The 72,089-nt window shown below is 43.6% G+C and overlaps 1 pseudogene; it reads left to right on the top strand.

The window, feature by feature from the left end:
• The first annotated feature begins 17,347 nt into the window (after window positions 1-17,347).
• Window positions 17,348-21,215, top strand: LOC136571864 (uncharacterized; annotated as a pseudogene).
• Window positions 21,216-72,089: the final 50,874 nt, after the last annotated feature.

Below are 72,089 nucleotides of genomic sequence, written 5' to 3'. Positions count from 1 at the left end.
GGTAAAATGAACGCTGCGCTGTCATTGGTTGCTATTTCTTGTACTGCTTATGTAACATGAAAGCTGTGCTGTGATTGGTTGCTCTTTCTTATACTGCTGAGGTAAAATGAACTCTGCGCTGTAATTGGCTGCTATGTCTTATACCCCTGAGGTAAAATAAAAGCTGCGCTGTCATTGGTTGCAATTTCTTATACCACTGAGGTAAAATAAAAGCTGCACTGTGATTGGTTGCTCTTTCTTATACTGCTGAGGTAAAATGAACGCTGCACTGTGATTGGTTGCTATTTCTTATACTGCTGAGGTAAAATGAACGCTGTGCTGTCAATCGTTGCGATTTCTTTTACTGCTGACGTAACATGAAAGCTGCACTGTGATTGGTTGCTCTTTCTTATGCTGCTGAGGTTACATAAAAGCTCCACTGTGATTGGCTGCTATTTCTTATACTGCTGAGGTAACATGAAAGCTGTGCTGTGATTGGTTGCTCTTATACTGCTGAGGTAACAAGAAAGCTGCGCCATGATTTTTTGCTTTTTCTTATACTGCTAAGGTAACATGAAAGCTGTGCTTAAATTGGTTGCTATTTCCTTTACTGCTGAGGTAAAATAAACGCTGCACTGTGATTGGTTGCTCTTTCTTATACTGCTGAGGTAACATAAAAGCTGCGCTGTGATTGGCTGCTCTTATTTATACTGCTGATGGAACATAAAAGCTGCGCTGTGATTGGTTGCCATTTCTTATACCACTGAGGTAAAATAAAAGCTGCACTGTGATTGTTTGCTCTTTCTTATACTGCTGAGGTAACATGAAAGCTACGCTGTGATTGGTTGCTATTTCTTATACTGCTGAGGTGAAATGAACGCTGTGCTGTCATTGGTTGCTATTTCTTTTACTGCTGAGGTAACATAAAAGCTGCGCTGTGATTGGTTGCTATGTCTTATACTGCTGAGGTGAAATGAACGCTGTGCTGTCATTGGTTGCTATTTCTTTTACTGCTGAGGTAACATAAAAGCTGCACTGTGATTGGTTGCTATTTCTTTTACTGCTGAGGTAACATAAAAGCTGCACTGTGATTGGTTGCTATGTCTTATACTGCTGAGGTGAAATGAACGCTGTGCTGTCATTGGTTGCTATTTCTTTTACTGCTGAGGTAACATAAAAGCTGCACTGTGATTGGTTGCTCTTTCTTATACTGCTGAGGTTACATAAAAGCTGCTCTGTGATTGGTTGCTATTTCTTATACTGCTGAGGTAAAATGAACGCTGTGCTGTCATTGGTTGGTATTTCTTGTATTGCTGAGGTAAAATGAACGCTGCGCTGTCATTGGTTGCTATTTCTTATACTGCTGAGGTAAAATGAAAGCTGCGCTGTCAGTGGTTGTTATTTCTTTTACTGCTGAGGTAACATGAAAGATGAGCAGTGATTGTTTGCTATTTCTTATACCACTGAGGTAAAATAAAAGCTGCACTGTGATTGGTTTCTATTTCTTATACTGCTGAGGTAAAATGAACGCTGTACTGTGATTGGTTGCTATTTCAAATACTGCTGAGGTAACATAAAAGCTGCACTGTGATTGGTTGCTATTTCTTATACCACTGAGGTAAAATAAAAGCTGCACTGTGATTGGTTGCTATTCCTTATACTGCTGAGGTAACATAAAAGCTGTGCTGTCATTGGTTGCTATTTCTTATACTGCTAAGGTAAAATGAAAGCTGTGCTGTGATTGGTTGCTATTTCTTATACTGCTGAGGTAACATGAAAGCTGCGCTGTGATTGGTTGCTATTTCTTATACCACTGAGGTAAAATAAAAGCTGCACTGTGATTGGTTGCTATTTTTTATACTGCTGAGGTAACATAAAAGCTGCACTGTGATTGGTTGCTCTTTCTTAAACTGCTGAGGTAACATGAAAGCCGTGTTGTGATTGGTTGCTCTTATACTGCTGAGGTAACATGAAAGCTGCGCTGTGATATTTTTTGCTATTTCTTATACTGCTGAGGTAAAATGAAATCTGCTCTGTGATTGGTTGCTATTTCTTATACTGCTGAGGTAAAATGAACGCTGCGCTGTCATTGGTTGCTATTTCTTATACTGCTAAGGTAAAATGAACTCTGTGCTGTAATTGGCTGCTATTTCTTATACCACTGAGGTAAAATAAAAGCTGCACAGTGATTGGATGCTATTTCTTATACTGCTGAGGTAACATAAAAGCTGTACTGTGATTGGCTGCTATTTCTTATACCCCTGAGGTAAAATAAAAAGCTGTGCTGTCATTGGTTGCAAATTCTTATACTGCTGAGGTAAAATGAACGCTGTGCTGTCATTGGTTGCTATTTCTTATACCACTGAGGTAAAATAAAAGCTGCACTGTGATTGGATGCTATTTCTTATACCACTGAGGTAAAATAAAAGCTGCGCTGTGATTGGTTGCTCTTTCTTATACTGCTGAGGTAACATGAAAGCCGTGTTGTGATTTTTTTGCTATTTCTTCTACTGCTGAGGTAAAATGAACGCTGCTCTGTCATTGGTTGCTATTTTTTATACCACTGAGGTAAAATGAAATCTGCTCTGTGATTGGTTGCTATTTCTTATACTGCTGAGGTAAAATGAACGCTGCGCTGTCATTGGTTGCTATTTCTTATACTGCTTATGTAACATGAAAGCTGTGCTGTGATTGGTTGCTCTTTCTTATACTGCTGAGGTAAAATAAAAGCTGCACTGTGATTGGTTGCTCTTTCTTATACTGCTGAGGTAAAATGAACTCTGCGCTGTAATTGGCTGCTATGTCTTATACCCCTGAGGTAAAATTAAAGCTGCGCTGTTATTGGTTGCAATTTCTTATACCACTGAGGTAAAATAAAAGCTGCACTGTGATTGGTTGCTCTTTCTTATACTGCTGAGGTAAAATGAACGCTGCGCTGTCAGTGGTTGCTATTTCTTATACTGCTGAGGTAAAATGAACGCTGCGCTGTCATTGGTTGCTATTTCTTATACCACTGAGGTAAAATAAAAGCTGCACTGTGATTGGATGCTATTTCTTATACTGCTGAGGTAACATAAAAGCTGTACTGTGATTGGCTGCTATTTCTTATACCCCTGATGTAAAATAAAAGCTGCACTGTGATTGGTTGCAATTTCTTATACTGCTGAGGTAACATAAAAGCTGTGCTGTCATTGGTTGCTATTTCTTATACTGCTGAGGTAACATGAAAGCCGTGTTGTAATTGGTTGCTCTTATGCTGCTAAGGTAACATGAAAGCTGCGCTGTGATTTTTTTGCTATTTCTTCTACTGCTGAGGTAAAATGAAAGCTGTGTTGTCATTGGTTGCTATTTTTTATACCACTGAGGTAAAATGAAATCTGCTCTGTGATTGGTTGCTCTTTCTTATACTGTTGAGGTAAAATGAACTCTGCGCTGTAATTGGCTGCTATGTCTTATACCCCTGAGGTAAAATAAAAGCTGCGCTGTCATTGGTTGCAATTTCTTATACCACTGAGGTAAAATAAAAGCTGCACTGTGATTGGTTGCTCTTTCTTATACTGCTGAGGTAAAATGAACGCTGCGCTGTCAGTGGTTGCTATTTCTTATACTGCTGAGGTAAAATGAACGCTGCGCTGTCATTGGTTGCTATTTCTTTTACTGCTGACGTAACATGAAAGCTGCGCTGTGATTGGTTGCTATTTCTTATACTGCTGAGGTAAAATAAAAGATTCACTGTGATTGTTTGCTCTTTCTTATGCTGCTGAGGTTACATAAAAGCTGCACTGTGATTGGTTGCTATTTCTTATACTGCTGAGGTAACATGAAAGCTGTGCTGTGATTGGTTGCTCTTATACTGCTGAGGTAACAAGAAAGCTGCGTCATGATTTTTTGCTTTTTCTTTTACTGCTAAGGTAACATGAAAGCTGCGCTTAAATTGGTTGCTATTTCCTTTACTGCTGAGGTAAAATAAATGCTGCATTGTGATTGGTTGCTCTTTCTTATACTGCTGAGGTAACATAAAAGCTGCGCTGTGATTGGTTGCTCTTATTTATATTGCTGAGGGAACATAAAAGCTGTGCTGTGATTGGTTGCCGTTTCTTATACTGCTGAGGTAAAATAAAAGCTGCACTGTGATTGGTTGTTCTTTCTTATACTGCTGAGGTAACATGAAAGCTATGCTGTGATTGTTTGCTATGTCTTTTACTGCTGAGGTAACATAAAAGCTGCACTGTGATTGGTTGCTATTTCTTATACTGATGAGGTGAAATGAACGCTGTGCTGTCATTGGTTGCTATTTCTTTTACTGCTGAGGTAACATAAAAGCTGCACTGTGATTGGTTGCTCTTTCTTATACTTCTGAGGTTACATAAAAGCTGCTCTGTGATTGGTTGCTATTTCCTATACTGCTGAGGTAAAATGAATGCTGTGCTGTCATTGGTTGCTATTTCTTGTACTGCTGAGGTAAAATGAAGGCTGCGCTGTCATTGGTTGCTATTTCTTATACTGCTGAGGTAAAATGAAAGCTGCACTGTGATTGGTTGCTCTTTCTTATACTGCTGAGGTTACATAAAAGCTGCTCTGTGATTGGTTGCTATTTCATATACTGCTGAGGTAAAATGAACTCTGTGCTGTCATTGGTTGCTATTTCTTTTACTGCTGAGGTAACATAAAAGCTGCACTGTGATTGGTTGCTATGTCTTAGGGCTCATGTCCACGGGCAAAATAAGAATTAAAATCCGCAGCGGATTTTAACTCTTCTCCTGCCTGCGGATCCGCACCCCATAGGGATGCATTGACCACCCGCGGGGTAGATAAATACCCGCGGATCGTCAATAAAAGTGATTTTAAAAAAAATGGAGCATGGAAAAATCTGGACCATGCTCCATTTTCATGCGGGTCTCCCGTGGGCTTCTATTGAAGCCTATGGAAGCCGTCCGGATCCGCGGGAGACAAAAATCATATTTTACTCACACGCTCCGGTTCTTCTCTTCGGCGCGGCGCCATCTTCTTTCAGTCGCGGCCGGATCATTTTGCTTCAGCCCGGCGCATGCGCGGGGCACGTCACCGACGTCATCATGCACATCCGCCGAGCCGAAGAAAGAAGATCCGGCCGCGACGAGAGAAGATGACGCCGCCGCGAAGAGAAGAAACGGAGCCGATGGGAGGTGAGTTAATTCTTATTTATTCTCCTTTTCAGCGCTCATGTCCGCGGGGCAGGAGGGACCTGCTGCAGATTCTCCATGGAGAATCTGCAGCGGATCTGATTTTCCCCGTGGACATGAGGCCTTATACTGCTGAGGTGAAATGAACGCTGTGCTGTCATTGGTTGCTATTTCTTTTACTGCTGAGGTAACATAAAAGCTGCACTGTGATTGGTTGCTCTTATACTGCTGAGGTTACATAAAAGCTGCTCTGTCATTGGTTGCTATTTCTTGTACTGCTGAGGTAAAATGAACGCTGCGCTGTTATTGGTTGCTATTTCTTATACTGCTGAGGTAAAATGAAAGCTGTGCTGTGATTGGTTGCTATTTCTTTTACTGCTGAGGTAACATAAAAGCTGCACTGTGATTGGTTGCTCTTTCTTATACTGCTGAGGTTACATAAAAGCTGCTCTGTGATTGGTTGCTATTTCTTATACTGCTGAGGTAAAATGAACGCTGCGCTGTCAGTGGTTGTTATTTCTTTTACTGCTGAGGTGACATGAAAGATGAGCAGTGATTGGTTGCTATTTCTTTTACTGCTGAGGTAAAATAAAAGCTGCACTGTGATTGGTTGCTATGTCTTAGGGCTCATGTCCACGGGCAAAATAAGAATTAAAATCCGCAGCGGATTTTAACTCTTCTCCTGCCCGCGGATCCGCACCCCATAGGGATGCATTGACCACCCGCGGGGTAGATAAATACCCGCGGATCGTCAATAAAAGTGATTTTAAAAAAAATGGAGCATGGAAAAATCTGGACCATGCTCCATTTTCATGCGGGTCTCCCGCGGGCTTCTATTGAAGCCTATGGAAGCCGTCCGGATCCGCGGGAGACAAAAATCATATTTTACTCACACGCTCCGGTTCTTCTCTTCGGCGCGGCGCCATCTTCTTTCAGTCGCGGCCGGATCATTTTGCTTCAGCCCGGCGCATGCGCGGGGCACGTCACCGACGTCATCATGCACATCCGCCGAGCCGAAGAAAGAAGATCCGGCCGCGACGAGAGAAGATGACGCCGCCGCGAAGAGAAGAAACGGAGCGGATGGGAGGTGAGTTAATTCTTATTTATTCTCCTTTTCAGCGCTCATGTCCGCGGGGCAGGAGGGACCTGCTGCAGATTCTCCATGGAGAATCTGCAGCGGATCTGATTTTCCCCGTGGACATGAGGCCTTATACTGCTGAGGTGAAATGAACGCTGTGCTGTCATTGGTTGCTATTTCTTTTACTGCTGAGGTAACATAAAAGCTGCACTGTGATTGGTTGCTCTTATACTGCTGAGGTTACATAAAAGCTGCTCTGTCATTGGTTGCTATTTCTTGTACTGCTGAGGTAAAATGAACGCTGCGCTGTTATTGGTTGCTATTTCTTATACTGCTGAGGTAAAATGAACGCTGCGCTGTCATTGGTTGCTATTTCTTATACTGCTTATGTAACATGAAAGCTGTGCTGTGATTGGTTGCTATTTCTTACACTGCTGAGGTAAAATAAAAGCTGCACTGTGATTGGTTGCTCTTTCTTATACTGCTGAAGTAAAATAAAAGCTGCACTGTGATTGGTTGCTCTTTCTTATACTGCTGAGGTAAAATGAACTATGCGCTGTAATTGGCTGCTATGTCTTATACCCCTGAGGTAAAATTAAAGCTGCGCTGTTATTGGTTGCAATTTCGTATACCACTGAGGTAAAATAAAAGCTGCACTGTGATTGGTTGCTCTTTCTTATACTGCTGAGGTAAAATGAACGCTGCGCTGTCAGTGGTTGCTATTTCTTATACTGCTGAGGTAAAATGAACGCTGCGCTGTCAGTGGTTGCTATTTCTTTTACTGCTGACGTAACATGAAAGCTGCGCTGTGATTGGTTGCTATTTCTTATACTGCTGAGGTAAAATAAAAGCTGCACTGTGATTGGTTGCTCTTTCTAATGCTGCTGAGGTTACATAAAAGCTGCACTGTGATTGGTTGCTATTTCTTATACTGCTGAGGTAACATGAAAGCTGTGCTGTGATTGGTTGCTCTTATACTGCTGAGGGAACAAGAAAGCTGCGCCATGATTTTTTGCTTTTTCTTATACTGCTGAGGTAACATGAAAGCTGTGCTTAAATTGGTTGCTATTTCCTTTATTGCTGAGGTAAAATAAACCCTGCACTGTGATTGGTTGCTCTTTCTTATACTGCTGAGGTAACATAAAAGCTGCGCTGTGATTGGTTGCTCTTATTTATACTGCTGAGGGAACATAAAAGCTGCGCTGTGATTGGTTGCCATTTCTTATACCACTGAGGTAAAATAAAAGCTGCACTGTGATTGGTTGCTCTTTCTTATACTGCTGAGGTAACATGAAAGCCGTGTTGTGATTGGTTGCTCTTATACTTCTGAGGTAACATGAAAGCTGCGCCACGATTTTTTGCTATTCCTTATACTGCTGAGGTAAAATGAATGCTGCGCTGTCATTGGTTGCTATTTCTTATACTGCTGAGGTGAAATGAACGCTGTGCTGTCATTGGTTGCTATTTCTTTTACTGCTGAGGTAAAATGAAGGCTGCGCTGTCATTGGTTGCTATTTCTTATACTGCTGAGGTAAAATGAAAGCTGTGCTGTGATTGGTTGCTATTTCTTTTACTGCTGGGGTATCATAAAAGCTGCACTGTGGGGGGCGTGGCCTGGACGCGAGTAGAGCTGGAAGCATAAGCCCGCGCTCCACTCATTACCGGCCTTTTAAGCTACTTTAAAAGCTTTTCCAGCGGACCAAATCCTCCTAAACTGTCCCGGAGGCTTACCTGGACATCATGCCCAAGAGAAAATCTGCTAAGGTCCCGGTGCAGCGGGTCTCGGACTTCTTCTCCTCTCGTAGCGCGGGACGGACTGAGCCGGCAATGCAGGAGAGTTCCCCGATGTCCGCAGGCTCCGCTGCTGCCGCCGGAGCTGAAGAAGCTACTGCAGGCTCTCCCGACAGGAGAAACGAAGCGGCGACTGGCGCAGAGAGGCTGCCCACAGATCGGCAAAAGGCTCCATCTCAACGCAGGGTGAGTGAGCAAAGTGATAGCTCCGCCATTAACGATCCTGATGCAAACAAAATGGCATCGCAGCACACACACTCCCCACATAATATGTCCTCTCCTAAGTCTGTCACACCATCAAATAGCCCTGAAAAACAGAGACCCCGCATGTCCTCATCTAGTGACACTCTCAACCAACCTCTACAAACAGAAGATGACCCTATAATTGATCTCCCTTCCTCAAATCTCCCCGCATCGGAAGATTTTATAAAAAGTATGGTCCTGGCCTTGCGCGGCTCGCTACAGAGAGACATTAAAACCTTGTCCAATACATTCAATGTATCTGTGCGGGAGCTGGAGCAGCGCACGGACCAGGTCGAAAATAAAATAGGAGAAATAGCGTCATCCTACAATAGTCTCATTGACGCACATTATTCTCTGGAAGAGGAAGTGGAGTTCCTCAAGATTAAAATGACGGACTTAGAAGATAGAAGTAGAAGAAATAATGTGAAATTTAGAGGTATTCCCGAAAGTATAGCACAAGGCGATCTCAGAAAATACCTCATTAAATTAATAAAACATCTTCTTCCGGACGCCACTGACAACGACTGTACCATAGACAGAGCCCACAGGCTAGCAAAACCAAACTTCCTTCCAGAAACTACGCCTCGAGATGTAATTGCTAGAATACACTTCTTTCATATAAAAGAAGCACTTATGTCGGCCGCCAGAGCCTCAGGCTCTCTAAAACCGCCGTACAATAATATCCATCTCTATACGGACCTATCTCAGTCCACAATTCAGGCTAGAAAAGCTTTCTCCCAGATAACCCTAGCTTTTCGGAATGCTAAGATACCATACAAATGGGGCTTCCCTGTTAAACTGATAGTCCGCAGAGACAATATGACACAAATCATATCCTCTCCGGAAGAGGGAAGAAAATTCCTATCCAACTGGAATATCCCTTTGCCGGACATCCCACAAGTGGCGAAGCCTCAGAGATCGCAAGGAGTCCATGGTAGGCGCACTCTACCAACTACACCTCCGTGAGAAATTTACAACACGCTTACTTTAACCTCACTTTATCCGCTGGAATACTAATACCAGTTCTACATGAAAAAAGGCTGTTACTGATGTGCCGAACTTTTCCCCCAAATGAACCAGGTTTTAATACCTGTCACGCTGTTATGTTTACTTTGTTTTTGTTGGCGGATCTTTAACTACATGGCCGAGGAGTTTTCCCCTCGAACCTTTCCTCATAGGCAGAACTCCCCTTCCATCAGGAACAACACCTACAACCCTCTGCCTATGCACAAGAAAAGACCCGCCTGTAATGTTGTCTTCGAGCCTTCAATCAATGAACAACTTTTGCGAACCCAACCTCCCAAGATGGTCAACCTCCTCTACAGGTTCGGGAGTCGCAGATCTTCATCTACATACAACAGAAGACATCGTTCGTTTGTTGTAAGTTTACAACTTGTTCTATCTATTGTTATTCATGCTGCCAAGGTAATCCCACATACATTGCATATACTTACCACGCAAAATGTCGGTGAATGTTTGCTCACTTAACACTAAGGGTCTGAACTCCCCTTTTAAAAGGGCAATGGTTTGGAGGGACGCTAGGTCGGCAAACATTGATCTATTATGCCTGCAAGAGACACATTTCACGCATCTCTCTTCTGCTAAGTTCTCAAACAAACATACCCAAATATTTTTTTTGCAAATGCTCCCAAAAAGCATTCAGGCGTGCTGATAGCATTTAAAGAAACATTAAATTTCTCCCTCAAAGAACAAGTAGTGGACACTAAAGGTAGATATCTTATTTTAGTTGGTAAATTAAATGAGACACCAATTACAATAGTAAATATTTATGCGCCCAATAGGTCACAAATCTCTTTTCTAAATAAACTGATCAAAAAAATCAAAAAGATCCATGAGGGTAAATTAATCCTTTGTGGAGACTTTAACATCATTCCAAATAAAGACTTAGACTCTACAGCCAAAACAAGAACTGCTCTCATGCTCCAATCTTGGCTCCACAGAGAAGGACTGTATGACTCCTTTAGATGCTTGAACGCCTCCTCAAGAGAGTATACTTATTACTCTCCAAGACATAAAACATTTTCGCGGATAGATCTCCTGGTGGTGGATAGATGGACTCTCACTTCTGTTACTGACTCATCAATAGGAACCACCACATGGTCCGACCATTCCCCTATCTATTTAAAAATAAATGTTAGCGCTCCTTTAAACCCAGCCAGGATTTGGAGAAATGACACAAATCTATTCAACTCACACACCAACCAAACATATATCAAAGACGCATTAAACGAATATTTTACCAACAATTCCACCCCCGATATCAGTAATTTCACTTTGTGGAACGCCCATAAGGCAGTGATTCGAGGAATTTTAATAAAACTCAAAATTCAAGACCGAAGAAACAAACAAGCAAAAATCGACTCTTTGCTAGACAACCTAAAGAAATTAGAGAAGGCCCAACAGGAATCCCCGCAGACGAGATATCATTTAGAACTAACAGCGACGAGAAATGAACTAAGAAAAATCCTCCTAACCAAATACGCCAACAATCTCACCTTCTTGAAGGCGAATTTCTATTCTCATTTTGATAAAACATCCAAATTAATGGCCAAACTAGCCAAGAAGAAACAAGTCAAAGCAAAAATACCATTTTTAGACTCTCCCACAGACCCTAACATAAAAATCACTCATCCCCAACAAATAGCAGATCAGTTTAAAACCTTCTATGCAAAATTATACAATTTAGCGAATGACCCAAACACTATTCAACCCACCCCAGAACTCATAGAGAAATTTCTAAAAAATATATCTCTCCCTTCCTTGAAATTAATAAACGAACCATTGAATAAACCAATAACTACCCCAGAAATAAATAGAGCCATCAACAGACTAAAAAATTACAAATCCCCTGGCCCAGATGGGCTATCCAACGAATATTACAAGAAGTTCTCTCTCTCCCTAACACCATATCTAACAGCCATTTTCAATGACTCAATGAAACAGGGTAGGATGGCAGAGGAGATGTTACAAGCTACAATTGTTACTATTCCCAAGTCGGGGAAGTCCACCTCATCCCCATCAAATTATAGGCCCATATCTCTCCTAAACTCTGATGTCAAGATCTATTCCAAAATTTTAGCAACCAGACTATTGGAGCTCCTTCCCGAGGTCATCAATGACGACCAGGTGGGCTTCACAAAAGGCAGAAATGCGGTGGATGGCGCGAGAAGAACTCAAAATCTAGTGGGACTATCAAACTTGAGTCGGACGCCTTCTCTCCTCCTTTCCCTGGACGCAGAGAAGGCGTTCGATAGAGTCCATTGGGGGTTTGCTTTCGCCGTCCTTCGCAAGTTCGGGGTGGGAGATAATTTTCTTCGTGCGGTACAGGCCCTATACACACAACCCTCTGCAAGAGTCCTTGTGGATGGGGCTCTCTCCATGCAATTCTTGATCACGAACGGTACCCGTCAAGGCTGTCCCCTTTCCCCCCTGATATTTACCATGATCATTGAACCGCTGGCTGAAATGATTCGAACCTCATTGACAATTAGGGGGATACCAGTTGGCATGAGGCAGTACAAAATTGGCCTCTTTGCAGATGACATACTTATCACTCTGACTGACCCCCTAAATTCTCTTAGAGAGGTCAACAAATGTATTGCTAGCTTCAGCCAAACTTCCTACTATAAACTTAATGTAAGCAAGTCTCAAATTATGGGTTTTAATGTAGATAAAAAACTAAAAGAAAATATACAAAAAGAATTCCCATTTCAGTGGAAGTCCACAATCCCCTATCTAGGAATCAAACTTTGCAACACTATGTCGGAGATCATACCACAAAATGTTAGTCCACTTTTTGCCTTACTCGGAGAGGAGCTGGGGGAGCTGGGCAGAAGAGAGATCTCGTGGTTTGGTAGAGTGGCTTTGTATAAAATGCTCATTTTGCCAAAAATCTTATACCTATTTCGTACATTATCCTATCCAATTCCCCAAAATATCATAGCAAACTTTCAGCGACAGATGCTGAACTTTATCTGGAGCTACAAAAGACCCAGATTGGCCGCTTCCATTTTATATCAACATAGAAGACAGGGAGGTCTGGGCGTGCCTAATCTCCAGGCTTATTACAACGCAATTATCCTAAGTCAATCAGCCATCTGGTTTAAAAGCTCGCAAATCCCATCATGGGGCCACATGGAAAAGCATAGAAATCGGGCCACTCTGTGAGCCTACTTATCAAAGCCTCGGTTATGGGCATCCTCAACTCAGAAGGGCCTCCCTTCCTTCCTTCAACAAACCTCTCACCCTTGATGCTAACTACACTTCATTGCTGGAATCTCTTAGCGTACAAATTTGAACAGTCTGTCAGAGCTCCCCCGGCTAACTTCCCTCTGGAAATTTTAATATATTTTATCCACGACCTAAATCTGAGAGAGTGGAACAGATGTGGGATTACTCTTTTATCTGATCTCCTAGAGGGGAAAACACCTCGACTTTTCTCGAGTATTCAATCCCAGTTTAACCTGCCAGATAAGGAAGCCTTTTCCTACTTAAGAATCCTGTCGTTCATCAACAGCTTACATCCAGAAACATACTCTCTCCCAAATGATCTAGAGACTCTGTTTCATAAATGCACTCATCAAATTCCATGACAAGAATATTTTACGACATCATAGCAGGAAACATGAACAATACCAAAAAAGTTCATCTACTAAATTGGGAGCGGGATCTCAAGAAAAAATTTGAAATCACATACTGGCTGAAAGCCTTCGAAAGAGCAAACAAATCAACGATTTCAGCCGGTCTACTTCAGACACACTATAAAGTGTTGTCAAGATGGTATTTCACCCCCGTCAAGTTAGCTAACTGTTTCCCAGCTATGAGCAAAGAGTGTTGGAGAAATTGCGGAGCAGAAGGCTCCCTATACCACATATTCTGGAGCTGCCCGTTGATCCAAAACTATTGGCGAGAAGTTTTTGACACCATTCGATTGGTCACTGGAGTTAGACCTATCAAAACACCACAACTAGCCCTTCTCCTTTTAGAATGTGACTCACTCCCAACGGATGTGAGAATCTGGACATGCCACTTTCTTCTAACAGCCAAGAGCCTCATTGCAAGAAGATGGAAAACGACCTTCCCACCAACTCTGAAAGAATTATTGGATACCGTATCCGACCACCATTGCTTCGAGAAAATTTACGCTAAAAATAACAACTCTCTACCCAAATTTACCCGCGTATGGGAACCTTGGCAGCAATTCAAGTTAAAACGTTAGTTATAGTTTTAATTTTACTTTACATACAGACTCAAAGAAATAACCTATTTACATTTAATATTAGCAGCAAGAAATGGTAACTTTGAAAATATTGCAACCTGCCAACTGATTCTCTTTGCTGTTATTGTCTAATGCATGCAATGCTCTACATATAGACTTGTCATTTTGTATACCACAAATTATTCTTTCATGTATGTAAAACGTATAGAAAATGTTTAATAAAAAATATTTGAAAAAAAAAAAAAAAAAAGCTGCACTGTGATTGGTTGCTCTTTCTTATACTGCTGAGGTTACATAAAAGCTGCTCTGTGATTGGTTGCTATTTCTTATACTGCTGAGGTAAAATGAACGCTGTGCTGTTATTGGTTGCTATTTCTTTTACTGCTGAGGTAACATAAAAGCTGCACTGTGATTGGTTGCTATTTCTTATACTGCTGAGGTGAAATGAACGCTGTGCTGTCATTGGTTGCTATTTCTTTTACTGCTGAGGTAACATAAAAGCTGCACTGTGATTGGTTGCTATTTCTTATACTGCTGAGGTGAAATGAACGCTGTGCTGTCATTGGTTGCTATTTCTTTTACTGCTGAGGTAACATAAAAGCTGCACTGTGATTGGTTGCTATTTCTTATACCACTGAGGTAAAATGAACACTGTGCTGTCATTGGTTGCTATTTCTTGTACTGCTGAGGTAAAATGAACGCTGCGCTGTCATTGGTTGCTATTTCTTATACTGCTGAGGTTACATAAAAGCTGCTCTGTGATTGGTTGCTATTTCTTATACCACTGAGGTAAAATGAACACTGTGCTGTCATTGGTTGCTATTTCTTGTACTGCTGAGGTAAAATGAACGCTGCGCTGTCATTGGTTGCTATTTCTTATACTGCTGAGGTAAAATGAAAGCTGTGCTGTGATTGGTTGCTATTTCTTTTACTGCTGAGGTAACAAAAAAGCTGCACTGTGATTGGTTGCTCTTTCTTATACTGCTGAGGTTACATAAAAGCTGCTCTGTGATTGGTTGCTATTTCTTATACTGCTGAGGTTTAATGAACGCTGCGCTGTCAGTGGTTGTTATTTCTTTTACTGCTGAGGTAACATTAAACCTGCACTGTGATTGGTTGCTCTTTCTTATACTGCTGAGGTAACATAAAAGCTGTGCTGTGATTGGTTGCTCTTTCTTATACTGCTGAGGTAAAATGAACGCTGTGCTGTCATTGGTTGCTATTTCTTTTACTGCTGACGTAACATGAAAGCTGCGCTGTGATTGGTTGCTATTTCTTATACTGCTGAGATAAAATAAAAGCTGCACTGTGATTGGTTGCTCTTTCTTATGCTGCTGAGGTTACATAAAAGCTGCACTGTGATTGGCTGCTATTTCTTATACTGCTGAGGTAACATGAAAGCTGTGCTGTGATTGGTTGCTCTTATACTGCTGAGGTAACAAGAAAGCTGCGCCATGATTTTTTGCTATTTCTTATACTGCTAAGGTAACATGAAAGCTGTGCTTAAATTGGTTGCTATTTCCTTTACTGCTGAGGTAAAATAAACGCTGCACTGTAATTGGTTGCTCTTTCTTATACTGCTGAGGTAACATAAAAGCTGCACTGTTATTGGTTGCTATTTCTTATACTTCTGAGGTAACATGAAAGCTACGCTGTGATTGGTTGCTCTTATTTATACTGCTGAGGTAAAATAAAAGCTGCACTTTGATTGGTTGCTATTTCTTATACCGCTGAGGTAAAATAAAAGCTGCGCTGTGATTGGTTGCTCTTATTTATACTGCTGAGGTAAAATAAAAGCTGCACTTTGATTGGTTGCTATTTCTTATACTGCTGAGGTAACATAAAAGCTGCGCTGTGATTGGTTGCTCTTATTTATACTGCTGAGGTAACATGAAAGCTGCGCTGTGATTGGTTGCTATTTCTTATACCGCTGAGGTAAAATAAAAGCTGCACTGTGATTGGTTGCTCTTTATTATACGGCTGAGGTAACATGAAAGCTGCGCCACGATTTTTTGCTATTCCTTATTCTGCTGAGGTAAAATGAACGCTGTGCTGTCATTGGTTTCTATTTCTTATACTGCTGAGGTAAAATGAAAGCTGTGCTGTCATTGGTTGCTATTTCGTATACTGCTGAGGTAAAATGAACGCTGCGCTGTCATTGGTTTCTATTTCTTATACTGCTGAGGTAACATAAAAGCTGCACTGTGATTGGTTGTTATATATTATACTGCTGAGGTAAAATGAAAGCTGCGCTGTGATTGGTTTCTATTTCTTATACTGCTGAGGTAACATTAAAGCTGTGCTGTGATTGATTGTGATTTCTTATACTGCTGAGGTAAAATGAATGCTGCCCTGTCATTTGGTTGCTATTTCTTATACCACTGAGGTAAAATAAAAGCTGCACTGTGATTCGTTGCTCTTATACTGCTGAGGTAACATAAAAGCTGCGCTGTGATTGGTTGCTCTTATACTGCTGAGGTAGCATGAAAGCTGCGCCGTGATTTTTTGCTATTTCTTATACTGCTAATGTAACATGAAAGCTGTGCTGTCATTGGTTGCTATATCTTATACTACTGAGGTTAAATGAACGCTGTGCAGTGATTGGTTGCTATTTCTTATACTGCTGAGGTAACATGAAAGCTGCGCTGTGATTGGTTGCTATTTCTTATACTACTGAGGTTAAATGAACGCTGTGCTGTGATTGGTTGCTATTTCTCATACTGCTGAGGTAACATGAAAGCTGCGCTGTGATTGGTTGCTATTTCTTATACTGCTAAGGTAACATAAAAGCTGTGCTGTGATTGGTTGCTCTTTCTTATACTGCTGAGGTAACATAAAAGCTGTGCTGTGATTGGTTGCTATTTCTTACACCACTGAGGTAAAATAAAAGCTGCACTGTGATTGGTTGCTCTTTCTTATACTGCTGAGGTAAAATGAACGCTGTGCTGTCATTGGTTGCTATTTCTTTTACTGCTGACGTAACATGAAAGCTGCGCTGTGATTGGTTGCTATTTCTTATACTGCTGAGGTAACATAAAAGCTGTGCTGTGATTGGTTGTTATTTCTTATACTGCTGAGGTTACATGAAAGCGGCGCTGTGATTGGTTGCTATTTTTTTATACTGCTGAGGTTACATGAAATCTGCGCCGTGATTTTTTGCTATTCCTTATACTTCTGAGGTAACATAAAAGCTGCGCTATGATTGGTTGCTATTTCTTATACTGCTCAGGTCATATGAAAGCTGCGCTGTGATTGGTTGCTATTTCTTATACTGCTGAGGTAAAAAGAAAGCTGCGCTGTGATTGTTTGCTATTCCTTATACTGCTGAGGGAACATAAAAGCTGTGCTGTGATTGGTTGTTATTTCTTATACCACTGAGGTAAAATAAAAGCTGCACTGTGGTTGCTATTTCTTATACTGCTGAGGTAACATAAAAGCTGTGGTGTGATTGGTTGCTATTTCTTATACTTCGCTGTGATTGGTTGCTACTTATACTGCTGAGGTAAAATGAAAGCTGCGCTGTAATTGGTTATTTCTTATATGGCTGAGGATAATGAAAGCTGAGCTGTGATTGGATGCATTTTTTTTGTACTGCTGAGGTAACATGAAAGCTGCACTGTGATTGGTTGCTATTTCTTATACTGCTGAGGTAAAATGAAAGCTGCTCTGTGATTGGTTGCTATGTGCAATAATTTGTATTTATTGTGAATGTCCAATTGCCACTCCCACTCAATACATTTACATGCGTTTTTTTCATTGTTTAATCGATTTCAATTCTCATAATCTTTCAAATACTGCATTTTTCCATTTATTTATTCTTTTTTTCCAACAAATTTGCGAGCATTGTCGACAGTTATGCCCCCCAAACGAAAATCGATTGGTCAATCTACATCTCAAGCACGAAAGAAAAAGGCATTACGAGCTTCAGAAACAGACAAACAACGGGAAGCAAGATTAGAAGCTGTTCGAATACAAACTGCTCAAGCCCGTTCTTCTCAAACGAACGAGCAACGAGAATCCAGATTGGAAACCGATCGATTACGCACCGTTCAAGCCCGCTCGAAGGAAACAGGAGAGCAACGAGAATCCAGATTGGAAACCGATCAATTATGCACTGTTCAAGCCCGCTCGAATGAAACAGGAGAGCAACGAGAATCCAGATTGGAAACCGATCGATTACGCACCGTTCAAGCCCGCTCGAAGGAAACAGGAGAGCAACGAGAATCTAGATTGGAAACCGATCGATTACGCACTGCTCAAGCCCGCTCAAATGAAACAGGAAAGCAGCGAGAATCAAGATTGCAAGCCAATCGATCACGCACTGCTCAAGCCCGCTCGAATGACACAGTTGACCAACGGACAGCAAGACCGGGAACCAATCGAGAACGCAATGTTCGATCCAGACAGACACTGCACGCTGATTTGAATCTTGCTGCATTCCATTACGATGCTGATTATTATTACAGTCATAATCTAAGTGTCGTTATTGGAAAAATGGACAACTTATGCAAATTTTGCCATGCATTGAAATTCAAAAATGAAACTCCAGGAATGTGCTGCGCAGGTGGAAAAGTGAAATTGCCTGAATTGCATTTACCACCCGAACCATTATCAACATTGCTATCCGGTGACACAAGCCAGTCTAAACATTTCTTGGCAAACATATGCAAGTACAATTCATGTTTCCAGATGACATCGTTTGGTGCAACAGAAATCATACGTGACAATTACATGTCAACTTGGTTCAAAGTCCAAGGCCAAATTTATCATCTCGCCGGATCACTTCTACCACTGCTGCATTCAGATCACAAATTTCTCCAAATTTACTTCATGGGAACCACCGATGAACAAGTTGATCAACGTTGTCGAGTCAATACCAGCACTAATCGAGAAATTGTTGCTGCATTACAAAATTTATTTGAGCAACACAACCAATTAGTTCAACTGTTCAGGACGGCCCTCGAGCGAATGCCAGCTGATTATGTTGCCATTAGAGCTGACAAAACACCGGTTGGCCAACACGAAAGACAATACAACGCACCAACAATTAATGAAGTGGCGATCGTCATAGTTGGCGAAGAATTTAACTCGCGTGATATAGTTCTTCATCGCAGAGATGGTCATCTTCACCGAGTCTCCGAAACTCATCGCTCATACGATGCATTGCAATATCCAAATTTATTCTGGCAAGGAGAAGATGGATATCATTTCAACATCAAAATGAGAAATCCACAAACACATGAGGAGACCAATAAGAAAGTCAGTGCCATGAATTACTATTCATATCGATTGATGATTCGTGAGAACCCAGACAATCACATTTTGAAATGTCGGCATTTGTTCCATCAATACATTGTCGATATGTATGCAAAAATCGAGACCGAACGACTTCTCTTCATTCGATTGAATCAAACCAAACTGCATTCAGAAGAATATATTCATTTACGTGATGCAGTTGCTACTGATGGCAATCCCAATGAACTGGGAAAAATGGTCATCCTGCCGGCTACATTCACAGGAAGCCCACGGCACATGCATGAATACGCACAAGATGCAATGACTTATGTTCGCGCATATGGCCGTCCAGATTTTTTCATAACATTCACGTGCAATCCTACGTGGGATGAAATTAAAGAACTTCTGTTGCCTGGACAATTGCCTTCGGATCGCCATGACATCATTGCACGTGTGTTCAAGCAAAAATTGAAATCCATGATGGATTTCATTGTCAAACATTATGTTTTTGGGGAGACACACTGTTGAATGTATTCCATTGAATGGCAGAAAAGAGGATTTCCACATGCACACATTTTGATTTGGTTGATTGACAAATTTACACCAGACAAAATTGATGAAGTCATCTCAGCAGAAATCCCAGATTTCAACATTGATCCAGGCTTATTCGAAGTCGTTACTAAAAACATGCTTCATGGTCCATGTGGCGCAATCAACAACTATTCTCCATGCATGAAGAATGGAAAATGCACGAAACGCTATCCAAAAGACTTTTATGCTGAAACCATCACTGGAAATGGATATCCACAATATCGTCGACGATCAACTGAAGATGGTGGCAAATTAAAAGTGCACAACAATGACATTGAAGTCGATAATCGTTGGGTTGTGCCGTATTCACCATTACTCTCAAAGATGTTCAAAGCACACATCAATGTCGAGTATTGGAATTCAGTGAAATTGATCAAATACATTTGCAAATATGTCAATAGAAGTGATATGGCAGTTTTTGGAGTGGAAAATGCATCTGCACCAATTGATGAAATCGAACGATATCAATTGGGACGCTACATTAGTAGCAACGAAGCTGTTTGGCGTATTTTCTCATTTCCAATTCATGAACGTCATCCAACAGTTGTTAATTTGGCAGTACATCTTGAAAATGGACAGCGCGTGTATTTTACAACAGAAAATGTACATGCAAGAGCATCTTCGCCACCGCAAACAACGTTAACTGCCTTCTTCTCATTGTGCACGCATGATTTGTTCGCAGGAACGCTACTTTACTCAGAAGTGCCAAAATACTACACATGGAATGCATCAGCAAAAAACTTTCAACGTCGTAAACAGGGCAAACCAGTTGAAGGACATCCGAATATATATTCGTCCGACACGTTAGGCCGCCTGCATACAGTTCATCCAAACAATCAAGAATGTTTTTATTTGCGCTTACTGTTAGTTAACATGCGTGGCCCAAAATCCTTCCAAGAACTGAGAACAGTAAATGGTGAAGTGTGTGTGACCTATCGAGAAGCTTGCCAACAATTAAATCTTATTGAAAACGATGCCCATTGGGACACAGCACTCAATGATGCATCGAATACTGCTCAACCACAGCAAATACGCACGTTATTTGCGATAATATTGACAACGTGTTTCCCATCCAATCCGAAAGATCTTTGGGAAAAATACAAAGATTACATGAGTGAAGACATCCTACATCGTTTGCGAGCAACGAATCCGGACATGCAATTCACAACAAACGTGTATAATGAGGTGTTAGTTTCGATCGAGGATATATGTTTGGCAATCGCTAACAAAGGATTGGTGCAGTTGGGAATGTGTGCACCGAATCGAGCTGCAAATGACGCTTATGATCGTGATTTGCAACGTGAAATACACTTCGATGTCGATGATCTGGGTACATTTGTTGAAAAGAATCTTCCAAAATTGGTTCCAGAACAACACATTGTATATGACACAATCATAACAGCAATTACAAATCAAAGCAGAGGATTGTACTTCATAGATGCGCCCGGAGGTACTGGCAAAACTTTTCTCATTTCAATCATTTTGGCAACCATACGATCACAGAATAAAATTGCACTGGCAATTGCATCATCTGGAATTGCGGCAACACTTTTGGATGGTGGTCGAACAGCACATTCAGCACTGAAATTGCCACTGAGACGCCAACATGCAATATCACCAAAAATTCCGGAATGGGCAAAGTTCTCCAAACTTGTGAACTTATCATATGGGACGAATGCACAATGGCTCACAAAAAAGCATTGGAAGCGCTTGATCGTACACTGCAAGATTTGAGGGGAAATGCACAGCCCTTCGGTGGAGCACTCATTTTATTGTCTGGTGATTTTCGACAAACTCTGCCAGTTATATCCCATTCAACACCCGCTGATGAACTTAATGCATGTCTCAAATCATCAGTTCTATGGTGACATGTTAAGAAATTGACTTTGAAAACCAATATGCGTGTTCAACTACAAAATGATGCATCCGCTGAACGTTTCGCAAAACAATTGCTGGATATTGGAAATGGGAAGATGCCAATCGACAGATCTACACAATGTATCACATTGCCAACAAACTTTGAAAAGATGACATCAACCAAAGACAAATTGATTCAAAAGGTGTTCCCAAATATCGCGCGGAATTACAAAAATCATCAGTGGCTCAGCGCACGGGCTATATTAGCAGCTACCAACAACGATGTCAATGCCATCAATTTCAGCATTCAAAACGGAATACCAGGCGAAGCGACAACGTATAAGTCCATCGATACTGTGATGAATCAAGATGAAGTGGTCAATTACCCAACAGAATTCTTGAATTCACTTGATTTTCCAGGTATGCTACCGCACGTTTTAACATTGAAAATTGGCGTGCCTATCATTCTTCTCCGAAACATCAACCCACCACGACTTGGCAACGGTACAAGACTTTCGGTGAAAAAGATGATGAACAATGTCATCGAAGCTACTATTTTGAATGGGAAATTCAAGGGGAAAGATGTTCTGTTGCCACGTATTCCAATTATCCCAACAGACATGCCATTTGAATTCAAACGTTTACAGTTTCCGGTGCGACTCGCTTTTGCAATGACCATCAGCAAAGCACAAGGACAATCGCTGCAAATGTGTGTGGGATAGATTTGGAGAATCCGTGCTTCTCACATGGACAACTGTATGTGGCCAGCTCACGCGTCGGAAAACCTTCGGATTTATTTGTGTATGCACCAGACGGAAAAACAAAAAATATTGTGTATCCACAAGCACTCGATTAAATACATAGAATTAAAATGACACTTTGAAATGTTTTCCATATGAAAATGAGTAAGTTTAACTAAAAATGACACAATGTAAATTCAATGTTATCAGAACGAGTTTCCTTGATTTCCCTTTCTTCTGATGTCGCAGCAATGCGCGACGGGTAAGCTAGTCTATATATATAAAATTGAATGTATGCGTGTGTGTATGCGTGTCTGTGTGTCTGTTTGTCCTTTATGCGCTACTACACCATTCATCCGATCGCCATGAAACTTTGGGAAGTTGTTGAGTACACTCCTTGGAAGATTATAGGCATAGTACATTTATGCTATGATAAATGGTGCGCGTGCGAGTGTCGTCAACAGTTACGCCCCCCCCCCATGTAGATCGTTCGATTTCCATCATTGCTACTAATTCTCTCACTTCCCGATGTCGTAGAAACATGAAATTTTGGCATGAGCATTGATTGTCATAAGTAGGAAAAGCTAATGAGTCCCAACTCGATTATTCAATTCTAAGCGCCAAAGTATTAGCGTCCAAATTTTACGTACGGAATCTAATTCTCACTTCCCAATGTCATAGAAACATGAAATTTGGCACGAGCATTGAATATGTCATAACTAGGAAAAGTTAATAGGTCCCAACTCGATTATTCAATTCTAAGCACAAAAGAATTGGCGTCCAAATTTTATGTACAGAATCTATTTCTCTCACTTCCCGATGTAATTTGGCACGAGCATTGTTTATGTCATAAATAGGAAAAGTTAGATGCGGGGGCGTGGCCTAGCCTGCAGCAAGTTCGGACGCACTGATTCAGGGCTCCTAAGCCAAATGGCTTCTGCCGCATCTTTTGGCATCTTAAATTCCTCAGACGTCTCGCACTACAACAAATCCATCATCCCTGCAGGGTAAGGAGCAGTTGGAGAGGTTCCGCAGCAGTTTCGGCCGATCCTGCGTATCAGGGCCGGGTAGTGCCCACAAGCCGCGACCTAAATTACCGGAGAAGAGAAAAGAGAGAAGGGAGCCGCACGGAGGCACTCCTAGAGCACTGAAAACAAGCACCAGAGACAGCGACCTTATCTCCAGCGGTTTCCGAACATCGGCGCCGCTGTGAAGAGGCCGGATACAGACCCACGAGCACCCGCCAGCACTACAGCGGAGGCGGCGGTGTCCCCGAGCGGGAAAGGCGGCTCCCGTGCAGAAGATCAGCAGGAGCAGCAGTGCTGTCGGTGAGCAGCGGAGGCGCTGGGACCATCAGATCTCCCTGAAGTGGGAACCGGAGAGAAGGTCTGTGAGCTCACCACTTTGCACATCCCCCCCACCTCCATCTTTTATACCCCAAGCCAGGCTTCCCGCCATTCTGGTCTCCATCTTGCACCCCCCCCCCCCATCTGATCTTCTTGCTCAGATAGACAGAAGCACAGGAGAGAGAGTTTTGGGGAGTGATACTACAGAGTACATCACAGCTGATCCTCTACATTGTGAGACAGAGGACCCTTTGTAACGAACTAAACTCATATCTCACAGACTACCAGCTACTGTGTCCCCTGACTCCCCAATATCATCCATCCCATCCTCCCCCCCCCCCCTCCCTGTAGGGGTGATTTCCCGCCAAACTATCCACCATTTTAGCCTCCTGAGGAGAGACAGAGGAGATAACTCTAGGAGGGAGCCCATTAATACCTGAACTTATATAACCCACCTCTTCATGTCTGGATGAACAGAGGCAGAAGTAAAGCTCATTAAAGTGAACTCTCTGCTGTGCAGTACAACCAGACCAGTCTATTGATGAGAAGAAGAGTCCCTAAGAGAACAACTAGAAGTATACCAGTCCAAGACACCTGAACAAATTAATACTCCTAGCCAGCTCTATAATTGCGCTGAAGACGCTGAAAGAGCGACTGTCAAATTTTTCTAGAACTGGACTGTCCTGTGCAAATTCTAAAAACAATTTTTTAGGACTCCCCTGCCGGGAGTCTGATCTGACGTTCAAGTGGAAGAGACTTTAAGTGCGCAGCGAAAAGCACAGTTGATCAGGAATCCAGAACGCATTAATATTTCCAGTGGGCCTTACAGCTTGAAGAGGACACTAAAAGAGCGCTGCTCTAATTTTTCCAGAACTAAATTACCCAGCTCCAGTTTATAACAATTTTTTAGGACTCTCACGCCGAGAGTCTGACCTTACCACATTTTTTTCTAGGCGCTGACACATGCCTAATGATGGTGAGCTGCATTTAATAATGGCTAATTGAGGAAGGTCAGTGTGGAGGGGGGCACCCCACAGCACAAATCAGAATAAAGACCTCTGATTCTTGCACATTAAGTCTCAGCAAACGATATATTCTCACCTTGTCCGTATTTGTAAGCAGAATAAAATGGTAAAAGGCATCAGAGAGCGTAGCCGTGATCCACCAGACACACCGAGAAGACAAAAAAAACAGGTAGATATGCAAAAATTCTTAAAGAAAAAGAGTACGCAATCACCTGGCTCCATGTCAAGATCACAATCATCACAAAACATAACAGAACACATGCCCCAGGACTCAGAATTGGAGAGCGATATAGAGGAGGAGGAGAGGGACCTGGGAGCCCAAATTTCTAAATCATTCCTTCAGAAACCACTTCTTAAGGTCACCCAACCAATAATGACAGAATTAGCCGACATAAAATCTGAACTACAACAAATTGGTCACAGAGTAGAAGACCTTGAAGGATCGTGCTCTGCTATCATCAAACATGCAAAGACCACCTCCCAGGTGATAGAAGTCCACCGCTTGTACTTAGACCGCGCTCTCACTCTAATAGAAGATCAAGAGAACAGAAGCCGGCGATGCAATATACGTATCAAAGGCCTTCCTGAGTCCTGGGCAGCGGAATCTCTACAGAAAGTCGCAAGTGAATTGTTTACGGATCTGCTGGGGGAGGAGAGAGCCTCACGTATCCAAATATAATGTATCCATAGAGCAATCAGACCAAAACCTAAGACAGAAGACCCGCCTAGAGATGTTGTCTGTGGTCTATTCCCTTACACTGACACTAACGCAATTCTAATCTCCTCAAGATCACACCAGCCGCTAAAGTACAGCGACTCTCAAATCCAACTCTTCCAAGACATAGCGCCTTCCACTCTGGCGAAAAGACTGTTACTGAGACCTCTTTTGGAAGTCCTGAGAACAAAGAATATCCAATATTCCTGGCTTTTCCCTTTTGGCCTAGCAATAAACAAATCAGGGAGAAGGATTACAGTCAGAACACCCGAAGATCTTGACTTGGTGTGGAAACAGCTGGACATTGAACCTATTGAGATACCCTCCTGGCTGCCTACACAGTATGACCTAACCGCCCTCCCCCCCCCCACTTCCAGAGGGGGATTCTTGGAAAACAATTCCTAAGTTCAAATCACCTAAGGGCAAGAAACATCATCCAAAATAATCACCCCAGTTCCTTAGAGAGGTCTGCTCCATTCTGTGATTGCTCTTGAGGAGGATGACGCGCTGGGACCTTGGAGGGGGGATAGATGTTGGACTTCTTAAATTCATTCTTAAAGTCTTGGCGTACCTCCAGACTGTGGCACCTTTGTTTGGAGCGCCTTGCTCTCGCATCCGGACATTCTTTGCAGACTAACGGAGACGGCGATTTCCGTTTTATTTTCTTCCTTCACTACAGCATTGCCATTTGACAACCTAGAGAGCACATTTCGGGAGGATGAGTAGACGTGTCGCTCCAGTGACGTGGAAAATGGCGATGCGGGTGCCGTATGGGGCTGTGATCGCTGGAGGGTGACTCCCTTTGGCCGGCTTCTGTCGATCCCGCTTGATTGTGAGTTGGGGTCGGCTAATCCGGATGTGGTGGTGTGTTGGGCATTGTAGGGCCCCGGGGGTCGGATGGGGGTTGACTGCCCGGGGCCCTCTGCCTGACGGGCTACCCAAGGAACAGCTTGAGCACATTCAAGCATAGTGGGAGGGTTGTGAAAATAGGAGACAAGCGAGGGGATATAGCATAAGTTGTTATTATGTTGTTATTGCTTCTTCCCCCCCCCTCTCTCTCCCCAACCTCCCATCTCTGCCCCCCCCCCTCTCTCCCTGCACCTCTCTACAGATTGCAGCGCGCAGACTTACTGGGCGTGACGCTGGGCCCTTCCCCCACCAGGATAAAAAGACGCTCGGATCAGCGCAGATCTTGTTGGAGGGGTCACAGTTTCTCACAACCCCAGAACGAGCATCACATGTGAGTGAGACCTCTACACATACACAATAGGAACACTAACCACCCAGATGAGAGGTGGTTCTTGGATGGGGGGGTCACACTGGCGGCGTCGTCCCTTCTGGGGAGGTTGTCGGGGTGCACCTGATCCACACGGCATCATATCAATAGTTTAATTACTAGATTGACCGGCTGACTTTGTCAGTCCGAGGCAGTTTCAGGTTAGACTAAGTTCACTCCATTAATCTTCTCCCCCCCCCCCCCACACCCCTCTTTTGGTCCCCTACGGAAATTGAACTTAACTCAATATGCCAACCAGACACCAATCCCCTTCCCAAACTTGATCACTCTCAAAACAGTAAACTCCGCCCACAAGCATCTTCAGCCAACAAACTCCGCCAACAAACTCAAATGGATAAAACAACTGTCTCTTCATTCAATGTAAAGGGCTTAAACTCGCCAAACAAAAGACACCCCGTACTCTGGCTACTAAAGAAAAGTGAAACTAAAATTATCTTTTTACAAGAAACACATTTTAAAAGCAACAAAATCCCCTCTCTCCCGAAAAATTATTTTGCACAATGGTTCCATAGTTGTAACGCCACCTCAGCAACAAAGGGGGTCTCTATAGCAATTTATAAGGACCTACCCTTCTCAATCCTACATCAACACGCTGACACTGAAGGTCGTTTTATTTTCATCAGGGGCACAATAAATGGTATTCATTATACACTAGCTAATATATATGCCCCTAATACACATCAAACTAAATGGCTACTAGAGACGTTCCTGAAGCTGAAATCTTTTGCGGTTGGACATATAATCTTAGGCGGAGACTTTAACATCACCCTAAACCTGCTCCTAGATTCCTCAAGAGGTAGGTCCCAGGTCTCGCAGAGAGCTCGAAAAAAAAATACACTCTGCACTACAGGAAATGAATCTGATTAACACATGGCGGTTTAAACACCCTACAGAAAAAGACTACACCTTCTATTCGCAGGTCCATACCTCATACCAAAGACTAAACTATATCTTCGTTTCAGCAAGACTCCTAAACGGTCTACCAAGCACAAATTGATAGTATAACAATCTCCGACCACGCTCCAACGCACACCAGACTTAATATCCTGCCCAATAACAGGGGTGAGTGGAGGTGGCACCTTAACGAAGGAATACTAAGAGAAGAGGAATTCAAACAAGAAATAATAAAAAGCTTAACAGAATTCTTTGAAATTAACTCAAAAGACAATACAAATTTCCCTATTATATGGGAAACTCACAAAGCATATGTGAGAGGACTGTTCATCTCCTTAGGGTCAAAACTTAAAAAACAAAAACAAAAGAAAATCGATGATATACTAATAAAAATAGCCTCCCTTGAACAGAAAAGAAAACTCTCAACAGCAGAAAAAGCACAGCCCGAACTCAACTCCCTCCGAGAACAACTCAAATCTCTCTTAGACAAAAAGTACTCTAGAGCACACATGACCTATAAACATAACGCGCATGGAGATAAAGGAGGGAAACTAATGTCAGCACTCATAAAAAAGGCACGAGAAAAGTCCCATATCAAAGAAATTAGGAAAGAGACCGGAAAAAAAAACTACATCCACACAGGGCATAGCAGCAGAGTTCCAATTATTTTATACCAAACTATACAACCTTGACAAGGAAACATCACAAGCAGACTTAAAAGATAAATATAAAAAAATGTCAATATTCCTAGAAAAACGGAACCTGCCCACACTTAGCCCAGAAGAAGCAGAAGATTTAGTAATCCCGATAAGCCAAGAAGAACTTATAGAGATCATAAATAGCTTCCCCAGTGGTAAGTGCCCAGGACCTGACGGCCTGTCAATATTTTACTACAAAACATTACAACAGCCATTATTACCTCATCTTTTGCTTACACTTAACGCGATCCTGAAGGGAGCCCCACTTCCCAAACAATCGCAAGAAGCACACATTACCCTAATACACAAAGAAGGGAAAGACCCCTCCCAATGTAATAATTATAGACCGATGTCTCTGTTAAACCTGGACATAAAAATCTGGGCCAAACTATTAGCACACCGAATAGGGAAAATTGTCCCCAAGCTAATATTAGATGAACAAACAGGTTTTGTAAAAGGTAGGGAAGGAAAAGATAATTCTGCAATTCTTCTACACTCAATACACTATGCAAAAAAAAAGAATATCCCACTAGTATTTTTGGGTATTGATGCTGAAAAAGCTTTTGATCGTGTCGACCGGACATTTATGAGAGCAACCTTGCACAAATTTTATTTCCCCCAAATTTTAATTAACACCGTCTTCTCCTTATACACAAATCCGTATGCGAGACTAAAAGTAAACGACATACTGTCTCAACCATTCAACATAACAAATGGAACCCGTCAGGGATGCCCACTTTCCCCTACATTATTCATTCTCACATTAGAAACCCTATTACAAGCTGTCAGACAAGACCCAGAAATACAGGGATTGGAGGTAGGAGGGGAATGCATCCAATCGGCAGCCTTTGCTGACGATATACTCTTCTTAATAACAAATCCTCTGCAGGGTCTCACCAGCCTAAACAGCTTACTGGACTTATATGGCAGTTTCTCAAATCTTAAAGTAAATAAAAACAAATCAGTACTGTTGAATATATCTCTTCCTCCACATAGAGCTACAGAGATTAAGAAATCATCACCATATGTCTGGTCAGAACACCACATAGACTACTTGGGCATCAAAATTACAAATAACCTGACAAAACTTTGACACCAATTTAGTGCCGTTACTGACAGAGGTAGCATCTCTACTATCCGTGTATAACCTCCCCATAATATCCTGGTTTGGTAGAAAAAAATCTTATGAAAACATACATACTCCCCAAGATCCTCTACAAATTACAGATGCTACCAATACATATACCCAAATCCTTTTTTCAAGAAAATAAATTCACTATTTTCGTGCTACTTCTGGAAGTACAAACGCCCTAGGCTTGCTTACACATTGATGTCCAAGAGTAGACATTTTGGAGGTGTAGGACTACCTAATATCTTAGAATACTATAAAGCTATTAACTTAAAAAGATGGCTGGAACTTTTGCATCCACTAAACAACCATGAACTAAGAAAACTAGCAGAACTAAACCAGGGAAAGAATTTCCTTAAAGACGTGGTTCCCCAGCCCAAAAATTTACCGCTCTAGAGACTTTAATACTCTACTAAGAGGCGTATGCGAGACCCGGGACTCCCTCTCACACACACTAGCACCTTTACCCTCACCAAACACACCCCTAAGCCTACTCCCGTCCAGCATTAAACATCCAAAACAAGAGACCCCAGACAACTTATGGAACATGTTTGAAGATCTGTCAATCCAGGACCTACAGGTTATAATACACAAAGATCCTCATACTATAATAAATACGTTCGCCCCGCAGAGGAAATTGCAAGACCTACACATATCTCATATTTCGGCTGTTGTTGTAAACTTTAAAATTGACCACCCATCAACAAGACCCATGACTGAATTTGAAAGACTAATGAACAACCAAAACAAAGAGGCTAGGAAAATCTCACATCTAGCTAAGACGTTTATAACACATAGGGTCTTAACTAGACCGACATACATCTCATCCTGGGAAAAGGAGCTGAATTTAAAAATCACAGATGCAGAACTAAAGATATTTAAATCTTCTTATGGGGTCTCACCATGTGTCCGACTCCAAGAAAATCATTACAAATTACTTTCAAGATGGTATAAAACCCCTGAGTGGTTATTCACATACAAACTTGCGGAGTCGGATAGATGTTGGAGATGCCAAGAACAAACGGGATCGTATTTACACATCTGATGAAACTGCAAAAAGATTAAGCCTTTCTGGCTAGAGGTTGAGAGAGAAATCACAACAATACTCAAAAAAGCAATCCAGCTCTCCCCAGATATGGTTATACTAAGCAGATCAAATAAGACATTCAACCCATTAAAAGATAAATTAATATCTTTCATGCTAGCGGCAGCAAAATCCCTGATCCCCCTACACTGGGGAAGCACAGAACCCCCATCTATAAAGGCATGGAAAGAAAAATTAAACCAAATTTATCAATTTGAAGAAATCCTCAGCTGGACAAACTTGTCATACATACCATTCCTTAAAGTTTGGAACCCATGGATAGATCATAACCGCTGCACAACATCAGATATCTAGATACACAGAGATAAGACCCTACAATCCACAAGTCCTCCTCTTTTTCATTTTCTACCCCCAACCCCAGGGATAATGAGACACAAGGAAACAACCATACTTTAAGAAGGGACATGAGAACTAATGTTTCGAGAACACACACTATTATATTAACATACGAAACGCAGCCCAAAACACTATCAAACCAAATACCTTGGCAGGAATAATAATAGAATACTCCCAAACCACCACCCCCCTCGAGTCCTCCACCCCCTCCCCCTGTACCTTTTTTACTATTGTTTATATAGCGTTAAATTACTAAGCATTTGGTCCTCTGCTGTTCTACTGACAAACTGTTCTGCCATGATCTCCCCGCCTGCTACCTCATCTTGGATACACCCAGGACGATAACTGTTTAAGTGGTGGCTCTTCTCAAATCCCCCGATTGAGTCAAGACCACCTCCCCCTCCCACATAATCTCCCATGCAGAGAAATATCGTTGCATCCCGAACGGAGAGGGGAAGCAACGCTAGGAGGGGACACAGCGGCGGTGATGCCAGAGGTGGAGACTAGCGACAGTGTAAAGAGAGAGAACACCTTGACCACAACAGATATCATAACTTACTTCACTCTTCGATGTCCCCCTCTCCCCTCACCCCCCTTCTATTCTCTTTTACTGTTATAAGGTATATTATATTGTTGCTTATGGAGATCTCAGACACATCCCTAAAGCCAAAGAATAAAGCCTTAAAGCATAATACAAGAGGCCGTGGGAGTGGATGAGATCTATCAACAGTTGATAAATCTAAATGTATAATCCTAAATGTTGAAGAACTTCTAAGTATAAATAAAATTGTCAATGCATAAGAAAAATTCAATAAAAAGTGAATTAACAACAATAAATAGGAAAAGTTAAAGGGTCCCAACTAGATTATTCAATTCTAAGCGCCAAAGAATTAGCGTCCAAATTTTATGTACGGAATCTAATTCTCTCACTTCCTGATGTCATTAAAACTTGCAATTTGGCACGAGCATTGATTATGTCATGAATAAGAAAAGTTAATGGGTCCCAACTCTATTATTAAATTCTAAGCGCCAAACAATTAGCGTCCAAATTTTACGTACGGAATGTATTTTTCTCACTTTTCGGTGTCATAGAAACGTGAAATTTGGCACAAGCATTGACTATGTCATAAATAGGAAAAGCTAATGGGTCCCAACTTGATTATTTAATACTAAGCGCTAAAGAATTAGCATCCAAATTTTACGTACGGAATCTAATTTTTTCACTACCTGATGTCATCTATATATATAAAAATGAATGTCTGTCTGTCCTTTATGCATTACTACACCATTCATCCAATCGCCATGAAACTTTGGGAAGTTGTTGAGTACACTCCTGAGAAGATTACTGGCATAGTACATCTATCCTACGATAGGTGTCGCGCGTGTGAGCGTCGTCGACAGTTATTCCCCCCAGACAAAGATAGTTTGATTTCCATCTCAAGCACAAAAGCAAAAGGCATTACGATCAAGCGTGTTCAACTACAAAATGATGCATCCGACGAACGTTTCGCAAGACAATTGCTGGATATTGAGAATGCTGAGGTAAAATAAAAGCTGTGCTGTGATTGGTTGCTATTAGAGATGAGCGAGCGTACTCGTCCCAGCTTGATGCTCGTTCGAGTATTAGGGTGTTCGAGATGCTTGTTACTCGAGACGAGCACCACGCCATGTTCGAGTTAGTTTCACTTTCTTCCCTGAGAAATGTGTGCGCTTTTCTGGCCAATAGAAAGACAGGGAAGGCATTACAACTTCCTCCTGTGATGTTCCAGCCCTATACCAGCCCCCTGCAGTGAGTGGCTGGGGAGATCAGGTGACACCCGAGTATTTAAATCTGCCCCGCTCGCCACAGATGCATTCTGACAGAGATCAGGGAAAGTGTTGCTGATACTGCTGCTGCTATAGGGAGAGTGTTAGGTGTTACATTCGTCTTCAAGAACCCCAACGGTCCTTCTTAGGGCCACATCTGACCGTATGCAGTACTGTTGAGGCTGCTTTTAGCAGTGTTGCACAATTTTTTTTTTTGTATATCGGGCATGCAGACCATAGCGTCCTCAGTCTGCAGTCATTTTACAGAGTATAGGGGCAGTACTGGTGAGGCAGGGACAGTGGTACAGGGAAAGAGATATACTGTCTATATAGGCAGTGGGCTTTTTCAAAAAAATTGGGGAAAAATACTATATTTGGGCTGCCTGTGACCGTCTTCAGTGTACTGCGTGTCTGCTGGGGGTAGTAGTCGCCAATTAATACCCAGCTAAGCGTTACAGCAGGCTTGCACAAAATTGTTTCCTGGCTCTGCTGTCTCCGTTACATCACCGCCGTCATAGCGCCAGATATTGCTGGATATTGAGAATGCTGAGGTAACATGAAAGCTGTGCTGTGATTGGTTGCTATTTCTTATACTGCTGAGGTAACATGAAAGCTGTGATGTGATTGGTTGCTATATATTATACTACTGAGGCAACATGAAACCTGTGCTGTGATTGGTTGCTACTTCTTATACTACTGAGGTAAAATGAATGCTGCGTTGTGATTGGTTGCTATTTTTTATATTGCTGAGGCAGAATAAAAGTTGCGCTGTGATTGGTTGTTGTTTCTCTTACTGCTGAGGCAACATGAAAGCTGCGCTGTGATTGGTTGTTATATATTATACTGCTGAGGTAACATGAAAGCTGCTCTGTGCTTGGCTGTTATATATTATAAAGCTGAGGTAACATGTAAGCTGCGCTGCGATTGGTGGTTATATATTATACCACTGAGGTAACATTAAAACTGTGCTGTGATTGGTTGTTATCTATATATATATATATATACACAAATGTATGTATGTCTGTCTGTCTTCGCAGCAACGCGCGACGGGTAAGCTATATATATATTTAGCTTACCCGTCGCGCATTGCTGCGAAGACAGACAGACATACATACCATCGTGTGTGTGTATGTATGTGTATATATATATATATATATATATATATATAGTAATTATTAGAACCTTATAGTACCAGTGTTTTTGGTGGCACATCACACTCACAGCAGCTGGATTACCACAAAAGACACACAGCTTGGCCCCTCCCACAGCAGTGACATCACCACAGGTCCTTCAGCCCACTTGATCTCTGTGGTGGGTCAATGTGTTCTGTCAGGACTGCTGAGTTGTGTAGGAAATTATAGTACCATTGTTTCTGGTGGTGCAATGTACCACACAGCTCTGCTACATGGTACATGCATTAAGATCCCCACACATCACACACACACAGCTTGGCTCCTCCCAAAGCAGTTACATCACCACAGGTCCTTCAGCCCACTGGATCTCTGTGGTGGTGGTAGGTTGTTGTCTTCCATCAGGACTGCTGAGTTGTGTCTTCTGGGATAATAACGGCTTAGTTGTATTCTCAGTGTATTTTTATCCTCCCCTTCCAAGTGCCCTAACTGTGTTGTTCTTCTGTTGGTCAGACACTGTGTTTTATATATGTTGTAGGACTTCCGGGGCTAAGCGATGAAATTATCAGGGGCGGAGCATCAGAAGCACTCACATACTACAGACAAGTGGTTTGATTCTAGATTGGATCCATGGATTCTGGTTCCAGGTGACTATGCAAATGTTGCCTCACTACTGAAATGCTCTGGATTGTGCTGCTGCCACTATGCTTGTTTTTATATGCTTGATGTTGAACCCCTTTAGGAGTGTCACATCTATTGAAAAAAGAACAGGGGCTATCCTTGTCAAGGCAATTATCCACTATTAAGGCAAGTAAAAAACAGGGTCCAACAGGGTCTATACTTTGAGAAGAACAATCCACTGTACTGTACCTGATTGTACACTTTTATAGCTTGTAGGATATTTGCTTGCAGTCTATGTCCTTATGAACTACCCGATGAGAGTACGAGAACATCTTTTTTTATGGTTCAGTATGTTATTTAAGGCGTAACCCCTTCAGTGGCACTTCTGGAAATTTTCCGGGACTAGCTCCACTGCCCATAGTGATATAGCTATGTTTCACTATGGGACTGTGCAGAACACAATGCCATAAGCTGTGGCATTGTGGTCTGTCTACACACACACTGCCTGCACAGTCCCACAGAGATACAGTGCAGGACTTTAAAAAAAGAAGCCGGAAGATATAGCTGATCTGCTGGCAATTTCTTGCTTCTTTTTTTTGAACTCCTGCACTGTTTACACATTGCCACAGAGACCTTTGGCTTGTCAGAAGCCGGTTGATGGTCCCCGTGGCAGGGATAGCTGGTGATTGGCTGTCAGATGATAGCCGGCCACCAGCTCTTACAGCGGAGAACAGAAAAACCTTCAATTTTTGCTGTTTAACCCTTTACATACCAGAGTCTGTGCAACCGCAGCATGTAAGGGGCTGACAGAGGAAGGGGGCTCCCTCTGTCACCACCGGACACCCCGCAATATGATCAGGGGGTCCTGAGGGTCTATGTGGCACCCGGAGGCTTGAATATAGCCTCCTGGTCTGCCAGCTAAATTAGCCTATGACACTCAGACTCTGTCTGAGCATCATAACCTGTTTAATACCCTGCTATGCTAAGGCATAGCAGATTATTAGAAAAATAAAAAAAAAGTATTATGCGAGTCCCCTAAAGGGACAAAAAGTTTAAAAAGTTAAACAAAAATTGTAAAAAAATCATTAAAAATATTAAAATGCAAAAACTCCACCTTTCTCCCTTTACCTTGTAAAAAAAAAAAAAAACAATTACACATGTGGTATCCCTGCGTTCGTAATGACCCAGAGAAGGAAGTTAGTACATTATTTAATCCGCAGGGTGCCCAGCATGGGAAAAAAAACATCTAAAACATAGCAAAAATAGCTAATTTAGCCATACAAATCTCACCATAAAAAAACGGAATAGAAAGTTATCAAAATGCTGCATGGATCAACAAATGGTACTAATAAAAAGTACAACTCCTCCCGCAAAATGAAAAACCCTTACACAGCTCCGTTGATAGAAAAAAAAAATTAAAATGCTAGGGGTCTTTGAATGCAGCGATAAAAAAAAAAAAATTCTTTTTTTTAAAGTGTGAAAAAGTAACAAAAAAGAAAAAAATATTACAATTTAGTATTGGCATAATAGTACTGGCCTGTAGAATTACTTTAATATATTATTTATACTGCTCAGAGTATGCAGTGAAAAATAAAAAACATGCCAGAAATACAGATTTAGTTAATCTTGTCCCTAGAAAAAAATGGAATAAAAAGCGATCAAAATTTTACATGTTCCCAAAAGTTAGATAAATGAAGACTTAAAGGGGTTGTCCCGCGAAACAAAGTGGGGGTATACACTTCTGTATGGCCATAATAATGCACTTTGTAATGTACATTGTGCATTAATTATGTGCCATACAGAAGTTATTCACTTACCTGTTCCGTTGCTAGCGTCCTCGTCTCCATGGTGCCGTCTAATTTCAGCGTCTAATCGCCCGATTAGACGCGCTTGCGCAGTCCGGTCTTCTCCCTTCTGAATGGGGCCGCTCGTGCCGGAGAGCTGCTCCTCGTAGCTCCGCCCCGTCACGCGTGCCGATTCCAGCCAATCAGGAGGCTGGAATCGGCAATGGACCGCACAGAGCCCACGGTGCACCATGGGAGAAGACCCGCGGTGCATCGTGGGTGAAGACCCCGGCGGCCATCTTACTAAGGTAAGTAAGAAGTCGCCGGAGCGCGGGGATTCGGGTAAGTACTACACGTTTTTTTGTTTTTTTATCCCTGCATCGGGTTTGTCTCGCGCCGAACAGGGGGCCTATTGAAAAAAAAAACAACCCGTTTCGGCGCGGGACAACCCCTTTAAGTTCATCCTGCAAAAAAAACAAGACCTTCTAGGGCTCTGGCAATGGAAAAATAAAATGAATACGGCTCCTGGAATGTGGTGACACAAAAGCAAACCTTTAAGAAAAAAAAAATGTTTTAAATGTACAAAACTAGCAAAACATGAAAAACCCTATAAGCTTGGTATCGCCGGAATCGTGTTGAATCAAAGAATAATGTTATCACATTATTTTTTCTGCACGCTGAACATCGTAAAAATGAAATCCAAAAAACAAAATGGCAGAATTTCTTTTTTTCCCCCAATCTCCCTACAATTTTTTTTACAAAAGTTATGCAATACATTCCATATAACCAAAAATGATGCCATTAAAAATACAACTTGGACCACAAAAAACAAGCCCTCATATGTGCCAATGGAAAAATAAAAAAGTTATGGCTCTTGGAACGCAACTAGAAAATTAGTTGAAATTAAATGATTGGCCCATTTAAAAATCCTGCTCTGGTGTGTCTGACAGGGGGGTAAGAAACCCGCCACTCAAGGGGTTAATACAAGTGTCAAAGAGATTTCTTTGTGCAGTGACAGTTTCTGGCCTTATTAGAACTTACAAATAGATCAAGATTGCAGATTTCACAAGAAAAACCTGCATCTTAATAAATTATGCAAACACCCAAGGGTGTACGTAACATAGAGGCAGACCATGCAAATGCTATGGGGCCCTTGGAGAGAGGTGACCCAGCTGTAATTGCAGCATCCTTTCTCTACTGGGTAGTGAGAACATTTGCAGGACCCTCCTCCAAAAAGGAACTGCATTGTTAGCAAATTTAGAATGGAGTTTGCCAAGGGTCATTTTAAAGGACATAGAACAGGAAACAAACATCGGACCCTCCAATCTAAGTTTTTGTTATGTGGCCCCATCCCTTTTGTATATGCTACTACATATAAATGATTGGGCGCATATCAGACCTATATAAGGTAAAGTATCAATGTAGTAAGCTCGTTTTTCTTTCATTGCATCAATGCAGTAAGCCTGGTTCTGTCATCATATGGAAAATAGTTGTGACAGCATGTGTGATACAGTAACACGAACTTCTTTATTCCTCCAAACAATAAAACACGACGTTTCAACTCTCCTGAGTCTTTATCAAGTATGAAGTTATAAACCCATACATGTACTAAGAGGACAATCACAAAACAAGCAAACAAATCACAGTGTGTCATATAATTGGGCAGTTACCGTCATCACTAATCAGACCCACCTGAGATGTGTGTTGCCATGGCGAGATGCTCCAGATACACCTGCACATCTCACTCATGTGCTCGGAAATCACCTATGTGCCACTGCTAAGGTATAGAATGTGTGTTCTCTGGAATTTATGAGAGGGAGGCCTGTAGCATTAACGGCACCCACTGCGTATGTGTGGGACTACTTCCACTATCACAGGACTTCAGTGATACTGCACTAGTAAGTATAATCCCCCAAGTTAAATGCTGTGGATGATACACACCGCACATACGTGTGATTACAGCCACACATGTGGGATCTGAGCAGTATGAAGGAATTAATGAGTGTAGTGTTGAGACCTGAATGACACTTGGGCATGCGGGGACTTCCACTCACCAGCACAGAGCTGCGGCACTTGGACATAATACCAAGACCTGCAGGCATGATGAAGCAAAATGCACATATCACCTGATCACAACCACAAACACGTCTGCCTCTGCCACTAAAGTATTTTTTATAAAACCCATCACTTGGTATTTCCCAATATAAAGACTGGGGATGCTGCATCAAATTCAATCCCCCCATTCCAAACAAGGGGGCTCACATTCATTAATTTAATAAAGTATATAGCTATTAGCGGAATAGATTCACCTTAACAGGTAAGTATTTAAACTCAGAAAAAGGGAAATTCCCAAACCATCGATTACTCAATAATGTATCCTCTATTCAAATTTAGCAGCCACGCTGCCAACTCCCTTCCACCTCTGGCTGCTGTTATTGGCTCCCAGGACTATCTTTTGGGCCCTACGTAATAACTCCCAGCACTACATTGGCCCGGCTGGGTGCTTTTGCATCTCAGGAATACGGCTATGTGATCTGATGCATTGGCTTCCACGAAAACGGCCGTCTGATATACACTCGTGGGAATAAAGCCTTATTGTTGATATTCTTCTTTGTTAACAGTGATCACTGGTGAGTATAAATGGGCTGTTAAAAAAATAAAAAAATAAATAAACTAAGAAGTAGATGACGTGTTTTTGGCCTTATTTTGGTGTGGATTTAGACACATTGTTAATTGACCCGCTAATGAGATCCTGAGAGTACATTAAAGGGGTTGTGCCAAGATTGAAAGTTAATCCCTATCCACAGTATAAACGTTAACTTTCAGGCATGCTACAACCCCATTATTTCTCACACCTGGTACTGAAGCAGATATTTCCTGTATTTCTACCACTCTTTATTGTAGAGAAGAGCTGAACATTTATGTCATGTTATCAGATTGAGATCTCCTAATATCTGATACAAACATTTCTCAGCTCCGTTGATTTAGACGTTGGTTATGTGAAGCTAATGGGGGAGTCATAGAGATCAGAAATGTAATTGTGCTGCTTTTATGTGATCCTCAGTGATACCAACCCCACATCTTCTACATGGGGAAACACTGCTGGTAGAAACCTCCTGTACTCGCCCATCCCACTGAGCCGTATATAGGTGGGAAGGTTTTATGTGATGACCGTTAATACGTTCCCCACATCTTCTACATAGGAGAACACTGCTGGTAGAGACCTCCAGTACTGAGCTGTAGATAAGCTAGAACTATTGGTGAATGTTCTCCTGCTGTGTTTGGTGGCTTATCATCATCATTGTAGACCTGTAATTACACAGCAGGCAGGGGATTACACATGAGGACATGGAAACATTTCTAATATTTACAGGATTACAACTTTTCCTCCTGAAATTTGATTCTGAAATATCGGCACAGTTTGTGGGTAAGATTTCCTCTTATTGTATCCTGATTAGTAAATGATGTTACACTATCTGTTACCTGGATTCTTGAGATCTGTATCTTCTATAATATGGTACGTTTACCCCCTAATGGTCACAGTAATATTGGAGGAACCTGCAGAAATGTCACCTTTATATTGTGAATGTGAAATATTGTCTCTAGTGAATATAGTATAAATCAGGTGACCGTAGCCCTTTTTATCCCCTTAGTGATGTAAGTTTTGCTCCCTCTGTGCTCCAGTGATTGTATATTATATCTGTATTATAATCATGTATTTCCTTAAGGCTGCCTGTCCACGGGCGTAGCGATATCCCACGGCGGAGATCTTCCACAGGAGCCGCTGCCCAGGAGCAGAGGAGAGCTGACTGTTCTCCGCACTGAGTCTTTCTGACAGATAGGCTCACAACGGAGAATCCTGGCAAATCGCAGGATGCTGCGATTTGCCGCCCGTGAGTGGAGAATCGCTATGATTTTTCGCTCATGGACAGGGGGGCTGCGCTTTCCATAGCAATGCTATGGAAAGCGTTCACTGTGGCCGGATTATCACTGCAGGGGACACAATGAAAATTAGCTCGTGGACAGGCAGCCTTAGTGTAGACTTCGGAGTAATTGTTTTCTATAAGATGACATGGAGTTTTACCTGTTACAATTTTGGGGTACATATAATAAGAATCTTTAGTGCCAACATGTTCTGCAGCACTTTACAAATCAGACGGTCCATATAGAGACAAGTCAAACATTACATACAGTACAAAAGTAATAGCTAAAGTAGGGGTAAGGGCTCTGCCCGCAAGAGCTTACAATCTATGATGTTTTAATTACTGTTTATGATTATTTTTGGAAGGCAGAATTGTTATTCTTGTGTTTAATTTTTTCTTATGACATTTATAGTGCAGGATATGTAACATGATTTTATAGTCTGCGTCACTACAGAAGTGGTGATAACATTTGTGTGTCATTTTTTAAATTCCTTTTTTTAATTTTATGGAAAGAATAAACCCCTCACCGTATATTGCCTGGTCTGCGTGGACGGTGCACACTGCATGGCCTATTTTAGTCCGTGATGCGGATGACAATAGGACATACAGTAATTGTTTTTACATAGACTTGTTTTGTGTGAAAAATTACTCTTGTGTATAACTTCCTAAGATATTATGGGTCTGTGTGCCGTCCTAGAAATACACAGACAGCAGACGTGGGAATAATATTCTCTGTCCAAAAGTGAGGAAGACAATTGTAGACATGAGAAGGGGAAATGGGGGAGAAAAAAGATCAAATCCTGAAACTGATTGAGGCAGAAAAGTCACAGGAGAAGGAACATGGAGCAGAAGATGGAAGGCGAAAGAGCAAAGAGCAGGAGATGAAAGGAGAAGGGGTATGGGGCAGGAGATGGAAGGAGAAAGAGCACAGAGCAGGAGATGGAAGGAGAAGGGGTATGGGGCAGGAGATGGAAGTAGAAAGAGCAAAGAGCAGGAGATGGAAGGAGAAGGGGTATGGGGCAGGAGATGGAAGGGGATGGGGCATGGATATAGAAGAAAAAGAAATAGTGCTCACCTTCACTCAACCCGGACGGTATGGAGTCCTCTGAAGCAAATGATCACGGAGCTCAGGCTTGCACCACTCAGTCCCAGTAATCAGCAAAATGGTAGGAGAAGAAAAGCCGACTTCATGAGCAAAAAGCTTTATTAGAAAATAGTGCTTAAGACATTAGAGTCACAAAATAATGCGTTTCAACCTATCTTGTTCACCTTTGAAACCTGTATTACAACTGATCCACTTTAAAGTGCATTAAAACCAATTAAAACAGCTGAGGACAACCAAATGCAGCCGAAATGCAGGATTGCACCCAGGAATAACCCAAGCACTGCTGGTATGCATAACAACATTGCACAAGTTTTATTATTGCATAAATCTATAATAGAATAATAACATAACCATAATTAAATTAGAGCCCCATTATATCTAAACTCCAGCTTTATAAGCATAACTTACCCTGACACTTCATACTAATAAAAATATTACGATATTCCCCCTATATCACAGATTTTGTATTAAACATCAGACATGATCTTTATAACGCAAAAACCATAGAAGTATATATTAAAAAATTGTATTTATTTACCCACTATTCCTTGCTAGGGTGTAAACACTTACCATGTCCAATAAATATAAAGCAAATCTGTTTTTAGATTCAAGCCCATGGGTGTTCTAATTTTGAGATAAATTATCCATGATGCTTCTCTTTTTAGAACACTCCTGACTGACCTCCAAGCTTTCTGTTCTACCCCCATGTATCTCTATGCAATGTTTCTATAAACTCATAAGAGGTCCAAATTTGAGAACAGTGCGGGAACCAAAAATAACATCAAGAATTTCATTAATTGTGAATCTAATAATGTTGTGTATATTATATTATGCACCCAGTGCAGTCTGATGTACGTAGGTTGCACTACGCAGAAGCTCAGAATCCGCATTGCTGAACATTTGGGAGATATCAGAAACTGTAATGAAAATAGTTCATGAGCAGCAAAACATTGCATAGAGATACATGGGGGCAGTAAAGAAAGTTTTTCTTTCTTTGGTATAGGGAAGGTGATGAACATGTTGAGCTTGGAGGTCAGTCAGGAGTGTGTTCTAGTTTTGAGATAAAATATCCATGATGCTTCTCTTTTTAGAACACTTATGGGCTTGAATCTAAAAACAGATATGCATTATATTTATTAGGCATAGTAAGTGTTTATATCATAGCAAGGAATAGTGGGCAAATATATACAATTTTTTAAAGTAATATATACTTCTATAAAGATAATGTCTGATTAATACAAAATCTGTGATATAGGGGGAATATTAAAATATTTTTATAAGTATGAAGTGTCAGGGGAAGTTTTGGTTATAAAAGTGGAGTTTAGATATAATGGGGGCTTGAATTTAATTATGGTTATATGTTATTCAATATATAATTATGCAATAATAAAACTTTCTTATGTATTGTTGTTATGCAGACCAGCAGTGCATTGTTAAATATCCCAACCATTTGAATCCTGGGTGCATCCTGCATTTTGGCTGCATTGGGTTAAATCATCAGTTGTTTTTAATTGGTTTTAATGCACTTTAAAGTATTTATACGGATCAGAGGCAATACAGGTTTCAAAGGTGAACAAGATCTCTATAGGTTGAAACTCGTTCTTTTGTGACTCTGATGTCTTAAACAGTATTTTGCAATAAAGCATTTTGCACTTGAAGCCGGCTTTTCTTCTCCTACTTTTTTGATGGGGCATGGCGCAAGAGATGGAAGAGGATGGGGTATGGAGCAGGAGATGGAAGGTGAAAGAGATGGAAGGGAAGGATGATAAAGATGAATTTTGCTAAGCAGATGCACTTGTGTCTCTTGGTTTAGAGCCGCACGTGTGTCCTGCCTGGTCTGCACAAACCACTGCTGCTTCCATTGCCATTTACCCACTGAGATAGCTAAGGACCTGGAGACACAAGTGCACAGACATGGAGTGTGTGGTGGGTGCTGCATGGAGGAGATGCTGAGAGGGGATGGGGCCATATAGGCAATGTATTTACACAAAATCCACAGAACGTGGAGTGTTGGAACTGAAAACCTTCACTGCTCGGGCAAAGGATTTCTCAGGAATACTGTACTTATTGAATATAACCTTCCATTAGACTCATCTGATAGAAGAAGTAGCAGATAATCAGCTGTTATTAATTAGTGGCCCCCCTGGACTCTAACAGCGGCCTGACATGTAATGGGTAAGACCGTCATGGCCCATAAGAGGGATAAACTGTAAGGTCACTGGATGGTATGAGATTTTACTAGGTGGCATTTGTATATTCACATGCTAATAACATGTATGTAGTTACAGTCAGGGATTTGTGATTTATTCTTTATGTTGGATTAAATGGTTACAACGTTTTTCAATATTTCTAGTTGTGTATAAATATGAACATGATAGATAATCCTGTCTGATGGTCAGACGTTCTTTGCAGTTACTGTAATGTGTCACATTGTATAGCTAGATAGCTGCTTTATTATTACTGTAATTTACTTTCATCACAGATATTAATTACTGTTAGATAAAAAAAGTCAGGCTGAGGCTTCATAGCAACACAGTCACCCGTGAACCAGAGCAAAATCAGGCGTCTCCAATGTTTTATTTAATGAGGGGCTGACTGCACCAACTTCAGCTCTGTCTGTTTTACATATGGAGTTCTGAAGTGGGTCTCGGCCTGACCGAGGGTCTCCGGACCTGAATACATACATATGATGCTTTGACTTCCAGTCTGAGACTCCTGTTCAGGCTGGGATGCACTTCAGATCTCCATACATGTAATAGATGGAGCTAAAGGCAGTGTGGTTAGCCCCTAAGATGGAAAATTACCAACAACGCTATAAATGTTACATTAAATCTGACAAGTTCAGGTATTTTTTTCTGATTGTTAGAAGGTTCCTTTCAATGTTATATATTCCACAGGAGATCATTGGGGTCACTGGTGAGTTTCACAAACTCTGCAATGTTACTTCTAATCATGGGGTCTCTCTCGCTGTAGATCCATTACTTTATAGCAGTTCTCTAGATTCTAAAGTAGTGTTAAACATTTTAGACAGTCTATCTCAATATGCTGCTTAGGTTGGGTACAGCACATTGTTTTAGGCTGGACACAGCTGATGGCATTTTGTGCCCTTTCTGCACTGATCCAGCAGTAAACAGAATAATGGTGTATGTGACGTTCTCCTGTCTGGAGCCGAGAGGCACCCAGCATTACAACCTGCATCGGATGCCATGAACAATCTCATAGAAAACTATGGCTTTAGTGAAATGCTGTAGGGGTCAAAAGCTATCTGGCCAAATATACAGGATCTTTGCTTCATACTGAATTGATTCCGCTTTTCCATACAGGTTGCTTAAACCCTTTGCGACATCTAATGTACATATATGTTGGGTGTGCACAGGTTCTAATTGGAGCGGGTTAGGGAGCTGAGTCAGGTGCCATATAAGGCAGGTGTTGGCTGTCTTTGAGAGTGGACAACCGCCACAGTGAGCAGGATTTGAAATAACTCCAATACCAGCCGTTAAAGGGATATTTGTGGACTTTTACTATTGATGACTTATCCTCAGTACAGGTCATCAATAGTTGATCAGTGGAGGTCTGCTGCTTGGGATCCCCAACAATCCACTGATCATCCAGCCAGCTGTCAGTCATCATCAGTGGTCAGTGCTGCAAGCGTAATAGGAAGCATCTCTGCCATTGATTTCAAGGGGAGTGAAGCTGTCTAATACACTTCTGACCCTGACCACTGATGACAGCGTCCCTGGAAGTAGGTCAGATAATCATCTTCTCAGTGGGGATCCAGAGTGGTGACCCCCTGCCCATCAACTATTGATGACTTATCCTGAGGAATCTTTATATTCACAAAATACCCCTTTATCCATATAAATTCTGCTCTTAGTATTGACAGAGATATTTCAATGGCATGAAAAAAAAAACATTTGGTAACACCACATCCATAAAAGTCTGTTCTATTCAAATAATGCATTATTTTATGTACTGTACATGGTAAACACTGCCAGAAAATAATAACCAACAGAATTGCCCTTTTGGTCCTCCTGTCTCTAAGAAAAAAATGTTATAAAAAGCATCAAAAAGTTGGAAGTGCATCAATATGGTACCAATAGAAACTACAATTGTCTTAGAAAAGAGAATCCCTTTGGTGGAAAAATATAACAGTTGTGTTGTTCAGAAGTTGGTGATAGAAAGTCATTTTTCTTTCAAAAATATATTTTTAACCCCTTAATGACACGGCCTATTTTGGCGTTGAGGACCAAGCGATTTTTTTCGTATTTTTCCATCTCCATTTTTTAAAAGCCATAACTTTTTTATTTTTCCGTGGACGCGGCCGTATAAGGGCTTGTTTTTTGCATGGCGAGCTGTATTTTCTATCGGTGCCACTTTTGGGTACATAGACAATATCGTAAAATTTTTTAATTTTTTTTTATGATAACATGGAGATAAACCGCATCAATTCTGCCATAGATTTCTTTTTCTTTTTTTTACAGCGTTAATCATGCAGCATAAATGACACACAAAATTTTTTCTGCGGGTCGGTACGGTAACAACGATACCAAAATTGTTATATTTTTTTTAGGTTTTTACACTTTTTTGCAATAAAACCCCCTTTTTTGGAAATCTTTTTTTTTTCTATAGCTGCATTCAAAGTCCTGTAACTTTTTTCTTTTTCTATGTACAGAGCTCTATGAGGGATTATTTTTTGCGAGACGAGCTGTAGTTTTTATTGGTACCATTTTGGTGAATGTACGGCTTTTTTTATCACTTTTATTGCATTTTTTGGGAGGCAAAATGCTAAAAATTAGCATTTTGCCTCTGTTTTTTAGCTTTTTTTTTTACGCTTTTTGTCGAACAAAATAAAAAGTGTGTTCAACTTTTTGTACACATCGTTACAGACACGTCAATACCAAATATGTGGGGTTTTAATTTTTTTCCCCTTTTTTTATGCTAATATTAGAAAAAGCATAAAAAAAGGGGTTTTTTTTACATTTTTTTTTACATTTTTCTTTTTTTTACGTTTTTCTTTTCTTTTTTTTACACCATTTGAGTCCCTCTGAGGGACTTGCAGCACTGTTCCTATGATCGCTGTTATAAGGCATGGCAGAGCTACTGCTCTCCCATGCCTTATCGCCTATACAGCGATTATAGGCACAGGCAATACAGGACACGAGAGCCGGCCGGAGACACAGAGGGATCGCGATCCCTCTGTGAACTCTTTCCCTGTCGCGATCTACTTAGATCGCGGCAGGGAAGGGGTTAACAGCGGGGGGCGCATCTCCGATGTCCCCCCGCTGTTGCAGCGGGACACCGGCTGTAACTGACAGCCGGCTCCCACTGCGGGATAGCGCGGGATCTTATGTGATCCCGCGCTATCCCCAGGAAGTACCGGTACGTCCTGTTGCGGGAAGTACCAGGCTCCCAGGACGTACCGGTACGCCCTGGAGCGGGAAGGAGTTAAAGTCTTTCAACAAAAAACAATCTATACAAATTTGATATCATAACTGTAATGACAGAATGTTCATGTTTATGCTGCAACATGTACGCAGTCAAAACAACTCTGAAAAAAAAGAGCTCTACCTCGAGTAACGAACCCCTTTGACTACAATGGGAGACTCAAGCATTTTTGTATGTGGGACTCCGGGTGCCAAGCTTTTTTTTTTTCCCCCTAGGTTCGTTCTTATGTTTTTTCCTAGGTTCTAATTTATTATGCTGTATATTACATATGCCTGATCATTGATCGGGTATTTACTGTATACCCAGAGGACATATATTATATTTGCCTCACCACTGACTAGGTCTTTACTGTACACCAAGAGGACATTTGTTATACTACATATATTATTCTATTTTATGTAAACTGGAAAGTGAAATCTATGTAGTTGAAGGGTCTGAGCAGTCATTGTCTTTGCCGCTGTGTTCTTTGGTTGCCTGTTGTTTAATATGGCACCTTAAAAAAACTCGAATGTCACTCGCATGTCATGCGATGTGTATGATTTTCGCATTTAAAATTGAAGTTTATAGGAAACACTTGCGATCATTTCATGCGCGTGAAATATGCGTCTGAAGATCACAATTTCTTTGAAGCAATTAATAATCAAAAACGCATTGCTTTGAAAATCACACATTGGCAAGCGTGATATTGGACCAAGTTTCTCAGCCAGATATCGCACTCTCCCTTATGAATGTAGTCTGAGAAGAATAGACAGAGCAAAAAAAATGCAGTATGTAAATGTGTGGTGTCCCGCATATCGGATAGCACATGGATGCAGTGTTTATACAGTATGGTCTCCAATGCAAGTTGTACCTGCGAATCTCGGGCGCAACTTTTAAACATCATTATGCCCCGGTTGCCAAGCAGAGTTTATTATTTTCCGGGCCAACTTGTCTTTAAATCACAGATGGCAAACCTTTTTTACGGATTTTTTTGGAAAACTAAGACGAATGATAAAGATTATAAGTGATGGATGTCCATAGCTGAGATACTGTTATGAACTTGGTTCCGGCATTTACTGTCAGCTGTAAAATGATGAAAAGTACAGCAATAATAATCTGCTCAAGTACCACCAGCCTCAAAAAATTAACAGACGCACTTAATATTTTTCTTGGACACTGAAAAAAGTTACCTATCTTTAGGGACTGCGCAGGAATTTCTGGATGGTTGGCAACCTTGCCGTCTGCATGTACCATGTTTCCCCGAAAATAAGACAGGGTCTTATATTAATTTTTGCTCCAGAAGATGTTACTTTTTTTAAATGTATAGCTGCCTGGACACTATTCACATAGATTTTTTATTAACTATAACAAGAGCTTAATTTTGGGGTAGGGCTTATAGTTAAAAAATCCTCAAAAATCCTAAAACCTCATTCTGCATTTTCAAAAATCATGGAAAATCATGCTAAGGCTTATGTTCGAGGTAGATCTTATTTTCAGGGAAACAGGGTAGCCTCGTGTTGATGTGGAGTAAACATTCATCCATCCCAGTCTGGATCGACAACATACATAAAAGGCTGAGCCTCCTGGACTTGTGTCCTTCCTACAGACCTAACATTACTACAGTATAAAATAACCAGTTATGTACAATATATGGCAACATTAGTTTCTGCAATGCTTTAAGTGATGTGAACCACTATTTTTAGGAAATAGAGCATACTGAATGAAGCAGGTGAGGGCCTTCACTGACTTTTCATTAAATTTGATGGTCCATTCTACCAAATCATTTATAATAAAACCTTATAGCAGAAAAAAATCTATATAATTTAACCACTTAATAGAATAAGATTGACAGTCACAATACACTTCAGTACAGTACAGAAGTATTGCATTGTGTGACTTTTCACACAGGACAGAATATTCCTCAACAGTGTTGTGGTATATGCCCTCCTGTGGCATATTCAGCCTCAAAATCTGCACTGGTAACGTTGGGGCTGAAAAATAAGGGGTTAGCAGATATGAAGAACAGAAAACAAAAAGGGCACACGGTGCTCAAGGACTATCCCCCTCAAACTAACTGCATAGATGGATAGATAGGTGGATCGTTACTTTACCAGGTAGGTGTATAGGCCCAGACAGACCTCCGGTGACTCCTTGTAATCCAGAAATGCAAATAACAAACTGGGTGTTCCAGTAAGCAAGAATGCACACATTATTTTATTATTTAATAAACCCTTGCTTTTATTCATTTTAACCTTTAATAAACCTGGAAAAGATTGCTATGCCACTGCTATGCCACCAGTCTATCACTGAGGCAGGTGCTGCTGCTTTTTATTATTTTGTTCCTGCATTTGCTGGGGGGAAACTGGGTTTATTGTTACCTTAACCCCTTAACGACCGCCCCATCGGGAAACTACGTCCTCAGAAAGTGGGCCTAAATCCTAGAGGACGTAGTTTTATGCATCCTCTTTGGATTGATGCCCACTGGCCTGAGGACGTGACAGCTCCATGCTCTCGGTGCCCGCAGGTAGCCGACAGCATGGAGCTGTCATCCCAGGATGCGGGCAGTCCCCCCCGGCATTGCGATCGGCGCTATAAAATGAATAGCGCCGATCGCAAAAAAGTAAATAAAACGGTGTAAAAAAGTAGTAATTCAGCTGCTATGATGGATCGGATCCATCACGGCAGCTGAAAATACTCACACGGCTTGTCGGCGGTGTCCCCCGGAGATCTGGTCCTCCCGGACCCGCCGGCGGCCTTCTGCGCATGCGCGCCTGACGATGACGTCACGCGCACGCGCAGAAGCCCGGGTGTCCCCGGCAAATTTAAAATCTCCTGGCTCCCGGCTCCTGAAGGTAGCCGGGAACCAGGAGGTGTTACCGGGGACCACTGCGAGCGGTCCCCGGGCCCGCGATCACCGCTATCCATTGCGATAGCGGTGATCGCGAAAAAGTTTAAAAAGTAAAACAAAAGTAAAGTTTCACCTCCCCTCATGGATCGGATCCATGAGGGGAGGTGAAGATACTCACCCCCGGTCCTCTGCGATGTCCCGATGTCCCGGGACCCGAAATCCCCGTCTGCGCATGCGCGCCCGATGATTGACATCGGGCGCGTGCACAGAGGGGCTCGAGCCCCGGGAAATTCAAAATTGCTCTGCTCCTGGCTGCCATGTGTAGCCAAGAGCAGAGGGATGTCACCAGGGACATGATCACTGTCATCCAATGGATGACAGTGATCATGTAAAGTAAAAAAAAAAGTGCAAAAAGTAAAAAAAAAAAAAATAAAAAAAGGGGTAAAAGGTAAAAAAAAAAAAGTGCAAAAAGTAAAAAAAAAGTTTTAAAAAGTTAAAAAAAGCTTGCGTTTCATCTCCCCCCACGGATCATATCCGTGAGGGAGGATGAAATGACGTACCTAAGGCCTGCGGATTTATCCGCGGACCTCACCCCAGCTTCTGCGCACGCGCCCGTCGCCAATGTGGCAGGCGCATGCGCAAAAGCCGTGGTTTTTTAAAATCTCCCTGCTCCTGGCTACAAAACTTAGCCGAGAGCCTGGAGATTTCACGGAGGGCCGCGGTGAGCGGTTCCTGATCACGTGTTCGCCGTTATCCAAAGAATAATGGCGATCACGTAAAAGTTAAAAAAAGGGAAAGGTTCATCTCCCCTCACCGATGCGATCGGTGAGAGGAGATAAAATTTTTTACCGGAGGCCTCCATATTTGCACCCCGACGCAATCTTCTTCCGTGAACTTTCCCGTATTCTGCGCATGCGACCGCTGGCAAAACACCGGACACATGTGCAGGAGTCGGGGAGCACAGGAAACTTAATATCTCCTTGCTCTCGGCGACCAACGGTCACCGAGAGACTGGAGCAGTGACGGGTGGCCTCGTTGAGCGGTCCCCGGTCACGTGAAAAAATGGTAGCGATCTACCTTTGGCCGGTCTCACATGACCGGATAGGAATTATGGATTCCGCATGCGTCTGATCCGCGGTAATACGCAGATCAATCGCATTGGATTACACAATTCCGCTCACATTAGTGGGTTGGAATTGCGTAATCCACTCGCAGAAAAGAGAACGCAGCAGGTTCTATTTTACCGCGGATATCCGCAACATAGAGCCCATTGTGCTCCATGGTCGCGGATATACCCGCAGCCCATACGCAACTACGTTGTATACGGGCTGCGGGTACCCGCGTCATCGCTAAGCGACGGTGCGGGAAATACAAACAACAAAAAAAAAGTGTACTGCACATGACCGCCCGTGTAAGTACGCAGTTATGCGCAGTACATTACGCGGCCGTACGCAGGGTCACAGCCGGGCTCACAGCCGGGATCCACCTACGGCTGTGTGAGCCCGGCGTTATTCAGACCGCTACCTGTAATACGCAATTTACAAGAAGCCCCGGGAACGCTCGCCTTCCTGCAGTTCCAGGAGCAGCTTGTTGAGCGTCTTCTGTGTGAGACCGCCGCACCTCATCAAGCTTACAAAGGCTCACAGAGCGCCACTTTTTACACCCCATCCCCGCCACTGAGGTCAAAAAATGACTCCCAAAAAGCATGAGAGGAGGGGGGATACCCGGTTTTATTGCCCCATGTGCCCATCCCAACCAGCCTCCATAATTACCCGTCTTTGGAAATACTACACAGTTCACATTATTACTTTTATCTAAGATTTGGGGAACGCCGAAAAGGGCGTGGAGGGCGGGGGGGGGGGATTTTAGGGAGTCAATTTTTATTCCGTACAAATGAGCAATGGGGCCTGGAATTTATTCAGTTATGCCCTGCAATCCAACCGGTGTTCCCTCCATTACAGGCCTTGCCATGTTTCCTGTAAGTAGATTAGGGCCACAATGGGTATGTTTTTGAACACGGGACAAACGGGGGTATCCATTTTGGGGTGAACGTCTTCATTCCTATGTAAACTGTACAAAAAAAAAAGTTTTTAAATTGACAAAATTGCCAAAAAAATGAAAATTGTAATTTTTTTCTTCTGCTTTGCTGAAATTTATTCAAATACTGTGTGGTCAAAATACGCAGTACACCCCTAAATGAATTCGTTAAGGGGTCTAGTTTTTAAAATGGGGATATTTGTGGGGGTCTTTATAGTTTTGGACGCTCAATGACTCTATAAGTGGGCAATAGGGCCTGGAATTTATTCCGTTGTACCCTAAAATCCAACGGGTGCTCCTTCCATTATAGGCCTAGCCATGCGTCCTTTAAGTAGATTAGGGCCACAAGGGGTATGGTTCTGAACACGGGACAAACAGGGGTATCCATTTTGGGGTGAAAGTCTTCATTTATATGTGTGCTGTACAAAAAAAACAGTTTTTAAATTGATACAACTGCCAAAAAAATGAAAATTGTAATTTTTTTCCTACTGCTTTGCTTAGATTTATTCAAAAATTGTAGGGTAAAAATACACAGTACACCCCTAGGTAAATTCGTTAGGGGGTCTAGTTTTCAAAATGGGATCATTTGTGGGGGTTCTCTGTCGTTTTGGCCGCTCAAGGGCTCTACAAGTGTGCAATGGGGTCTAAATCACCTTCATGCTAAATTTCTGTTCTGAAAGCCACCGACTACTCCTTTCATTTTGGGCCCCGTTGTGCATCCAGACAAAAGATTAGGGCCACAATGGGTATGTCTCTGAACACGGGACAAACAGGGGTATCCACTTTGGGGTGCAAGTCTTCATTCATGTGTGTGCTGTACCAAAAAAGCAGTTTTTAAAACGACAGAATTGCCAAAAAAACGAAAATCACAATTTTTTCCTTTTGCTTTGCTTCAATTCATTCAAAAACTGTGGGCTCAAAATGGGCAGTACACCCCTAGATAAATTCATTAAGGGGTCTAGTTTTCAAAATGGGGTCATTTGTGAGGGTTCTCTTTGATTTTGGCCGCTCAAGAGCTCTACAAAAGTGCTATGGGCCTAAAACTCCTTCAAGGAAAATCTATGTTCTTAAAGCCACCGACTACTCCTTTCGTTTTGGGCCCCATTGTGCATCCAGACATAAGATTAGGGCCACAATGGGTATGTCTCTGAACACGGGAGAAACAGGGGTATCCATTTTGGGATGAAAGGCTTCATTCATGCGTGTGCTGTACAAAAAAAACTGTTTTTAAAATGACAGAATTGACAAAAAAATGAAAATCACAATTTTTTCCTTTTGCTTGGCTTGAATTCATTCAAAAACTGTGGGGTCAAAATGGTCAGTACACCCCTAGATAAATTCGTTAAGGGGTCTAGTTTTCAAAATGGGGTCACTTGTGGGGGTTCTCTTTGGTTTTGGCCACTCAAGAGCTCTACAAAAGTGCTATGGGGCCTAAAACGCCTTCAAGCAAAATTTATGTTCTGAAAGACACCGACTACTCCTTTCATTTTGACTCCCGTTATGCATCCAGACATAAGATTAGGGCCATAATGGGTATGTTTCTGAACACGGGAGAAACGGGGGTATCCATTTTGGTGCGTAAATCCTCATTTTCATGGGCTCTATAGGAAAAAAATATGTCTTTAAAATGACATATTTGCAAAAATATGAAATTTTATTTTTTGGCCCCTAAATTGAACTAATTCCTGAAAAGAACTGGTGGGGTCAAAATACTCATGACACCCCTCAGTGAATACACTAAGGGGTGTAGTTTTTAAAATGGGGTCATTTGTGGGTGTATCTATTATTCTGACACTTATGAGCCTCTGCAAACTTGGCTTGGTGCAGGAAAACAAAGTGCTCCTCAAAATGCTGAAAAGTAATGTTAAATTTGTATGTCCTCTAAATGGTTAAAAAAAACACAAGTTTTTCAAGTGTGCATTCAGAATAAAGTAAACAGATGGAAATACATATCTTATCAAAAATTTGTACAGTATGTTTGGACATATTTGAGATATTACGGTTGAAAATGTGAAAAAATGACAATTTTTTCAAAATTTTTCCAATATTGGTACTTTTAATAAATATACACAAATTATATCGGTCTCTTTTTACAATCTAAATGAAGTACAACATGTGGCAAAAAAACAATGTCAGAATCACTGGGATATGTAAAGCCTTTACGGAGTTATGCCACGTTGAACGACGCATGTCAGATTTCCAAAATTTGGCTCCGTCACTAAGGCGCAAACAGGCTTCGTCACTAAGGGGTTAACTTAGTGTTAGGATCGACTATCTCCTCCTCTATGCGGCTGTCTCCACACATTGGAGTTTATTCAGATCAGATACTTGCTCTGTTACTTTAACTTAGTGTTAGGATCGACTATCGCTTCCTCTATGCGGCTGTCTCCATACATTGGAGTTTATTCAGATCAGATACCGTATTTGACCATTGGCAATATTTCTATTGTTGGGTTCCTGATGAAGCTGCGACATTTGTAGCAGAAATGCGCTGAACCTGTGAACCTATTTGCACCAATTTGTTTGGTCCCAATTTTTGACCCTAGTGGAACCTGTTAACCTATTTGCACCAATTTATTTGGTCCTATCTTCTGACCCTAGTGGCATTTTGTGACCCTGTGTCACCTACCACGGCAGCTCTACCTTTCATCTGCATGTTACATATGCATATTGGTCTGAGACATCAGTCCTCAGTTATGGCGGCATGCCTATGGTCCGTGACACAATAAAGACAGCATTTCTCATAGAGTGATTAGTGCACCAGGGTTTTGGAGCACTTACTATTTTTTCTGCCTACTGATAGAAAATCTATATAAGTTAGAAACACCATCTTTTTAAAGAATACTGACCCCTGAAGTGGTCACAGCCATTTTTCGAACATTTGATGGGTGCTGGGAAATAGGGTCGACATACCCAATACGGTGTTTTTGAAAACCTTATTCCCATGAATGTATGTTCGTTTGGCTCACACACACATCAAGCTAGTCCTGTGACAAGGTTCTAGATATTTTTGTATGTCTGTGTCTTTTTCAGGATTTACCGAAAAATCCTTTTTAGTTTTTTATTTGAAATAAAGGTTACGTTTTAAGAGGGAAAAGCTAAACCCTTCCTGTGACAAATAAGATTGGCATCTAGGTGTTTATCCTGCTACTGTAACCCCCCCCTTACAATCATAATTCCAATCTCGTGCCACCTCCGTCACAAAATTATCAGGCGCCACAAACGTGGACATAAAGGGGACTTGGATGCCAGAACTTCTACACATTTCCACAATACAGCAACGCATTCTTAACCCCTTGAGTGGCGGGTTTCCTACCACCCTGTTGTGCCCACCAGGGCAGGTTTTTTAAAATGGTCTAATCATTGAATTTCAACTAATTTTGCAGTTGCGTCTCAAGAGCCATAACTTTTTCATTTTTCCATTGACATTGCCATATAAGGGCTTGTTTTTTGCGGGATAAGTTGTGATTTTTTTAAACAGGGGGGAGGAAAAAAAGAAATGGGGAAAAAAGAAAAAAAGGGGCCATGTCATTAAGGGGTTAAATAATGTATTAACTTCCTTCTCTGGGTCATTACGACGCATGGATACCACATGTGTGATTGTATTTTTGATTTTTTTCAAAGTAAAGGGAGACAAGTGTTTTTATTATTTTTTTTTATAATTGTTTTTACTTTTTTTTTTGTCCCTTTAGGGGACTTCCACAGGGACCCATCAGGACCCCTGATCACATTCCGGGGGTCCGATGGTGACAGCCCTTTACATGCTGCAGTGACAGCCCTTTACATGCTGCAGTCACATAGACTGCAGCATGTAAAGGGTTAACACAGCAGAGATCGGAGGTTTTCTCTGATCTCTGCTGTAAGAGCTAGTACCTAGCTGTCCTCGGACAGCCAAGCACCAAGGTCTCCCTGCCACAGAGACCATCGGCTTGCTTCTGACAAGCCGATGGTCTCTATGGCAACCTATAAACAAAGCAGGAGATTGCCGGCATATCGGCAATATCTTCTGCTGGTTTTTCAAAGCCCTTGCACTGCTCTGTGTGGGTCTGTGCAGGCAGAGCACACTGCCACAGCTTGTGGCATTGTGCTTTGCAGCTCCCATAGTGATACATAGTCCGGAAATCTTCCGGGCTATGTCGCTATGAGCAGTGGAGCTCGTCCCGGAAAATTTCCGGGCGTGCCACTCAAGGAGTTAAACCAAAGATTGGTTTGAAGCAGGAGGTGTTGCTAAAGTAGCCACCACAGGTATACAGTGACCCTGTGAAAGTCTCATGAAATCAGTCACGCTTCCTGTGAACATTCCAATTCAGTATCTCGGATAACTGTGGTAACATGAGAGATAATACATGGCGACCAGCCCTGACCCCCAGGGATGTGTGCGTTGATCAGGCCTAAACCAATCCGGCTGTTTACCACTCAGGGCATTATACGTCAGCGGACATCCAAAAACAGGCAATGTACAAAGAGTTGTCCTGTTATACAGCCGAGATGCTTGTGAATGTCTTGTGCGCACTACTGGTCCCAGGCAAACCACTGATGCGCACAATGAGAGGAGTAGTAGTCTTAGAAAGGACTGTTGGGTTACTATTATTTCAATCCCCTGCCACCTCAGTCACAAATTTGTCAGGGGCCACAAAAGTGGATATAAAATGGATGCTAGTACTTCTAACCATCAGTACATTTCACCAACCCATTCTTAAACAAAAGATTGACTTGAAGCTGGAGGTGTCGCAAAAGTTGCCACCACAGGTATATAGTGACCCTGTGAAAGTCTCATTAAATTAGTTAGGCTCCTTTATTCGCTACAAGGACAGCATGAACCGTGAAGAAATTGGAGTGGGCAAAGCAGGACAATTTATTCTGTGTATGCGTCAGATAGCTGAACACCGCGCTGGGAAACCTTTGTGTACCAAGAGTATAGGCAAACCCCTGAAACATTTGTGTACCAAGAGTATAGCCAACTCCCGGAAAAATTGGTGTACCAAGAGTATAGGTGAATCCCTGAAAAATTTGTTTACCCAGAGTGCAGGTGAAACCCAGAAACATTTTTAAAAGATAGAGCTCGCAGTTGCTTAATTTGCTAACAGAGCCTGGAGGCAGCCCTCCAAAAAAATTAGTTCTAGCAGAGCCTTTTGGCCCTCTAAAAAATTGGCTGTTCAGCGTGATGACATGCTGGTTTAGGAGGTGGAAGATCAGAGTGGGATAGACAAAGCTACTTCTCCCCTTTTTTGATAGAGGGTGCATTGTTCTTCTGTTCCAGCTCAAAGAATCTTTATGTCCCGCTGCTTTTCACTGGTGGGGAAGAAAAGTCAGGGAAAACCCAGCCTTTGCTCATCTTAATGAGTGAAAGCCTGTCGGTTCTTTAAGTTGACAGGCAGGTACGCTTATCAGTAATGATCCCCCCAGCAGCACTAAACATCTTCTCTGATAAGACGCTAGCGGCAGGGCAGGCCAGCACCTCCAAGGCATACAGTGCAAGTTTCTGCCGCGTGTCCAGCTTTGACACCCAATAGTTGTATGGAGCAGAGGGATCACAGAGAACGTTGGTACGGTCGGCCATGTACTACCTGACCATCTTTTTACAGTGTTCCCTCCGACTCAGCCTAGACTGGGGAGTGGTGACACAGTCTGACTGGGGAGCCATAAAACTGGCTAAGGCCTTGGAGAGTGTTCCCCCTACCTGTACTGGAGATGCTGCCTGATCCCAACGCCGCCTCTGCTATTTGGCCCACTGAACTACGTCCTCTAAGGCTAGCACTGTCAGATGGGAACTTTAGCATCAGCTTTTCCACCAGGGCCTTGTGATATTGCATCACTCTCGTCCTCCTTTCCTCTTTGGGAATGAGAGAGGAAAGGTTCTCCTTATACTGTGGGTCGAGAAGGGTGAACACCCAGTAATCCGTGTTGGCCAGAATCCGTCTAATGCAAAAGTCACAGGAAAGGCAGGTTAACATGAAGTCAGACACGTGTGCCAGAGTCCCAGTATGCAACACATCTCTGTCCTCACTAGGAGGATGACTTTCATGATCCTCCTCCTCTTCAGCCCATACTCGCTGAACAGATGTGAGGGAAGTAGCATGGGTACCCTCTGCAGTGTGGGCAGCAGTCTCTTCCTCCTTCCTCCTCCAATACGCGCTGAGAAAGATGTGAGGGTGGCATGTATTTATTTTCAGTCCCACTTCATAACTATTCAGCAAATCCAGCTATCTGATTGGCTGTTTGGGTTGTCTGTTTCAGAATTCCAGCAACCTGATTGGTGAATAGTGCTAAAATGGGGCTGAAAATAAATACATGCGTGAGGGTGGTCTGGCTGTCAAGCGACATAATGTCATCCCCCATCTCCGGTTCTAACCGCAAAGCGTCGGCCTTTATGCTTAGCAGCGAACTTCTCAGCAGGCAAAGCAGCAGGATGGTTACGCTGATAATGGCCGCATCACCGCTCACCATTTGTGTAGACTCCGCAAAGTTTTCTAGGACCTGACAGATGTCAGACATCCATGCCCACTCCTCTGAAGAACTGCGGAGGCTGATTACCACTCCAACAGCCATGTTGCAGCTGGTATTCTACAGTGGCTCTACTCTGCTCGTAAAGCCTGGCTAACATGTGCAACGTAGAATTCCAGCGCTTAGGCACGTCGCACAAAAGTCAGTGCACTGGCAGCTGGAAGCAATGTTGCAGTGTCCTGAGAGTGGCAGCATCCGTGGTGGAGGAGGGGTGGTGTTTGGAGGAGGCGGCATAATACGCCGGAGAAACCATCACAGAGGTAGGATCCACAATCCTAGGTGTGGGTAGCACGTGAAGTGTCCTTTTGTATCATTATAAGTTGGAGCCTTTAACAAAATATAAGCCAAACTAAGGGTGGACACATCTCTAAATATTGTATTTCCTTATTTATTTGTCCTTGGCACTTTTCTATCCAACTAAAAAGACGGGGTTAGAAACCAGGTGAAGCCGGGATCAAAGAGGTCTCTATCCCACAGATTCACCTCTATGGTTCCATCCTAGTTCTGTCGCCATGCAGTTTGATGCATGAAGTATGGATAGCGGAGAAAGAACCGACACTGGACTGCCGAACGTACAGCGGTATGAAAGAAGCCTTATCCTACTGATGTACACACATATTCAATCCGCTTCCAATGTATAGTAACCACCTTGTTGAGGGATTTGCCTAAGGTCTAGAGATGAGTGAACGTACTCGTCCGAGCTTGATGCTCGGGCGAATATTAGGGTGTTCGGGATGTTCGTTATTCGTAACGAACACCACACGATGTTCGGATGTTCGTTACTTTAACTTTCTTCCCTGAACAATCTTTTCTATATGCGCTCAATGGGGCCGGCGGCAGCAGCGCCAACCCCATTGAGAACATATAGAAGACAAATCGTTCTTCTCTGCCACAGCTGTAACAGCTGTGACAGAGAAGAACGATGTTTGCCCATTGAATTCAATGGAAGCGGCTCTCCTGCCCCTGAGCCAATCAGAGGCAGCCCTCACTCACCCATTCATGAATTCATGAATGGGTGTGAGTGAGGGCTGGCCTCTGATTGGTCAGGCTGTGACCAATCAGAGGCATCTTATTCAGCAGGCGGGGATTTTAAATCCCCGGCTGCTGAATACTACTCACAGCTGTTCAGAGCAGTTCAGGAGAACTGCAGCCTGCCGCGCTGAACTCCGTCTGCGGGCACCAGGTGAGTATATATATATTTTTTATTTTTACACATTTCTGGATGAATTGCAGGGAAGGGCTTATATATTTAACCCCTTTCCGACAATTCATCCCGCGATCGCCGGCAGCCCATTGCATTCAGTGGAGTCGGCTGTATTGACGGCTCCACTGAATTCAATGGGCTAACATCGTCCCTATCCGTTGCTGTGTCGTTCCCATCATTTTCTTGAATTGCCAAGATTTTCACACATGAAAACCTTAGCGAGCATCGGGGAAATACAAAAATGTTCCGGTCGCCCATTGACTTCAATGGGGTTCGTTATTCGAAACGAACACCCGAACATCGCGGGAAGTTCGTTTCGAATAACGCGAACCCGAACATTTTGGTGTTCGCTCATCTTTACTAAGGTCGCTTTCACATGGCCGAGAATATCGCATGAGATTTGTGCGATGCGAGACACACAAATCTCGCATGAATATGAACCCTATTCTTTTGAAAATCATATCTTTGGGCTTTCCTTCGGAATGCGTCAGCCATTATTTTCAATGGGGCTGGAAAAAAGGTGCACACAAGTGCCATGCAAGGCTTCCCATTGAAAACAATGCAAAACACTTGCTGATCCTCCGGCACAGCTGAAAGCCACGCCGGAGGATCACTACTTCCCTAAAGTCATGGGAGGCGTTTTTAACACAAAAACACCTCACATCTGTGCGGACAACGCATATTGGCAAACACGATATCGAGTTTCACAGCCCAATAATACATTCACCCATGTTTAATTAGCCTAAGGTTCCCTTTCCACTAGCGAGGAAATCACACGTTTTTAGTGCGATGCAAGAGTGTCAGCTCTCACAAGAAAGTGCCACACATGTTGTTGGATTATTTCAGCGTTTTTCTTGTTTATGTCACCCATATAGCACAATGGAAAAATCGCATCGCATTACAAAAGCTTGCAATTTTGCAGCATTGCGATTTTCTTGGAGTGATATCGCTATCGACAGTGGAAAGGAGCCCTAAGGGCTCGGACACACCTGTGTTTTTTTAATGCTGCGTTTTTGTTTTTTTTTAACATGAATGTCAATGGGACTTTCTAATGTTAAACGCATTGCAAGATTGTACTTTGCGATTTGTGTACGATGCAGTTTTTAACATTAGAAAAACATTGACATTTGCGTTAAAAAAAACGCAAGTGTGTGGGAGCCCTCAGTCGTACAGCCATAAATTCAGTCCTTTTCTACTAAAAAATATTTAGCCTGCTCATATAGATATTTTCGTAAGTTCCTCAGACTCTAAGTTCACATGGCGGAATCCAATGCAGATTTTTCTGTATAGATTCTGACTCTAAGGGCGCCTGCAGATGAGCGTATGTGTAGATATGCTTGCGATAACATGACCTAATCACACGCAAATCTGCACATTTTACTGTACTTTTCTATGCTGCTGGGCTCGTTCACATCTGCGCAGGACACACCAGCGCCAGGTTTGAACCAGCTGGGCAGCCTAATTAGACCCTGCTGTTATCAATAGGCACTGCAAAATTGCGCAGTTCAGTGCACAATTTCATGTGGACGGGGTGCGTATTTGCATACCCCCATAGATTCCTACAGTGCTTTGGATGCGCACAAAAATAGAGCATTTTGAGTATATATTTACATGTGAAAATTGAGCACAAAAACACTGTATAAGAGGGAACCCAGACAGGCTTCTACAGACAGGCGATTTTCATGTGTGCAAAAGACGTGAAAAATTGCCCGTCTACAGAAGCCCCTATGCGCAAATACGATCTTCGCAGCGCAACATATTTGTGCATGAACGAGGTTGGAAGAGGCAGGGCACTATTTCTGTGGATTAAAATGCTATTTAGGCAAATAAGAACCAGATGTGTTTTTTTTATGGTTTTGTGCAGTGTTTCATGCATCACCCAGCATATTTGCGCACCCTTCATCTATAGAGTCATTCCTGTAGAAAATGCAGTAAAATAGAGCAGTTCCTACTTTTTCCATGTGTATGAACTGCCTTTGCAAAATATATTCGTGAGAGTGAACCCATTGAAATCAATGGGTTCTATTTTCGGTGCTATGCATGCGCAAATACAGGCGCAAACAGTCATGTGAAGCCACCCAAAAAACCATGGCAGAAATCTGCGGCTAATGTCTTCTGCAGCTGTGCATGTTAAACCCCTTAACGACCAGGCCATAGCCTTTTTACACCCTCCCGAAGTGGGCTTTATTCTCTGAGGACGTAAAAACATGTGTCCTACAGAGAATAAAGCCCCTCGGGCTCTGGACATGACAGCTTCATGCAGTCGGTGCCCGCAGGTAGCCGACAGCATGGAGCTGTCATCCCGGGCTGCACCCCCCCCCCCCCGGCAATGCGATCGGCGCTATCCAATCGATAGCGCCAGTCGCATAAAAGTTAAAAAAAATTTTAAAAAGTTGAAGATTCAGCTGCTCTGATGGATCGGATCCATCAGGGCAGCTGAAATTACTCACCCGGGTCCGCCGCACTGCTCCTTGCTTCTGCGCCATTACTTCACCCGCATGCGCAGAAGGCCCGGCGGCGCCGTAGATTTAAAATCTCCTGGCTCCCGGCTCCTGTAGGTAGCCGTGAGGCAGGAGATGTCAGCGGGGACCGCGGTAAGCAGTCCCCGGTACCGCGATCGCCGTTATCCAATGGATAACGGCGATCGCGGAAAAGTGCAAAAAAGTTTTTAAAAAAGTAAAGTTTCACCTCCTCTCATGGATCTCACTTCGGTCCGCCCCAATGTCCCGCTGTCCCGGGACCTGAAGTCCCCTTCTGCGCGTGCGCGCCCAATGATTGACATCGGGCGCGTGCACAGAGGGGCTCGAGCCCCGGGAAATTCAAAATCCTTCTGCTCCTGGCTGCCATGTGTAGCCAGGAGCAGAGGGATTTCACCCAGCATGTGATCACTGTTATCCAATGGATAGCAGTGATCATTTCAAGTAAAAAAAAAAGGTAAAAAAAAGATTTAAAAGTTTTAAAAAAGTTTAAAAAGCGTACGTTTCATCTCCCCTCACGGATCACATCCATGAGGGAGGATGAAAGTACGTACATAAGGCCCCGGCTTAATCCGCAGTCCAGCTTCTGCCCACACGCCTGTTGCCAAAATGGCGGACGCATGCGCAAAAGCTGTGGATTGCCAGGATAATTTAAATTCTCCCTGCTCCTGGCTACCAAACGTAGCCAAGAGCCTGGAGATTTCACGGGGGGCCGCGGTGAGCGGTTTCTGGTCACGTGTTCACCGTTATCCAATAATGGCGATCACATAAAAGTAAAAAAAAAATTTGAAGTTTCATCTCCCCTCACTGATGCGATTGGTGAGAGAAGATGAAACTTTTTACCAGAGGCCTGCGTATTTGAACCCCGAGGCAATCCTCCTTCGTGAACTTTCCCGAATTCTGCACATGCGACCGCCGGCAAAAAGCCGGACACATGCACAGGAGTCGGGGAGCCCAGGAAACTTAAAATCTCCTTGCTCTCAGTGACCAACGGTCGCCGAGAGCCTGGAGCAGTGACGGGTGGCCTCGTTGAGCGGTCGACGGTCACGTAATAAAAAAGTAGCGCTCTAACATAGGTCAGTCTCACATGACCGGATAGGAATTACGGATTCCGCATGCGCCTGATCCGCGCTAATACGCAGATCAATCGCATTGGATTACACAATTCCGCTCACATTAGCGGGTTGGAATTGTGTAATCCACTCGCAGGAAAGAGAACGCAGCAGGTTCTATTTTACCGCGGATATCCGCAGCATAAAGCCTATTGTGCTCCATGGTCGTGGATTTACCCGCTGCCAATATGCAACTACGTTGTGTACGGGCTGCGGGTACCCGTGTCATCGCTAAGCGACGGTGCGGGAAATACAAACAAAAAAAGGTGTACTGCGCATGACCGCCCGTGTAAGTACGCAGTTATGCGCAGTACATTACGCGGCCGTACGCAGGGTCACAGCCGGGATCCGCTGCGGGCCTCCGCAAGTGGATTCCGCCTATGGCTGCGTGAGCCCGGCGTTATTCAGACCGCTACCTGTAATACGTATTTTACAAGAAGCCCCGGGAACGCTTGCCTTCATGCAGTTCCAGGAGCAGCTTGTTGAGCGCCTTCATCAAGCTTACGGAGACTCACGGAACGCCACTTTTTACACCCCATACCCACTACTGTGGTCACGAAATACTCCTAAAAAGCATGAGAGGAGGGGGAAATACACGGTTTTATTGCCCCATGGGCCTAAAAATCGTATTTTTTTCTTAATGCTTTGCTTATATCTATTCAAAAATTGTAGGGTTAAAATACACAGTACACCCCTAGATAAATTCGTTAAGGGGTCTAGTTTTTAAAATGGGGTCATTTGTGGGGGTTCTCTGTGGTTTTGGCCGCTCAAGAACTCTACAAGTGGGCAATGGGGCCTAAAAGGACTTCAAGCAAAATTTATGTTCTGAAAGCCACCGATTACTCCTTTCTAGAGATGAGCGAACGTACTCGTCCGAGCTTGATGCTCGGGCGAATATTAGGGTGTTCGGGATGCTCGTTACTCGTAACGAGCACCACGCGATGTTCTGGTTACTTTCACTTTCATCTCTGAGACGTTAGCGTGCTTTTCTGGCCAATTGAAAGACAGGGAAGGCATTACAACTTCCTCCTGTGATGTTCCAGCCCTATACCACCCCCCTGCAGTGAGTGGCTGGCGAGATCAGGTGTCACCCGAGTATAAAAATCGGCCCCTCCCGCGGCTCGCCACAGTTTTGGTCTGACATAGCTTAGGGAAAGTGCTGCTGCTATAGGGAGAGTGTTAGGAGTTAGTGTAGGCTTCAAGAACCCCAACGGTCCTTCTTAGGGCTACATCTAACCGTGTGCAGTACTGTGGAGGCTGCTTTTTTGCAGTGTTGCACAATTTTTTTTTTTTGGTATATCGGCCGTGCAGAGCATTGCGCCCTGCAGTAATACTACAGGGACAGAAGTGGTGGTTAGGCAGGGAGAGTGTTAGAAGTGATTGTAGGCTTCAAGAACCCCAACGGTCTTTCTTAGGGCCACATCTAACCGTGTGCAGTACTGTGGAGTCTGCTTTTTGCAGTGTTGCACAAATTTTTTTTTTGGTATATCGGCCGTGCAGAGCATTGCGCCCTGCAGTAATACTCCAGGGACAGAATTGTGTAGGCAGGGCCAGAAGACATATATTAGTCATTGAATATACGCAGTGGGCCTTTCCTTTAAAAAAAAAAGGGCAAAACATCTATTTGGCCTGCCTGTCACAGTGTTCAGCGTTTTGGGTACGTGTGTGCTGGGTGTACAACGTAAAAAAAATCATACGCAGCCAGCTAAGTTTACCAGCAGGCTTGCGCCAATTTATTTCCTGCCTGTGAAATCACAGCTCTGTTGCAGTTAATAACAGTGCAACACTGCAGTTCTGTGACATACTCCAGGGCCAGAAGACATATATTAGTCATTGAATATACGCAGTGGGCCTTTCCTTTAAAAAAAAAGGGCAAAACATCTATTTGGCCTGCCTGTCACAGTGTTCAGCGTTCTGGGTACGTGTGTGCTGGGTGTACAACGTAAAAAAAATCATACGCAGCCAGCTAAGTTTATCAGCAGGCTTGCGCCTATTTATTTCCTGGCGTTCCGTAAGCGAAGTCAGCCTCCAACCACAGGCCAATAAGCGGCACATTTACTTACAGCGTTCTGTTTCTGAATTACTGGTAATACAGCATGCTGAGGGGTAGGGGTAGGCCTAGAGGACGTGGACACGGCCGAGGACGCGGAGGCCCAAGTCAGGGTGTGGGCACAGGCCGAGCTCCTGATCCAGGTGTATCGCAGCCGACTGCTGCGGGATTAGGAGAGAGGCACATTTCTGGCGTCCCCACATTCATCGCACAATTAATGGGTCCACGCGGTAGACCTTTATTAGAAAATGAGCAGTGTGAGCAGGTCTTGTCGTGGATGGCAGAAAGTGCTTCCAGCAAGCTATCGTCCACCCACAGTTCTGCGCCATCTACTGCAGCAAATCCGAATCCTCTGGCTGCTGCTCCTCCTTCCTCCCAGCCTCCTCACTCCACTACAATGACACATTCTCAGGAGCGGGCAGACTCCCAGGAACTGTTCTCGGGCCCCTGCTCAGATTGGGCAGCAGTGGTTCCTCTCCTACCAGAGGAGTTTATCGTGGCTGATGCCCAACCATTGGAAAGTTCACGGGGTCCGGGGGATGAGGCTGGGGACTTCCGGCAACTGTCTCAGGACCTTTCAGTGGGTGAGGAGGACGATGAGACACAGTTGTCTTTCAGTCAGGTAGTAGTGAGGGCAGTAAGTCCGAGGGAGGAGCGCACAGAGGATTCGGAGGAAGAGCAGCAGGACGATGAGGTGACTGACCCCACCTGGTTTGCAACGCCTGCTCAGGACAGGTCTTCAGAGGGGGAGGCAAGGGCAGCAGCAGAGCAGGTTGCAAGAGGCAGTGCGGTGTCCAAGGGTAGAGGCAGGGCCAGACTGAATAATCCACCAACTGTTACCCAAAGCGCCCCCTTGCGCCATGCCACCCTGCAGAGGCCGAGGTGCTCAAAGGTCTGGCAGTTTTTCACTGAGAGTGCAGACGACCGACGAACAGTGGTGTGCAACCTTTGTCGTGCCAAGATCAGCCGGGGAGCCACCACCAACAGCCTCACCACCACCAGCATGCGCAGACATGTGATGGCCAAGCACCCTACAAGGTGGCACGAAGGCCGTTCACCGCCTCCGGTTTGCACCGCTGTCTCTCCCCCTGTGCCCCAACCTGCCACTGAGATCCAACCCCCCTCTCAGGACACAGGCACTACCGTCTCCTGGCCTGCACCCACACCCTCACCTTCGCAGTCCGCGGCCCCATCCTCCAATGTCTCGCAGCGCACCGTCCAGCCGTCGATAGCGCAAGTGTTTGAGCGCAAGCGCAAGTACGCCGCCACGCACCCGCACGCTCAAGCGTTAACCGTGCACATAGCAAAATTTATCAGCCTGGAGATGCTGCCGTATAGGGTTGTGGAAACAGAGCCCTTCAAAAGTATAAAGGCGGCGGCGGCCCCGCACTACTCAGTTCCCAGTCGCCACTACTTTTCCCGATGTGCCGTCCCAGCCCTGCATGACCACGTCTCCCACAACATTGTACGCGCCCTCACCAACGCGGTTACTGCCAATGTCCACTTAACAACGGACACGTGGACAAGCACAGGCGGGCAGGGCCACTACATCTCCCTGACGGCACATTGGGTGAATTTAGTGGAGGCTGGGACAGAGTCAGAGCCTGGGACCGCTCACGTCCTACCCACCCCCAGAATTGCGGGCCCAAGCTCGGTGGTGGTATCTGTGGCGGTGTATGCTTCCTCCACTAAAGCACCCTCCTCCTCCTCCGCAACCTCTGTCTCGCAATCAAGATGTGTCAGCAGCAGCAGGACGTCGCCAGCAGTGGGTGTCGCGCGGCGTGGCAGCACAGCGGTGGGCAAGCGTCAGCAGGCCGTGCTGAAACTACTCAGCTTAGGAGATAAGAGGCACACGGCCCACGAACTGCTGCAGGGTCTGACAGAGCAGACCGACCGCTGGCTTTCGCCGCTGAGCCTCCAACCGGGCATGGTCGTGTGTGACAACGGCCGTAACCTGGTAGCGGCTCTGCAGCTCGGCAGCCTCACGCACGTGCCATGCCTGGCCCACGTCTTTAATTTGGTGGTTCAGCGCTTTCTGAAAAGCTACCCACGCTTGTCCGACCTGCTCGTAAAGGTGCGCCGGGTCAGCGCACATTTCCGCAAGTCTCACACGGACGCTGCCACCCTGCGCACCCTGCAACATCGGTTTAATCTGCCAGTGCACCGACTGCTGTGCGACGTGCCCACACGGTGGAACTCTATGCTCCACATGTTGGCCAGGCTCTTTGAGCAGCGTAGAGCTATAGTGGAATACCAACTCCAACATGGGCGGCGCAGTGGGAGTCAGCCTCCCCAATTCTTTTCAGAAGAGTGGGCCTGGTTGGCAGACATCTGCCAGGTCCTTGGAAAGTTTGAGGAGTCTACCCAGGTGGTGAGCAGTGATGTTGCAATCATTAGCGTCACCATTCCTCTGCTATGCCTCTTGAGAAGTTCCCTGCAAAGCATAAAGGCAGACGCTTTGCGCTCGGAAACAGAGCCGGGGGAAGACAGTATGTCGCTGGATAGTCAGAGCACCCTCCTGTCTATATCTCAGTGCGTTGAGGAGGAGGAGCATGAGGAGGATGAGGAGGTGGGGGAAGAGACAGCTTGGCCCACTGCTGACGGTACACATGCTGCTTGCCTGTCATCCTTTCAGCGTGTATGGCCTGAGGAGGAGGAGGAGGAGGAGAAGGAGGAGAAGGAGGAGGAGGATCCTGAAAGTGATCTTCCTAGTGAGGACAGCCATGTGTTGCGTACAGGTACCCTGGCACACATGGCTGACTTCATGTAGGATGCCTTTCTCGTGACCCTCGCGTTGCACGCATTCTGGCCACTACGGATTACTGGGTGTACACACTGCTCGACCCACGGTATAAGGAGAACCTTTCCGCTCTCATTCCCGAAGAGAAAAGGGGTTCGAGAGTGTTGCTATACCACAGGACCCTGGCGGACAAGCTGATGGTAAAATTCCCATCCGACAGCGCTAGTGGCAGAAGGCGCAGTTCCGAGGGCCAGGTAGCAGGGGAGGCGCGCAGATCAAGCAGCATGTACAGCACAGGCAGTGTAACACTGTTTAAGGCCCTGGACAGCTTTATGGCTCCCCATCAAGACTGTGTCACCGCTCCCCAGTCAAGGCTGAGTCGGCGGGAGCACTGTAAAAGGATGGTGAGGGAGTACGTAGCCGATCGCATCACCGTCCTCCGTGACGCCTCTGCCACCTACAACTACTGGGTGTCGAAGCTGGACACATGGCCTGAACTCAAGCTGTATGCCCTGGAGGTGCTTGCTTGTCCTGCGGCTAGCGTCTTGTCAGAGAGGGTGTTTAGTGCGGCTGGGGGAATCATCACGGATAAGCGTACCCGCCTGTCAACCGACAGTGCCGGCAGGCTTACACTCATCAAGATGAACAAAGCCTGGATTTCCCCAGACTTCTCTTCTCCACCAGCGGACAGCAGCGATACCTAAACAATAGGTAGGCTGCACCCGCGGATGGAAGCATCGTTCTCTATCACCATCAAAAACGGGGACATTTTTGCTTCATCAATCTGTCTATAGTATTCATCCTCCTCCTCCTGCTCCTCCTCCTGAAACCTCACGTAATCACGCCAAACGGGCAATTTTTCTTAGGGCCACAAGGCTCAGTCATATAATTTTTCTAAACAATTTTTTTACGTTTCAATGCTCCTTAAAGCGTTCAAACTTTCACCTGAACCAATTTTTATTTAAACTGGGCTGCCTTCAGGCCTAGTTACCAATTAAGCCACATTAACCAAAGCGATTAATGGGTTTCACCTGCCATCTTGGTTGGGCATGGCCAATTTTTCTCAGATACATTAGTACTGTTGGTACACCAATTTTTTTGGGCCCTCACCTACAGTGTATTCCTGGTAATTTGTATGTTCTTCGCCTGCACTCATGGTACAGCAAGGTGTGTGGGGTTGGCCTACACTTTTGCTACATAAATGTAACTGGGGCCTTGTCTATACTGCAGCTACTGAAATGTGAAAGAGACTGTTATCTCCCTAAACTGCTGCAATGGGAATGTTACTGTGGCCTGTCTTGACTGCTACTACTAATGAAATGGAACTAAGACTGCGCTCCCAATATACTGCTGCTTCGGAATTGTTACTGGGGCCTGTCTAGGCTGCTACTATTACTGAAATGGAACTAAGACTGGGCTCCTCCTATACTGCTGCTTCGGAATTGTTACTGGTGCCTGTCTTGAGTGCTACTATTACTGAAATGGAACTAAGACTGCGCTCCCACTATACTGCTGCTTTGGAATTGTTACTGGTGCCTGTCTTGAGTGCTACTATTACTGAAATGGAACTAAGACTGCGCTCCCACTATACTGCTGCTTCGGAATTGTTATTGGGGCCTGTCTGGACTGCTACTACTACTGAAATGGAACTAATACTGTGCTCCCCCTATAATGCTGCTAGTGATATGTTAGTGGGGCCTGTCCCTAATGCTACCGCTGAAATGTTACTAATTCTGGGCTCTGCCTATACCGCTGCTAATGGTATGTCTCTGGGGTGTGGAAACAGAGGCTTCCCAAAGACATGATGGCGGCGAGGCCATTTCCCACCAACGCTGTTACTGTTAAGGTGCATATAACCACGGACACGTGGAGAGGACACGTAGTGCCTCAAAAACATCCCCCTCCTCCTCCAACAATGAAAACATTCTTTGCATTGGTCCGTCTGGTGGCAGTCCAAGAATTTCACCTTTACCGACACAACAAGAGAGCCCCCCCACCATCCCCCCGCCACGGCCCACTTAATCATGGCCACATTCCGAAAACCAACTAAATAAAACCACGCTACTAGGTCCGCAGTCGCGACCACATTCCCACCAATTTGTACCTGCCAGTGTCTACGTATTAAAAACTCCAGTCTGACTGGGGCATGCAGTGTGGGCTGAAGCCCACCTGCATTAAGCACGACATTACCTCAGCTGTGATGGGCAATGCAATGGGATCTATTTATGTACCGCCGGTGGCTTCCTGGCACCCACCCATGCTGTGGGTCCACACGGAGTAGAACCTACATGTGTCCACTTGTAAAGAACCCCAGTCTGACTGGGGCATGCAGTGTGGGCTGAAGCCCACCTGCATTAAGCACGACATTACCTCAGCTGTGATGGGCAATGCAATGGGATTTATTTATGTACCACTGATGGGTTCCAGGGAGCCACCCATGCTGTAGGTGCACACGGAGTTGAACCTACATGTGTCCACTTCTAAAGAACCCCAGTCTGACTGGGGCATGCAGTGTGGGCTGAAGCCCACCTGCATTAAACACGACATTACCTCAGCTGTGATGGGCAATGCAATGGGATATATTTATGTACCGCCGGTGGCTTCCTGGCACCCACCCATGTTGTGGGTCCACACGGAGTAGAACCTACATGTGTCCACTTGTAAAAAACCCCAGTCTGACTGGGGTATGCAGTGTGGGCCGAAGCCCACCTGCATTAAGCACGACATTATCTCAGCTGTGATGGGCAATGCAATGGGATTTATTTATGTACCACCGGTGAGTTCCAGGGAGCCACCCATGCTGTAGGTGCACACGGAGTTGAACCTACATGTGTCCACTTGTAAAGAACCCCAGTCTGACTGGGGCATGCAGTGTGGGCCGAAGCCCACCTGCATTAAGCACGACATTACCTCAGCTGTGATGGGCAATGCAATGGGATATATTTATGAACCGCCGGTGGCTTCCTGGCACCCACCCATGCTGTGGGTCCACACGGAGTTGAACCTACATCTGTCCACTTCTAAAGAACCCCAGTCTGACTGGGGCATGCAGTGTGGGCCGAAGCCCACCTGCATTTAATCTGACATTAGCTCTGCTGTCCAGGGCACTGCAATGGGATACATTTATGTACAGCCGGTGGGTTCCAGGGAGCCACCCATGCTGTGGGTGCACACGGAATTCCCATTGCAGAGTTGTACCGGGCTGTAACTATTTAAAAAAAAAACGCGGTCTGACTGGGGCATGCAGACACCTTGTCAGAATGAATAGTGTGTGGCACATAGGTTCCCCATTGCTATGCCCACGTGTGCAGCTCCAGATGGAGGTGGCACAGTATTGGATTTCTCATTGCTTCTGTACAGCATTGTGGACTATCGCCCCGCCCCTTTTATATGGGGGGGGGGTCGCTGCCTAGCCATGCCAACCCTCTGCAGTGTGTGCCTGCGGTTCCTCTGGCAGATGCACTTATAAATAGACATGAGTGTGGCGTGGCATGAGGGCAGCTGAAGGCTGTGCAGGGACAGTTTGGTGTGCGCTGTGGACACTATGTCGTGCGGGGGGGGGGGGGGGGTTGGGCAGCATGTAACCCAGGAGACGTGGCAGTGGAGTGTCATGCAGGCAGTGATTGTGCTTTGTTGTAGGTAGTGTGGTGCTTAGCTATGGTATGCATTGCTAATGAGGGCTTTTCAGAAGTAAAAGTTGTTGGGAGGGGGGGGGGGCACTCTTGCCGGTATTGTGGCTTAATAGTGGGACCTGGGAACTTGAGATGCAGCCCAACATGTAGCCCCTCGCCTGCCCTATCCGTTGCTGTGTCGTTCCCATCACTTTCTTGAATTGCCCAGATTTTCACACATGAAAACCTTAGTGAGCATCGGCGAAATACAAAAATGCTACGGTCGCCCATTGACTTCAATGGGGTTCATTACTCGAAACAAACCCTCGAGCATCGCGATAATTTCGTCCCGAGTAACGAGCACCCGAGCATTTTGTTGTTCGCTCATCTCTACTCCTTTCATTTTGGGCTGCGTTGTGCATGCGGACATAATATCTGGGCCACAATGGGTATGTTTCTGAAAACAGTACAAACAGGGGTATCCATTTTGGGGTGCAAGTCTTCCTTCATATGTGTGCTGTACAAAAAAAGCTGTTTTTAAAATGACAGAATTGCCAAAAAAACAAAAATCCTAATTTTTTCCTTTTGCTTTGCTTGAATTTGTATGTCTCCTAAATAGTTAAAAAAAAGACGAAAGTTTTTCCAATGTGCGCCCAAAATAAAGTAAACGTGTGGAAATATAAATCTTAGCAAAAATTTCTATATTATGTTTGCACATATTTAAGACTAGCTGATATACCCGGCTTCGCCCGAGTTAATTTGGTACTGGTGTTTATCTGGTGTTCACACGGAAAATCTTATGAAGTCGTGGTTACTTTAGAGATACTGAGGAAAAACATATGTTCACCATTTTGCAAAGTTCTCTGCGTTACCCAGGAAACACCACGTGGAGGTAACCATGCGACGTTTCCTTTATATAAAATAACATCAGGAAGCGAGAGAATTAGATTACGTACATAAAATTTGGACACTAATTCTTTTGCGCTTAGAATTGAATAATCGAGTTGGGACCCATTAGCTTTTCCTATTTATGACACAATCAATGCTTGTGCCAAATTTCATGTTTCTATGACATTGGGAAGTGAGAGATTTAGATTATGTACGTAAAATTTGGACGCTAATTCTTTTGCGCATAGAATTGAATAATGGAGTTGGGACACATTAGCTTTTCCTATTTATGACATAATCAATGCGCGTGCCAAATTTCCCGTTTCTATGACACGAAAAGTGAGAAAATGACATTCCACACGTAA

Source organism: Eleutherodactylus coqui, chromosome 6 (genome assembly GCF_035609145.1).
Source record: "Eleutherodactylus coqui strain aEleCoq1 chromosome 6, aEleCoq1.hap1, whole genome shotgun sequence".
In the NCBI taxonomy this organism is placed as follows: domain Eukaryota; kingdom Metazoa; phylum Chordata; class Amphibia; order Anura; family Eleutherodactylidae; genus Eleutherodactylus; species Eleutherodactylus coqui.
This window is presented reverse-complemented; position numbering and strand designations above follow the sequence as displayed.